Source organism: Trichosurus vulpecula, chromosome 1 (genome assembly GCF_011100635.1).
Source record: "Trichosurus vulpecula isolate mTriVul1 chromosome 1, mTriVul1.pri, whole genome shotgun sequence".
Lineage (NCBI taxonomy): Eukaryota > Metazoa > Chordata > Mammalia > Diprotodontia > Phalangeridae > Trichosurus > Trichosurus vulpecula.
In genome coordinates this window covers 557,532,734-557,604,822 of record NC_050573.1, presented here as the reverse complement: position 1 = coordinate 557,604,822, position 72,089 = coordinate 557,532,734, and the positions used below count along the sequence as shown (strand labels likewise).

General features: G+C 38.7%; 1 protein-coding gene across 1 annotated transcript; it reads right to left on the bottom strand.

The window, feature by feature from the left end:
* Positions 1–12,405: 12,405 nt before the first annotated feature.
* Positions 12,406–53,227, bottom strand: KIAA1958 (KIAA1958 ortholog). The gene is made up of 2 exons (XM_036741938.1): positions 52,037–53,227; positions 12,406–13,733 (listed from the first exon to the last, which is right to left on the bottom strand). Exons 1-2 carry the CDS (start codon positions 53,205–53,207, stop codon positions 12,688–12,690), a joined length of 2,217 nt encoding a protein of 738 aa, XP_036597833.1. The 5' UTR covers positions 53,208–53,227; the 3' UTR covers positions 12,406–12,687.
* Between the last annotated feature and the right edge of the window lie 18,862 nt (positions 53,228–72,089).

The following is a 72,089-nucleotide window of genomic DNA, read 5'->3' as shown; positions in this document are numbered from 1 at the left end:
GTGTGTGTATGTGTTCCACCTTGACTCCATTAAATCACTAAAAAGCAGCTTGACCTTTACTCAGATAGTGGAATAAATTTCCCAGAGGGAGACAAGTAAATGCCAACTCAAAGAAAAAAATAACAAAATATTTTAAAAATCAGTACTTTTTCATTAAGATTCAACTGAAAATTATGATTAGTGAACTGCTCTAAGAGGGTGTGGCCTAGTGGATAGAGAGCCAGTATCCAAACCAGGCTGACCTAGGTTCAAGTGACTTGGCCTGCCACTTCCTTCTTGGTATTCCAGACCAGAGGTGTCAAACTCAAATAGAAACAGATCCCCGAAGGCCCCAAATTGAATTAGGAAACCAAAAATTAACATTACTTATGTTGCATAGTATTTTTTATTTATTTTGTTAAACATTTCCAAATTTCATTTTTAACTGGTTCAGACCAGACTCTGGAGTTTTGGGGGCCAGGAGTTTGACACCGCTGTTCTATGCACATCTTTGAGACTCTAAGTCAGACAGTGTTGACCTATGTTGACAGTAGGAACTTCCTCACCTAGTCCCTAACCCTAACCTGCTGAACATTTAATGGATGCCTCTTTTAAAATTATTTGATATAATTAATTAGTATCATCTTAGACATTTCTTGGCTAAATTCTGAAGGTTGAAAGACCATAAAGAAATACAACGGGGCCTTGAAGTCATACTGACAACTGATCCCCCATCCTCACCCCCAAAACAAATCCCTTGCGTTAAGTTAAATATAATATTCATTCTACTGAAGTGTTAGTGCTGGACACTAAAATCAATAAAAATAGTAAATGTGCGGATCCGGCAACATTTGAAATATTGCAATATGTTTCCTGCCACTAGGATTCAGAAGCTGATGAGTTAACAAACACATTTTCAGGTTATAATTTGTGGGATATAAATTACATGAGCTCATTATGGAGCTAATTTGGCAAATCTATGCCTAGCTTCAGCAGTGAAAAACAGAGGTCTAGATCTCTGAATCTGAATTCAAGACTTGGAATCAAAAGGTGTACAGTGGTATTTGTGCATGTGTATGACACATATATATAATATATAAAATTAGAAATATATGTGTATATATACACATGTACATATAGTAGTATACATATGGCATAGAGTGGTGTTTATGTGTATCTATATGTATATATATGTATATACACACATATAAAATTAGAAATACATGTGTATACGTACATGTACACATGGTCATACTCCCATATGTGTTTATATGTATTTGTATATTTACATGTGTATATATGTATACAGATACATGCATACATATGAAATTTGTTTAAAATTTTCTTCCAGTCTAAAAGGGCTGTGGGCACATATATTAAATCTACAGGAAACTAAAGTGGGAGGGAGGCACAAAACATTTTAATAACAGGCTTCTTGGTAAATCTAATCTACTGTTAAGAATAATGTTTTATTGGGCTAGCCTGGACAAAAACCCGCTACGTAGGAGACTGTAAAACAAAGGAACTGAAGGGACAAAGAATCTCCGAAGAAACATTTTGCTTGAAGCACCCAATTGCAAAAAGAAATGAACTGTTTTTATCTGACACCAGGGCCAGCCAAATGGCCATAAGAAATATTACTGAAATAATTTTTATTGTTTTATTTGATGCTTTATCTGTCTCATTGACTATTGAATGTTGGCAGCATCCTTGGGAGAAAAAATTTATAATTAGATTTTGGCTCCCTCTCCATCTTCCATCTTGATAAAACTAGTTTTAGTATACTAGAAATCAAAGCAACAACATCAGTAGTGAAATCTCTATACATAGTGCAGCTGCTGACAAGTAGCTAGCAGGGGGCACAACCAAGGGCTCTAACAACCAAAACCATTATCGATTTCTTGATATCAGACTTTTCTTAAAAGAAACTTGCTGCTACAACCCCTTTGAGGCCCAAAAGAGTATGGTGGATATTGTGCTGTTTGGGAGGTCAGGAAGACCTGAATTTAAATACTACTTCAGATAGCAGTGGTGTGACCATTGAAAAAGTCACTTAAAAGTCACTTAACCTGGAATTTTGATCCATTTTTAACTGGTGTCAAATGGAATAGAATGAAAACTGCCCCATCTCCAGTTCAGCATCTCGCTGAAAATGCCCAGCAAAGAATTGTTGCAGAAGTCATAATGGAACCCGGGATGGAATCAAGAACCAGACTGAATGAGAATCTCTCACTTTTGAGAGCTCCAATACTCCAAGAATACTTTCTAACTAAAATCATAAATATTTCGCAACTAAAACAAAATTCACTAGATCTTCTTACATTACAACAATAAAGAAATAATATCTAGTTATGACATCTGTACCTTAAAATATTCAGCTAGATCATTCAATCTCAATAATCCACGTCCAAGAAACACTTATGAAAGTAACATACTTTCATAAGCTGGATCAATTTCCTTGTTCAAACAAGACTGAGAAGGAAAACCTTTTTTAAAGTTTGGAAGAATTTTTGGTAATTTTTTGCAGTCTTTTCCCTTTGAAAATATTGAGAACAACATGGAAAAGATGAGAGGGAAAATTGCTCAAAACCCTTTGACCTAACGTGGGCTCATTCCTGTGGAACAGGATATTTGAAGTTTGGCACCGCCTGTTTACCACAGTGTTTCCTTTTGCAGAAGGCACTAAGTACTGGCTCAAAATACACTGTTTAGGAAGTCTTAAGTACTATTGTTAATTGGTACAGCCTCTTAGCACAGTTTTTCAGTTCAACTACAATAAGTGATTATAGCAGCAGTAATGAACACTTCCACACAAATACCACCAGCATAAACATGGTGCCTACAGACACAGAGAAATCTCAACAGTGACTTCACTCAACTTTACACAATGCATAGAAATTGCAACGCTTTATGGCAATAATTCAAAAAACATAGGACTTATTAAAGTGAATATCTAATAAGTACTATTTTAAAAGTTGGACTCTAATTTTACGGGTGGTACAATTATAAAAAGTCCGGTTAGATAAAGTTAATCTTGGTGTGACACTGAGAAGTCGAATATCAGCAATGTTTCTGTCATTTCATGCAGTACAAACCATTAACTGGAAAGTCTGATGTGAACAAGCTGTCCCCCCGAACGTAAGTTTTCTAGAGGAACCATGCTAAGGAAACTAATTTGCAAAATGTAAGACTTAATGAAAATAAAAAAGAAAAACAACCAAAAATAAAATGTGCAAACAATTAAGATTTAACTTGGCCGGTGATTCCCTTGCTCTACTTAGAAATGACCTAACATAAACTAGGCTAATTGCTTTTTAAAGCTCAAAGTTAAATGAAAGAGTAATGTAAAATATAATTTCTGATTCCAAGGCAAAACAAAGAACATGAAAAGCCTGGTGCAGAACAACTGGGCCAGTTAAAGGTTTTTCGACAAAAAAATTTTTCTCATTATTCCTGAACGATGAACTGGCAAACCATTGTCTGTAAGATGGAAATCTAAGTAAATTCCTATATTTAAGCTTGATTATAGGTCATGAATATTAGGTTTATGAGAGAGAAACAAACATTATTTTCCATCTCTACATTCTTTTACTATAAATCTCTCTGAACATCAGTTCATATTCTTTATTTTTTCCCCCTCTCCCTATCAATTCAGCTTAACAGTTTTCCAATTATGGAAACAGGGCTTAAAAAGACTTGAGAAAATAATCTCAGACTCCAAGTATGATGAAAAGAAAATGCATACAAAATCATCACCAGTATAATAAAGAACTGTTATGACCTAAAATATAGCTCATAGCTGGATACTGGGAATACCCAATTAATTTCTGAACTTGATGTTTTCAGGAGTAGGCTCTCAGGCTAATGAAAAAGCTCCTTTTAATTTCATCATCCATTACCAGGATTTATACAGTTACCTGTGATTTCATGTTTGTATCATGCCACTTGCCCTCTCAGGGCTTTAGGCAGTTCTCTGAGACTATAAATTACAGAGAAGGTGCTGACCTGCATATTAGAGGAAGTGTCTCACCACAGGACCTGTCCCATCTCTATCCAAATCTGAGAGCTTGAGAAAAAGTATATTTTCCATAGTCATCAAAGGTAAGATAGTGATTATAAATGTGACACAGAAGGATGGCATTCAGATTGTGTGCAGTTATGTGCCCATCCAATTTCAAAAGGATCCAAGATCAGTATCAGATGAGCATTACACAATGTTAAAGTCTCCCTGCAGAAACTGGTCCATTTGTAATTCGGCTGATGCAACATGCCTCAGTAGATTTAGGGTTTAAAAAGCAATGAACTAGACTTGTAAAAATAGATTTTATTGAACAATAATGAGAAAACAAACACATTTGTAGAATTTTAAAGTTGAGAACATGTCAAAAGACTCTTAGTTTACATTTCTAAATTTTCTCATTTTTAAAAATTCATTAAAACATTTAAAAATTAAATTAGAAAAATATGTTGAATGGAGTTTTTCTCTACACTTGGACAGGTCTCACAAGAGCAGCTGGGCTAAGTCTAAAGAAAGCATTTTTCCTTCTTTTCTAATAGGTGAAATGTACATGGAAAGCAATTATTAAAAGTATCTTCGCTTTAAAATTCTGTCTTTTTTTTACTTTTTTCTTGCTGTTTTGCAACATAGCTAATGTGGAAATGATTTGCATAACTTCATATGTATAATGGGTATCATATTTCTTGCCTTCTCAATGGGTGAGGGAGGGGCGAAGGGAGGGAGAGAATTTGGAACTAAAAATACACCAAATTTTTAAAAAATAACATTTTGTGTCAATGGTAGCATACCATGGTGGTGATAGAAAGGTTTTTTCCTTAATAACTATGATTCTGTCTTTGCAAAGGTGAGATTGTAAGAACTTCTGGCAAATTATTTCAGAATTTTTGTCAGGAGGCATTATAGAATTTAAGTTAAGCAGCCCATAAAATTTAATATTGATATCCATATTCATATTCACCTGGGTGGGGTACAATATCAACCAAATAATACTAACAAGAGTGGGGTATAAGTAGCCCCTCTCTCTACAATGGAAATCGATTTGCTTTTCATCTAACAAAGGCTAAGGGGAACTTTTTTTTTCTTACCAGAGAGATAAGATCTCATCCTTCCTAGACCTACACAGGATCAACCCAAGAGAGAGAACCTTTAACAAGAGGCCTTGGGGGCCAAGATAGTAGCTGACTGGACATCGCCCCCTCCCCCACCCCCACACATGGAATCAGTCATGACTGCAATACTCAGAAATTTCCTCTTTTCTCAGGAAAGCAATCTTTTCAAATCAAAGACTAAATGAAATATGCTTAACATTTGAGGTGAGTTTGGGAGAAAAAAAATAAGCATATGGTTTTGTTTGTTTGTTTTCAAAAGGAATCTAGGTCTCCTTTGGGACCTTCTGAAGACAGAGAAAAAAAAGCATAAGTAGAAAAATCCTCTTCCAACACAAAGATCTAACTCATTTGAGAGTTAATTCACTGAAATTGAATTTTAGGCTCATTTGGGGGTAAAGAAAAAAATGAACAAATGAAAATTAAAAAGTAAATATACAGTCTGTCCCAAAAGTCTTAGAGCAGTTCTAATATCTTGAAACTGCCCTAAGACTTTTGGGATGCTTTATGTAGCTACATAATACTAAAACAGAGGGGTGTGTGTGCACCTACATCCTCTTTAAAAAGTGCCTGGGAACCAGAGAAGTAGTATGATGCAGCAGAAACAGTGCTTGGATTTAGAGTCAGAGGGTCTGGGTTTGAGTCCAGATATGGCTCACTTGGTCAACTATGTGACCTTGGGTTGGTCATCCAACTTCTCTTCTTCCATAAAATGAAGGACATCGACTGCTTTGCCTCTAACATCCCTTGTAGCTCCAGGTCTACATTCCTCCTTGACCTTTCTGAATACATTGCTTCAGACAGAAGCAATGGAGGCATTGGCTCAAAAAGTGAGTTAAGTTCAGAATAAAATAAATACATTTTTTTTAAAAGTGAGAGGGCAGTTTGGTCTACTAATTAGTAAACTAGCGTATCTGCCCCCAAAATTTTAGAAAGCAGGCTATTTACCAGCAATTCAGGCAATCAGGGTTAGGTGACTTGCCTAGAGTCCCATAGCTAGTAAGTATCTGAGGCTGAATTTAAACTTAGGTCCTCCTGACTCCAGGACCAGTGCTTTATCCACTCTGCCACCTAGCTGCCCCTCCAACGTATATTTCTGATAAAGGTACCTCCCTCTCCCTAGCCCCAGCTTGTGCTCATCCTTTGCTAAGTTCTTGTGTTCATTTCTTTAAAAAGCCTCCATATTACTGGAGCATGAAATGGTAGCGGCTTTGGTTTGCTAACAAACTGGACGAGTCATTCGGAGCTGTCGGATCTAGAATCGGGATCAATGATCTGGATTGTATATCGAGTTAAGGAATGCTCTTGCCTGGTCCTTTGACTCCCTAGTAGTCTACTCTCAGAAAAGGACGGGCATAACGAGTATATGCACATAAAAGACAAGGTGGTGGTACAATTTCTAGATATTTAAGAAATAATAAGACACCTTCCCTCCCCCCGAGTGGTCTAGTTATGTATTTCTCAGCTTGCTTATCATGTGTATGATTTATTCATTGGAATAAGAGGAAAACGAAGCCAAATTCCTGGCTGAGGCAGTAGCGTCACAGTGTCTTCCACAAATGAACAAATTATACAATGAATTTTTAATGAGTTAATGTGCATAAACAATGTCAAATTAGATAAAAACACTTTATTTTGGCATACGCTGTTCTACATTATTCTCTCAAATACAAATTAACTATTGTAACTATTTGAGGGCAGGGACATTGTCTTAGTCTTTCTTCTTTGAATACCCCACTGAGTCTAGTGATGTTCAATAAATATTTTGCTGATTTAATTTAATTTGATTTCATAACTTTGTCTTGGAGAAGAAGCATGGTATGAAGGACAGAGGCAGCTAAGTGGGACAATGGAAACAAGCTTGAGTCTGGAGTCAGGAAGACCTGAGTTAGAATGAGGTCTTAGACACCAGCTGTGTGACCCTGGGCAGATCACTTGACCCGTCTGCCTCAGTTTCTTCATCTGTAAAATGGGAACAGTATCCTATCTTCTGGAGTTATTGTGAGGCTGAAAGGAGACACGTGAAGGGCTTTGCAAGAACTTTAAAGCACTTTATAAATGCTCGCTGTTATTCCTATGTTCACTTTGGAGTAGGGGATATTTAGGTTTGAGACCCGACTCCGCTACTTAACAGCCGTGTGACCAGAGGCAAATCACGTAACGTCTCAGTGACCCTGGGGATTGTCTAAGAAGACACTGCAGACACTGCTCATCAGCATGGAGGGGCCAATGCAAACGTCAGTCTGAGTCCTTCTCACCACCCCTCCCCCCCAAAAAAAATGAAAGGGAAAAGCTTCATCGTGTTAAGTAGTTTAATTGCATTACACCTATAGGCTAGGTAGCATTACTTAGGACAGTCCGTGGGAATTTTGGCTAACACATAATTTCCTGAAAATATAACTGACCTGATCTTCACCAGGATTTCATCAGACTTCTCTTAAGTAAACTGCACAGTAATATTAAGAAAACGAGATAAAAATGGTAATCTTCTCTAAACAGGCCTCATATAATTCATCAGTATTTGAATTAGAATACTTGTGGCTCATACAGCTGAAGAGCTGCAAAACCACATGCTATCTATTGCCTTTCCTCATTAGCCCCCCTTTGCTACCAAAGTGGTAGGGATGGATGGGTAAAGTACAGTCAATTTAGCGTTCCCCTTTTCCATGGGAAAATGGATAATGCAGCATTAAATGAGATTTATTTCACAGTGCTAGAGGATGCCAAAAACTGAGCTTCTTACCTAAAGTTAGATGTAACACTGTTTTTCTGCCAACTTAAACCCCCCAGGAATGATACCATGAAGATATGACTACTTTTCTTTAGGTATTCGGCATCTGAGATGCTAGTATTTGGGATAATGGGATTAAGTGCTTCTCCATAAGATCTCAATCATCCTCTGCTATTGGTCATTTGAACAACTTTGACCTAGGAGAAGTAACAGCTGAACATGAATCGAACTTGACACTGACATAATTTGGTAATGAGTACAGTAAGCACACCCTCAGCACACACAGTAATGGAATAATACTTTACTTCATGAATTATTTGGATACCTGAATGTGGAAAAAACCCATCACCTTTCTTTATGTTAAATGAAGGTAAATGTGGATGCCTGAAGTAGGGCCTTGTTGAGATGCCAAATGTCATTATTCACAGAATCACAGAAAATCTTAAGAGTTGGAAGGGACCTTAAAAGTCCACCTAGAATAAGACCCTCTTTGTAGTAGATTAGTAAGGAATCCCTTCTACAATTTCCCTGATCATCTAGCCTCTACTTAAATTCAGGAGGTGATCCACTCCATTTTAAAACAGTTTTAAATGTTAGGAAGTTCCTTCGATGCTGAAAGAACAAGTGAATTTCAATAATTCTTAAGATTTTGGTTATTCACCTGAAGAAACATTTAAGCAGGTCCGCAAAATGTGATTCACCATAATTGAGTCTGGTTTGTTGAGTTAAACTCTTTTCAAAGTCATATCCTGAGTTAGAAAGCATGAGAAATGCAATCTGAAACAAAAATATGGAGTCAAAGGACCAAATTAGACACTTGGAGGTTTCTCAGGACATACACAGAACATAAAAATTTCCTTCTCTCATTCCCAAATGTTTTCTTGAAATCTACACATTGGAATCTATGTGCTCAGGTTTTTCAGTACAAAGTTCTTCAAATGAACACAAGATGAAAGTATAGGAATTAAACATATGGATATTCTATTCAAATACTGGCAGACGTGTATACAGAATGTTATATAGTTAAATAAAAGCAGGTCCCTCTATTTGTGCCAATGTGAAAATGACATTTATGTGAGTGGACCCACTTTTTGAACTGAGAATGTAAACTTTACAAGCATGTAGCTTTGGGGGCACTGTACCATGGGATTGTCTGCTATAACTTAGTAGTGATCACCACATCTCATGATACCACTAAAAAAGCCCATTTGATGGGTGGAATAATCTTTCAAATAAAAAAACTATGGAAGACATTAGTGTAGAAAAATATTTAGTGTTTAAATGGTCACCTTTTGTGGGAATATATACCAGTCTTTTCTGTGCTAATTTTTCAGAACACAGAGGACAAACTAGTATTTGGTTTGATGTGAATCGTCTTTAACCTGGCTTTAAGAAAGTTGGATGGTAGAGCTGAGTAGAAAATATACATTTAAAAAAACCATTGTGTGATGAATTTGATTTAGCTAAGGCATACATGGTTGTTGATGGTTACTGCTCTGTCATGGAGAAAACACAGTTCTTTAAAAATGACTTAAATTACAAATCTTTTGAATTGTATATTTCAGCAGTATTTTACAAAGTAAGGGTTCTCTTCTACAGTATTAGTTAGGATAGAAACCTCAAGGTAATAGGAAGTAAGAAGCCTTTTCCAGAACTGAACTTATAATTAAACTGTGTTCCTCCCAACTCCTTTGCTAGAAAGGAGACGTTTTACTCAAGGTAGCATGTTCCCACTTGGTGTGACTTCACTAATACCATTTAAAGGGTTCTTTATATTCATCTTAAGTAAAAGATACTTTAAATTGAAGTTTTGATGCAATTGGACAAATTTAAATGATGACAAGATTAACCAGGATGGTTTTTTTTGGCTTGGTTCATTTAGCACCTCAACAAACATCATAAATAGGATTTTTTTGCAATGTATCTGGTTTGCTTGTCATTTGCAAGATTTATTTATTCATCAGGATAAACATAACATGCCACAAAAACCACAACATGAACCCACATAGGACGTTAATGCTAAATCAATGTTGGAACATGCAAATATAAATCCACAATTACATGAGTTTTTAAGTGCTTTCGTAGAAGTATTTCCTTTTATTTTAGAGGTAACCCATTTAAAATGGGTCAGCCTTGAACAAACTGTGATTTATGAATGCAGAGAAATATTGTGCAGTAAGAAATGACAAATATTAGGAAATAAGAGAACCATGGGAAGGTTTATATGAACTGATACAGAATGAAATAAGCAGGATGAGAAGAACAATATACACAATGATTGCAACAATGTAAATAAAAAGATCACCAAAAGAAAGTTGGACTCTGAATAAAGAAAAAGAAAACAATGTTCCTGGAGAATACACAAAGCAACAGACCTCCTTGCTGTGGGCAAAGATGTGGGGCACTACGAGTATAGAATGTTGCATCTTTTTTCACATATGGTCTCTTAATCAGGTTTTTTCTTTTTGTCTAACTTTTTTTTCATTATGAGAGATAGCCTTGGTGGGAGATATCCATAAATGATTGTGATATAAAAACAAAAGCCACCCATAAAACTGCTAGAGGAAAGGGCAATTCTTAAGTATAACATAGAAGAAAAAATAGAAGAGCTTTTGAGAAGAGTTTGGTGAAAGTAATGAGGAGAGGGAGACTGTGGTTCAGAATGAACAGAAATACTGATGGCTACAAGGAGGCTGGGAATAGCATTAAAATATTGCCCACCATTACTGCTAATCCTCAGCCCTTCCTTACAGATTTAATGTAACTACACTGCCACTTCTGGTGAGTCTGTTACTATTCTCTGCCCCAAAACACCAGAAGGTGTATCTACACAGAGTAATACAGTGCAATATGTCAGTGCTCAGTAATTAAAGTAAAAGCTGATCTCTGCAAAGTCTTCTATTCCTTCTTCTCAATCCCCCTTAAAGAAATGGCCAAAAATACCATTATAGGGGCAGCTAGGTGGCGCAGTGAGTAGAGTACTGGCCCTGGAGTCAGGAGGACCTGAGTTCATATCCTGCCTCAGACACTTGACATACTAGTTGTGTGACCTTGGGCAAGTCACTTAACCCCAATTGCCCTGCCTTCCCCTCTCAAAAAAAAATTTTTAAACACCATTACAAAAAAAAATCGAAAGCCCAACAATGTCAATGACAGAATTGCCATTCTAGCTGCCTGCCAGGAAGGATATAACCCATATAAGGCAAGTCCATGAGTTAGAGCTATAGAGAAAGGGGGTGGGGGGGGGAGGGGGGGATTCTGTCACAGGAGTTCTTAATTATTGGGATCAAGTCTGGCTTAGGAACATAAAGGAAAACAAAGCCAATGAGAAGGAGACTTGTCCCTGGAATTACACTAAATAAACACAGAAAATACCAATAAGCTCTATCTAACTGATATCAGTTATAAAGCTGTCTTGAAGAATAGACAGTTCTCCACTAGTGAAATGCCCAAGACAGCAAGCTAGCTTTGGATCGAACGTGTTGCTACATCTGCTAAGCTACAGTGTCGTACTGAGAAAATGGCTTTGTGTTTTTGGCTTTTCAGGTTTAAATGCTACTCTGGGTTGGGATTTCCCTCTGTTCGTTTGGCTTTAAAGTACCTTACGTATTCTGACTTGTTCGAATCACAAGCTTCAAAAGTGGAAATGTGTAATCCTTGGAAAGCTAAGAAAGAGCAATATTCACAAACTACTCTTTATAAAGAATGCTCTTGCATTTAATGTAGAAGAAATTTATTTAAGCAGCTGCTTTAAATTCATATATATCTGGTAAGAAAAATGATACAACCTGAAAAGTTTTAGCTGTCAATTATTCTGCTATTTCAACTAGATGGTCAGGTAAAGCGGATGAAATCAAAGTATTACCAAACCTTAATGATGGAGTAATGGTTGTGGGGAGGTGTTGAGGATTTTGATTTGCAAAAGGACGATTTCTTATTGTCTGTGTTAGTCCTTCTGTAATTTAAATAATTACCCTTCCCCTTCAACCACCCTCCATTGTGATCTTCCATACAGTCTGATTATGCAGAGATCTGTGAGTTTCAGTAGTTTTGTTACCTGGGAAAAAGACGCTAATTACAGGGTGATTGACACTGTGTTCTCACAGGTCAGAAAGACCTGCCACTGGTAATCAGCATTCACTTTACAACAGTAGAAATCAGTTGTACTAACAGTCTTTTTGTCATGACCTCTTTGCATATTGTTGAAAGCAATATAAGTATTCCAAAATATATCTCTTTATCACAGAAGAAAGAAGAAGTGCCGGTTAAAAATACTGGGCTTTTCCTATAGACCACAGGAGTCAAGATTCTGAGAAGATTAAAAAGAAAGAAAAGGATGAAAATACTTGGTCTGTTTCAAGTTCTCTGGATGGGACTGAGTACAAACAAGTGTAAGGGAAACGCTCAGAGACAGGGTTGGCTCCTCCTGGTTAGGATGCAATTTTAAAAGATAAGAAAATCATTGATTAAGTAAATGGAGAAGTCAGCCCTTGTGGGGGAGACACACTACTTCCATTAGGAAAATTAAAAAAAAGATCCTTTTCTATCTTGTGTTGCCTGAATGTACTTTGCATGTGTAAAATCTACGGTTTTAATAACTCACCCATAAATAGTTTTTATTTTGTCCTAACCTATAAATACTAAGTTAGTAATACTAAACTATCTCTATTGAATTATTTGTAAAAAGAAAAAATATATTATATATTTATATTTTTATAAAGTTAGTTAAGACGGGACAAGGGGACGGGATGGGGAAGTCATGGACAATCACAGTTGATGTGTATTATTGGGCACAAAAAGAAATCGAGTCTGAACTCTTAAAGTTGTCCTGCTTAAGCAAGCCCGTGAAGTGGTCAGGTGGTGTCTGAGGAAGAATCATATGAGGCAGAGACTATGAAATTGCCACTACCGGAATGGCTGGCCATCGACTGGGCAGCTTGCTGGCTTAAATTGTTACAGATCAGCACCAGCTGGTTGCTCTGTGCTTCAGAGAGAGTGCTGCAGCTCTGATACACACTGAAGTTGGTTTTCCTGCCAGGGATGTTGCCTTTCTCACACATTGTTTTCACCATCTTGGCCAATTTATTCTTGCCCAGTGCCTGGCAGTTGTACCAATGGAGCGCAGCCAGGTTTACTACAGGCTTGATGGATAAATAAAATGGGGCATCCTCGTACCGCATGGCCGGGGGCCTCCGTTGGGCATACTCTTTGTAGTCCTGCACCGGGCAGGTCTGGGGAGCATGCTGGGTAGCATACACTCTGGAGTCAGTTCCTCCTCTCTTGGTCTTGGTGTTCAGGTCACCAGTGTCCTGGCCCATCCACTCCAAATATTCTAAGCCCGTCTCAGTTACCCGGAGCCGGATATCACCCCATTTCAAGGTGGATCCGTGAAAGCCTGTACAGTGGCCAAAAGCTTTAGTGTTGTTGAGCCAGACAAGATTGAGCAGCCCTTCGGGGTTATAGCGGCTCAACAATCCCCTTTTGCGTAGAATGAGCTCGTCAGCAAAGGTGAGTTTCATGGATTTATGTGGTTTGTTTCCTTTCCCTTTGCACCGGAGCTCGATTTGCTTTTGTTTCAGGGCCTCTTGGGATCTCTTGAATTCCTTATCCCTTGTGATACTGTAGCCATACCTGTGCTCCTTGAGGTACCTCTCCAAACCACACTGGTAATTAGCCAAGCTGTTTGGCTCATACTCAGACCCATCTTTCTGTCTGGCATCAACAAAGAAAGAAGCAAGATAGTCATCCAGTTCCTTGCAAGGAATGACATAAATTTCCCTCGTTTCAGAAGGATATTTGGAGATGAGGAACTCCCGGAAATTGCGAAGAGCAGTCTGGGTGCTTCGGATAGTCTTCTCATTCTGTTCCCTGCTGAGATCAGCTGCTTTTTCATCCTGGTCTGCAACAAATATGAGGGAGGGAATGGGAAGGGGAAGGGAAAGTGGAGAGAAGGGGGAATAGAAAAAGTGATGGTGAGTTCAAACAATGTATTTGCGATACGCCCAAATAAAATTTCCTTTTAGGAACAAAAAAAGAAAAAGAAAAAGAAAAAAAAAGAATCAATTTCACAAAGAGCATTGGAAAACGCCATTTACATACCTTTCTCATGTTTGAAAAGCCAACTTCAGTTTCACAAATGATGTACGAGAGTATGGCCAAAAATTATCAAACTGAGCTTCTTATGTCACTGGCGCCCAGTTTAGTACATGGAGGTTTGTGGAAAGTCTGAGATTAGAGGAAGTCTTCACTTTGTGACAAATGGGAATAGAAGAATTTATTTTTATTCCACTGCAGTGTGCAGGGGCCCCAATTAAAGGAGATAAACCCATTAGGTATCGCTTCATTTGTGAAACCAGAGGTGGTACTGGTTCCATTTTTTTTTTGTTAATTAAAGCAAACCTATTTTATTTCTTACTTTAAAAATAGACACTAGAGATTCACAATTTAAAACTCAGTAAACAGAGAAATTCTGAGTAGTTAATCCATTGCTTGAGCTTTCAAACCAATATGAAGATGTGTAGCTTATCAAGAGACCATATTTCAGTGTCAGGCAGGATTTATAACCCGTGACAAAAATATTTGGTATTTCACCTTTAGAGGGTAATAAAGGTAAACATCATAGATGACATAAAATTTCAATTATTGCTATCATCAAATTTCTATGTAAGAGGCAGCAAGGTGTCATGACTTCATTAGGATTCTATCATGTTTCTAAGTTCCTATACAATTTCTATATAACATTGATGGGAGTCAATGAGATTCTATATAACACAGAAATCATCCACTCTTATTCAGTCATTTTTGTGCCATGATACTTAAATTATTTAAATGTTTAAATTTTACTCCATGCCTTTTTAGGGATTCAGGGAACCCAAACCTGTGATTTCACTAGAATGTAGTCCAAGCCTTTGATTTCTGTGTCCTGTAAGGACACAATACTGATCTGTACCTGCTCTGCAACCTAAAGTCACTTTCCCAGGACATTGAAAAGTGACTTACCAGTGTCACATGGACAGTATGTCAAAGGCAGGGCTTGAACCCAGGTCTTCACGATTGCAGGATCAGCTCTCTACCACTATACCTCCATCCTGACTGGTTCTTTTTGTAACAGGTTATTTAATTTAATTTAAAATATGCAATGGCATAGAACAAAAATATTCTAATTAAAGAAGGCAGAATTCCCTCAAGATCAAGAAAATAAAAACCACTTATTATTACATTTAGACACTCTCAAGAATAAACAAAATAAAAATTGGAAATTGAAATATTCAAGAGAAAAGCAGTGCACCCTATTGGCTGGTGAGAGTTGTACATATTAAAATTATTTAAAACACATTTAAAATGAAATTATTCAGGCAACAATTAGGGTAAATGTGTGCTGGAAAAATGTTCTACTGGGCTAAAAGGTCATTATGAGAGCAGGAAGGCAAAATGCTGCAGGAATAGCTGTGATCTGAAAGTAAATTTTCTTGGAAGCATATTATTTCGAAGTTAGAAAAGTCTTCAGAGGTCATCCAAAGTGACCCATATCTGAACAGGAAACACTTTGACAAGTGATGGAAAATTGACTATCTCCCAGAGCTCCTGAATCCCTAAGTAGACAGGTAAGCAGCTTTTCCTTATTTTGGACCAAAATTGGCCTTTCTGCAACTTGTATTATTAATTTTGGTTTTGCTCTCTGGGGCCAAGCAAATCAAACTAGCTCCTCTTAGGAATGGCAGCCCTTTAAAATGTGAAGATTCTGATCCTCTTATGGAACATTTCCGGGCCCCATCTTGATCTTTCTCCTATGGACAAACTCCTATTTATCAACATGCCTTTGAAAATGTAGTTCCCAAAGGTGAAAAAAAAACTTCAGATCGAGGTTGGGGAGAAAAAGAGAGGAAAAGGGGGAAAAGGAGGAGTGAAAGGTAGAAAGGGGGGAGAGGGAGGGAGGGAGAGATAGAGATAGAGAATCCTTTTCCTAATTCTGGATATCATTAAGTCTAAAATTGCATTAGCTTTCTGTTGGCTTCTATGTTCCATTGTTGACTCATATTTAGTTTACAGGTTTATAGTGTCTTGGTAAACGTCAGCTTCATGCTATTCCTACTGCCTGCCTCCTCCACTCCTACTGACTCTGCACATGGCTGTCAGAAATCATGAACTAAAGCTGACAGGGGCCACTACAGATTTATATTATCTCATTTCATCTGAGCCCTCCATTTAGTATGACAATTCTTTTACTTCGCCTTTGCTGATTCTCTTTTCTACTCCCTACTGAGGCTGTTCCAAATCTTTTCTTCTTTACTTGAGCCTCCCACAGCAACCCTTCCAGAATTAGGAAGATGATATTCATTCTCATTCTCATTCATTCTCTCTCTCTCTCTCTCTCTCTCTCTCTCTCTCTCTCCCTCCCCCCCCCCTCCCTCCTCCCTCCCTTTCCTTCCTTTTCCTCTCCTTCTACTCCTGCTTTTTGGAAGGCTTTATGGTTGCATGATATATTTTAGACTACTCATAATTTTAATCTGCTCCTATTTTTTGCATTAAATGTTTTATGTAAGCAACGATTTTTATTTTTCTGATCCATTCTATAGCTTTCTTTTAGTAAAGAAATTGAAATTATTCATAATTGATTCTATAAATTTTAATTTTTACAGAAGTAGTGTGAAGTAGTACAAAGATGGCAAGTTCTTGTCCTATACAAGTCAGCTGTCAGCTGAATAAGATCACAAAGTAATTGGGACATGTTTAATAAAATAAATAAAAATACAATAAAACACAGATAATGTTAGTTTGTGGTTTTCTAAGCCAATATAAGGCCTGGAGGGATGTGTATCTATTTGAGTTTTAGGGGACTAAAATAGTGGCTAGTGGGTTGGTCTTGCCTTCCAGAAGCCCTGGGTTCAAGCTCTGACTCATACATATTAGCTGTGTGAACAAGGGCAACTCACTCAATTGCTCACGGCTGTAGGCAACTAAATACTACTCTAAATTGCTCTAAATTCCATTTCCTGTTTTTTGGTGGAGAGTGTTGACATCAGGAGCTCCTTACGCTGGTGCAATCAGGGCTTTGGAACAACAAAAAAGGTTGAAGTGGGCATACATTGAACTAGGAGGTCTCCAAAGTCCCTTCCAACTTGAAATATACAATGCTGTGATGGGGTATGCAACTCTGGGTGAGAGGTACAGCCTTTTATAGAGTGGGAGCTGGGTATGTCGCCATGGATTGTTGCAGCAGGAATGCAAGAGCTTTGGTGGTCAGGAAAGGTGACAATCCTTACAACCAAGCTGGAGGTCAGAGGAGCTCATGGAGGAGGTTTGATGGGAGGTGGGGCAAGAAGCTGGGCAGGAGCCGTATTATCAAGTGGCCAGCCTGACTGGCCATACCATGCTCTCCTGCTCTCTTTGCAAGACTTTCTGTCAGGGATTCTTAAGGTTTTTTCTTTTTTTAATACTGGGGCCTCCTTTGGCTATTGGGTGATGCCTATTCTCAGAATGATGTTTTTAAATTAATAAGATAAAATACTTAGGACAGCTAGGTGGTGCAGTGGAGTCAGGAAGACCTGAGTTCAAATTCAGTCTCAGACACTTACTAGTTGTGTGACCCTGGGCAAGGCACTTGACCTCTGTTTGCCTCAGTTTCCCCATCTGTAAAATGGGAATAATCAAATAAGATAATAATTGTAAAGTACTTAGCACAGTGCCTGGCACAGAATAAGCACTATATAAATGTTAGCTTGCATTTTTATTATTGTTATCATTACAAAGGAAACCAATTATATTGAAATCAAATTATCAAAAAGAAATATAGTTATGAAAATATTTCTTTAAAAATAAGTTCACAGACCCCCTGCCAATTAACTTTGGGGAAGGGAAGGCTTTTTTCCCCGTTATGTTGAGAGCATCTAAGTAGAACTGGTTCCCTTGTTGCTTTACAATCCATCATCTTACCATAAATCTTCAATTAATATTTGGTGATTAACCTGCTGCTACAACAATATTATCAGCATTGTCCTCATTTCTTCCAAGTATTTTTCTCTGTTTCTTTTGTTTTCAACTCTGAACCTCCTAGACATCAAATCTCTACCTTTTACCTAGCCCCAAACTTAGCTAAGTCTAAATACATTATTTTTTTTCTTTTGGAGGGAAGAAGGGAGGGCGATTGGGGTTAAGTGACTTGCCCAAGGTCACACAGCTAGTAAGTATGTCAAGTATCTGAGGCCAGATTTGAACTCATGTCCTTCTGACTCCAGGGTTGGTGCTCTACTCACTGTGCCACCTAGCTGTCCCCAAATGTGTTATTTTTTAAAGAAATGAAACAAACCAAAGATAATATTCTCTTTCCTCTTGCCAAAAATGCAGGATGTCAGCCACTCTATTTTGGGGAGATTTATTTCCAAGAATAGAAGGAAGAAGGTGATGTGAGACCTCTGAGTGACAGTAACCCCATGAACTGGAGAGAATAAAAATAGTTAAAGGAAACACTGCCGTTAAACTAAAGCATTCCCCCCCCCCACAATTGAATAATGTGACCATGTTTTTAAATAGGTGATTAAATATATGTTTAGATAGAAAAATGATTTTAAATAGAATTCTTTTAATATTATCTTGGCATTATAACTTGTAAATCAGTTAGAAGTTTCTCAAATCCATTTGTTTACATGCTTAAACCAAATCAACATAACTCCCAACAATGCCAGGAATCTTGTATTTGAAGGAACAAGTTGCAATGTATCTTGGGGACATTTATCAGTAATGAATCAAAACTGTAGTGGCAAACTGAATGAAGTGCAACCTATTTTTTTCAGCAGCTATATTGGCTCTTCAATGTTGGCATCATCAAAATGTTTTTTGGCATGAAAAAAAAACCCATATATAAAGTGGAAAAGAATTTTTTTGTCTGAATGAACTAGGCATATGGTTTAGCAAGCAAACCCAGGGAAGTAAGCTGCCAGTGCATAAACAAACTTGTGACACTGACATTTGAAACTTGGAAATCGGTATTAAGAACACTGACATTCCAGATTAGCATCTACAAGGGAATAAATGGTATAAAGAAAGCTGAATTTGGGTAAGATCCCAAAGGTCTAGAAGACAGAATGAAGCAGTTAGGGAAAGCAGCCAAGTAGTCATGAATATGACAAGGCTGTTCCAAGAAGACCCTGTTGCATCGAAGGCAGATGTTTTTATGATTACAACTGAAGTTTTTTTTTAAATAGTGCAAGTAGTTATCAAAATAACTTTTCCCCTCAATTAGCTGCTTACAAAATGTTAAAACCATAGAGCCTCAGCGTATATTGGGATGGACAAACTCTCCAGCGTGTTTACACTAGGAGCGTCTCTACTTCTGTCTCCTACCCAAAACATTCTGATTCACGATGGGCTCCACGGTACCCCAACTACTACGTTACTATTGTAGAGGCTACTGATGTTCACGGCCATTAGATACATCACTTCTATGAATTTGGATGAAAGTAGGAAGGTTGGAGATTTCTATACATAGCGGTAGCAAATGCGGACTTATCTATAAAATTAAGACCTCTTTAGATGACCCTCCATCTTTTGCTGAAACTGTTTTTTACATTCCATAACCATGAATGTCATCAACTTATCCTAGAAAACTATAAAGGTAAAGAGGTTTTTATTTCAACCCTTTACCACTATAGTTCGCTAACATCAACTTTCTGAAGCTCTTTTTAAGCATCTCACTGCCCCGCAAAAACCCCACAGTGTCTTTTCTATTGGTTCTCGAATCAAATGTAAACTTCAGACTGACATTCAAGTCTCTTTCCCCAATTCCTCATGCTCCAACCTCATTAACCATATTTCTCTTTACTCTCCTATGGTTCCGATTGTCAATTTCCAAGCAGTTAGCTTGCCCTCAGCTCTCCATCTCTGAATGTTCCCTTTTTTTTTCCTCCTGGAATGTCTGCCTCTTCTCGATCACCAAACTATGTCACTTGCCTCACTTAAGATCTCTCTTTGAAACCTACCTTTTGGAGAAAGCCTTCCAAGATTCTTACACCTCCCCTAACCCCTAGTTATCTTTTACTGAGCACCCTTTCACATTTATGTATTCATTTAGGACTGTCGTCCTGTGTAGTTGTTGAGAGGTTAACTTGTAAATGTTCTTCTGTAGTTTATGTAGAGGAGTCTGGTTTCTACAAAACTGCCACTGATCATAAATGAGGAAGAAGGAAGAGCCAAGAAGGACTATGAGATTAAGAACCTGGGAGATTGGGAAAACTGCAGTGCCCTCAACAGAATGAGGGAAATTTGAAGGAAGGGCAGGTGCAAGTGAGAAGATAAGGAATTCCATGTTGGACATGTTGAGTTTGAGATACCACCACTATCCGGTACAGATACTTAATTAGGCACAAGCATGTCGACAAGTAAAAACTGTTTTGAGGACAGAATTTTTACATTTATTTTCACGGTTTCAATAATACATTTATTAAATGGTTTCTATACCTATTAGGGAGACTTTTGAAACCAATTTTTTCAACATCACCATCTTTCCGAGGCTCAAATCTTTTTTTCCTTAGTTTTTTAAAAAAGATTTATTAATTTATTCTTAATTTTCAGCATTCAGTTCCATAAGCTTTTCTGAGGCTTAAATCTTGAGTGCCATCTTTAACTCATCTCTCATTTGACCCCATATCCAATTAATTAAGTCCATTCTTCTGCTTCTTTTCATTTACCATTGGTATTACCTCATTTAGGATTATAAGACCTCAGATCTGGAGGTTTAAGGAATCTTCAAGGTCACCTACTCCAAGTCCATCATCTTAGAGATAAGGAATTTTAAACTTTGAGAGGCTAATTGACTTGCCCAAGGTCACACAGGGAGTTAATAGCAAAGCTGGGGTTTTAGCTCAGGTCCTATGACTTCAGACTCAATATCTGTTAATACTTCAATGCAACACCACGAGGACTACTATAATATTCTTCTGCTTGGTTGCTGTACCTCAAACCTGTCTCCACCAGGTGGCATGGAGGATAGGGCACTGGACTTGGCATCAGGAAGACCACAGTTCAAACTTCGTCTCAGACACTTATTCTCTCAGTGACCCTTGGTCAATCACTTAACCGCCGTCAGCCTCAGACTACTCGTCTGTAAAATCGGGATAAAAGCATCTACCTCCCAGGATTGTTGTGAAGATACAGTAAGACAACAAGCGTAAAATGGAACACAAACCTTAGAGCACTAAGTGGCAGTTAACATTATTTTCACGATTATCCTGCTAAAGCTAAAGCACCTCCACACTGCTTCCAGACACCTCCTCCAAAAGCATGACTCAGATCACGTCATCTTCCCTGCTCACAAGCTTGTGATGGTTTCTCCCTGCCTGCTGAACAGAACCTAGCTTCCTTACTCTAATGTTACTCAAAGCCTTCCACATAAGCCATACATGCTTGCCATGTCCTCACCACAGCCCTCACTTTTCCATATCTATGTCTTTGCACAAGCTGTTTCCTAAGCCTGGAATTCCTCCTCCCCCCGCCCCAATATTTCTGCTTATTCAAATTCTGAAATTTTATGAAACCTCTGTTCTCCCCAACAAAGAGGAACATCTAGCACCTCCAAATTCCCTTAGGGCTTTCAAGGTGCGTGGCACATCCTACTGGGTGTTACAAAGTCTTATTTCCTTTATTAGACTATAGGCAAAGCCCATAATTCATTTGCTTTTGTATTTCCTGCAGCACCCAACTCAGGGACTACACAGTAGAAACACAATAACCTTGTTGAATGGATCAATGAATTAATGATGATGGTGATGATAGCTAACATTTATGTAGAGTTTCCTATGTTCCAAGGCACTGTGCTAACTAAGCACTTTACAACTACTATTTCACTGGATCCTCACAACAACCCTGGAAGGAAATTGCTAGTATCACCCCAATTTTACAGATGAGGAAACTGAGGCAGAGAGGCTGTGACTTGGCCAGGGTCACAAAGCTAGTAAGTGTTTGAGGCTGTATTTGAACTCAAATTGTCCTGACTCTAGGCCTACGACTCTATCCGCTACACTACCTTGCTTCTCAGAATCAGTGATTATCTTGCCTGAAATTTATGAGGCCTTAACAATTTTTGAGAGGCAGTATGGAATAATGGATAAAGAGCCTTGAAGCCAGGAAAAGCTGGCTCCCACATACATTCATACCCGTGACAGCTTGCTTAATACCTCCGTGTTCTAGGCCAGGCTACAACTACACATTGCAGAAAAACTGCTGCTGATCTGCATTGGTAGAGGGAGCTTCTTCATGTGGAATGCTCTATGCTAATGAAATCATAATGATCTTTACTTTTGTGAACTTTGCATAGTATTTGGAACTATCCTGCACGAAACAGACTATAAGCTTCCTGAGGGCAGGAACTTTTTCATTTTTGTCTTTGCATCCATCCCCAGCACTTGGCACATAATAAACACTTAAATATACACTGGAGCTGTGGAGTCGAGTAGTATATTTGGGTTGCATTCTTCTACTAGATTATAAACTTGGCTATAATTATTACACAGCTATATCATACATATAGTAAGAATTTAATAAATAGCTACTGAATGGATGTTTATAATATATCTAAACTCATACCCATTTGTGTCTATTTCTGCAGTATCCAAAAAAAAATTCTAAACCATCACATACCTTTTAAGTTTCACTAAAGTATCTGCCTCTGGCAATAATACAACCACCTACAACATCTCCAAATGCTTTAGTGCTCAATTATCTTTCCCAATTAGAAGAATATTTATGTCTTATTGAACAAACTATTTACGTTATGCCTTCTTGCTCAGTCGTTCAGTCATGCCTGACTCTTCATGACCCTGTGGACCGTACTGTCCATGGAGTTTTCTCAGCAAAGATAGTGGAGTGGTTTGCCATTTCCTTCTCCAGGGGAGATTAAGTGACTTGCCCAGGGTCACACAGCTAGTGAGTATCTGAGATCACATTCAAACTCGGGTCTTTCTGACTCCAGGCCCAGTACTCTATCCAATGAGTCACCTAGCTGCCTCCTATGTTATACCTTCCCCTTCCCCAAAACTATTCTTAACTCTCACTGTGACCTCTACTCCTTCATCTCAGGTTGCACTTTCCCACCTTCCTAAGCTTTACCCTATTGTTAACCCATTCAACTCCACATTATTCTCTCAAATCCCTCATCTCTTAGCCACACCTCCTTCACCAAAACCCAACCCTAGATTACTCCCAACTTGGAGTAATTATCCTGTTATCTCTGCTCCTTTCCTCAAATTCCTAGAACAAGCTGGCTATATTCATTGCTTCTGTTCCTAACTCACTCACTCTTCAACCTTTTATAATTTATTACTCAACTGAAACTGCTCACTGCAAAGTTACCAATGAACACTGAAGTGTCAGACCTGATAGTCTTTTCTGAGTCTTCATCCTTCCAGACTTCTTCTTTGTATTTAAAACAAATGACCTTCTTTTCCTGCATACTCTCTTTCCACTGTTTTTGTAAAACTGCTCTTTCCAGTTCTCAGCTTATCTATCTTTTCAGAAACTGGAATAAGTCTAGTTTTCAAGCACACCCTGGGAAGGAATTGCCAGGGATGGGTCTGGGAGAGGGAGAGAAGCCAGGGTAGAGAAGACTGGGCTTCAGCTTTGGCAAAATCTCCTCCCTCCCCCTACCTTTGGCCAAGAGGACCTTTTGAATTTTGAAAGGGTCCAAAAGAGGCTAGACCTCCTGTCCACCCATCTACCCAATGGTGTCCTAGGTTCATTCACTGGATCAGCAAAGTACAGTGTCTGAATCAGGAGCCAAGGGCAGATGCAAAGTCGCCATGCTTATTTAAAGGGAACTTCTTGAACCTTTCACAGATTCTTCTAAAATAGCTCCAGCTACTAGGAGCTCTTCAGCACAATTCTAATACCCACTTAAGAACACATCAGGAACAGAGAATGGCAGGATTTGTACAGGCAGAAGTATGGGCGGAGGCTTCGGTACCATCATCAACAAGGGCTTTAAGACAGGAAGAACACTGGGTAAGCAGGTAATGGTGAGGAGAGTGGAACCCAACATTGGCCTGGAGAATAAGGACTGAACAAGAAGAGTATAACCAAATGAGGGAGAGCCTAGAAAACCAGACATGGGGAACAAGTGGCGAACAAGTGAACTAAGCTTAAAAAGACTCTCCAAAAGCCAGAGAACCTTACCGTGTTACAAACATAAAGCTCATTCATTTCTTTGAAATTTGCTTCGTAGAAAGGCTATTTTTTTGCATATCCATGTTGATCTAAAATAAAATTTATCTAGACAGGACGGCGCAGTCTTACACACTCTTAAGTACACGAAATACACTAATCTCACTTAATACGTATTTAAGTAAGTCTGACTGACTTAAGTAAGTAAGACTGACTTAAAGTCTGAGCTTTAGAAGCCAAAGTTTGGCTAAGGGCTGCTTCACCTTTTGTCAATGCCATGATAACTACCTCTAGCAGAGAGTGACCCCTTGCAAAGCAGGGAGATCCAATAGGTTTTTACCCGTGGTTTCCAGTTATTTAGTCAGTCAGTCCCTACTATATATGAGGCAATGTACTAAGTACTGCTGATACAAAGAATGGGAAAAGATGGTCCCAGCTCCGAGTCTAAGGGGGGAGTTAACATGAAAATGACTGTATATAATCAAGCCGTATACAGGATAAGTTAGAGATAATCAACGGAGGGAAGGTACTGTCATTAAGAGGGGATTGGGAAAGGCTGTTTGTAGAAAGTGGAAATTTGGCTGGCACTTGAAGGAAGCCAGGGAAAGCAGGAGGTGGAGACTAGGAAGGAGAGCAATCCAGGAATAGGGCGTAGCCAGTGAAAATGCCCAAAGTTGGGAGGTGCATATAGTACCTTGGTGCTCCAGGAGATGCCACCAGAGATTCCAGGAGAAATTTTCAGTGCTAATTAAATTCCTCCAGGGACAACAGAAGGGAAAGTGTTCTTTTGTTATTGTTGATCTGTTTTCAGTCATGCCTGACTCTTTGTGGCCCCATTTGGAGTTTCCTTGGCAAAGATATTGGAGAGGTTTGCCATTTCCTTCTCTAGCTCATTTTACAGATGAGGAAACAGAGGCAAACAGGGTGAAGTGACTTGTCCAAGGTCACACAGCTACTAAGTGTCTGAGGCTAGATTTGAACTCAGGAAGAGTCTTCCTACTCCAGGCCCAGCACTCTATCCACTGCCCCACTTAACTGTCCCAAGTACTGTCCAACTTAGGCGATACATTTTAGATACATTTGATAAACTGGCATGTGTCAGCATGGGAAGGGGACTTGAACACACATCATAAGGGGACGAGTGGAATAAAATTGGAATGTTTAGTTTAGAAAAGAAACTGGACGTTTCTTCAGTTTGAGGTAGAAGGCTATGAGAATGATATTAAAGCACTTGAATTATCCCATAAAAGAGGGGTAAGACAGTCTGTTTGGCTCCATAGGCAAATAAGACTAATAGAAGTTATAGAAAGTCAGATTTTGTCTCAATGTAAAGGCAGCTGGTGGCTCAGTGGATGGAGTGCTGGGCCTGAGTTCAAATGCAGCTTCAGACACTTCCTAACTGTGTGAGCTTGGGTGCATTTAACTCTGCCTCATTTCCCTGTCTGTAAAATGAGTTGGAGAAGGAAACAGCAAATCACTCCAACATCCTTGTGAAGAAAACCCCAAAAGGTCTAATATGACCGAACAACAAATGAAACTTTCCTCATGCTTTTTCTGCTATCTCTCCGAGCTTGGATTTTGTCATCTATCAGATAAGGATAATATTTATGCGCCCTACTCTCACAGAGCTGTGAGAGAGAAAAAATGCTTTATAAACCTTAAAGCAACTAGACAATACAGCGGATAGAGCCCTGGGCCTGGAGTCAGGAACTGTTGAGCCATCATTGTGAGTTCAAATCTGGCCTCAGATACTTCCTAGCTGTGTGACCCTGGGCAAGTCACTTAATGCTGTTTGCCTCAGTTTCCTCATCTGTAAAATGAGCTGGAGAAGGAAATGGCAAACCAGAAAACCCCATATGGGATTACAGAGAGTTGGTTATGACTGAAAAACAACCGAGTAAACCTTGAAGTACAATATACATTTAAGCTATTCTTCCTCTTAATTAGAACGATCCGAAACTGGAATCCAAGCTTCTGTTACTGGAAGATTTCAATAACTAGAGGGGGGTATCCCTTCCTAAGCTATGGTACCAAGCACTCTTCTGGTTCACAATGGGCCACAATAGGCTACGTTTCCCCATTTTGCACCAAAATTTTTCTGGCTCGACTTTTTCCTGGAATCGCCCACCCCTCCCATTTTGGCATTCATCAATTCCATCATCATATTTCTCTATTTTTGTTTCAGAATTCAGTTCAATTTATTTACTTTTCTTAAGTTTAACCGAGATCTTTTTTCTTTACATCACCTTCATTTCTACATAGCCCTTCTTCCTCTTCTTCCTAGTAAGCCATCTTTTATAAAAAAGAATAAAGAAGAAAAACTCAAGCAATCTGAAAAGCCACCCAACACATCTGCTGTGCCTGTCTCTCATTAAAATAGAGTTTCATGCCCAGACTAATGCGGGAAACCCAAGTGTACAACAATAGCATGTGATGACTTATGCCAAGGCTACTGGACATTTTTCTCATTTTAAATTTCTTATAGAATTTAAAAGACAAGAAACTGACAAGAACCAGTCAAGAAATACTCTCCGAACAGTGTCTTATGAAAATAAGGAACAGAAGTTACTGACAACTGATTCATAACAGGACATCATATAAGTCTGTATATATTCAACTAATCAAAAGAATGCATGTGTCCCAATAGCTATAAACTTTAAAGAAAGATACTACAGGCATTTTTATTGCCAACATGTGTTTATATCAGGAAACATGTTGAAGAAATAAACATAACAACACTTAGGCTCTATTTTAGAAGAGTCTTCTTTAGGGACTCTCTCTAGGGATTGTGCTAGTCTTACATATGTACCAACATATTTAGGCTTTTTTTTAAAGCTCTTTGTGGTCGTTAGAAAATATCAGGTTAAATATACATTTATTAATTTGGGGGACCCTGGCTCAAAAGAAATTGACAAACAATGACAAATAAGTTTTTTCCCTGGGAAAAGACCTGTCCTCCTAACTTTTGCCATATGAGCCATTTATTGAGACAAAAATAATGAGTTGTTCAATTTTAAATACTAAATTTTAACATATTTTAAAATAATTTTTTCCTGAGTTGTCTTAAAATTACCCTTCAACTGTACCTAATTTTATGTATTTTTATGTTGTCTTAAAATAATTTAAATAGCAAGTCAAACCACTGGATTGTTAATGCAACTAATTAAAACCACTGTCATAGCTGACCAATGAATTATTTTAGATTACAGTTAACCTTTTCCCAGTAGAACTAAAACAGTTTTTAGTTATACATTGATAAGGATTCATATTCTGAAACAGAAGGCTAAGTCAAGGGACTTTTTTGACAGTATCTTCAATGAAGACAAACATGCTTAAATAAAGATCTTCTGGACGTTTTCCCTGGAACTATGTCACTTGAAACAAAATATGAAGCATCAGTTCTTGATTACTTGGAGCATGTTTCCACCAATGACAGCAAGTAAAAACACAGAAATAAGAAGGACACATGACAACAGCACCCTTCAAAGAAATTCAGTAGCCTTGATAATGTGGAAAAAAATCCTTTTTTCTCCTTGCTATTTCTCTAGTTGTTCCCATGTCTATATCACTTCAGGACAAGGAAGGTGTCTTGGTCACTTAAATTCTAAAAGGAATTTCAGAATATTAGAGTCACCTGGGTTGAGCCTAATCACCCTGGAATCATTTGAAGATAACCATAAAAGCAACCCTAGAATGGAATCAACTAAAGAATTTCTAAGGAGGGTGGAGGGAAAAGGGAAAATGGTACTCTCCTAACCCTGAATCCATGATGGCTCTTAAGTCCAAAGTCTTAGGGATGAATTTGTGAAATGTTGCCCTCCTCGAGGAGGCTATTTTGGATTCATTTCATAATGTGAATTGTTGTTTACTTTAAGCAAGTATTCCGTAAACATGAGACCAAAGCAAGTCTTCTGTAAACATTAGACCAAAATAAAAGATATAATGGGCACCCCTTTGCATTTACCATCTATTACCATCTATGGTTCTGTGAATAACCTATACCAAGCCATTTTCTTTTTCCCCAGACTGAGGGGGTCAATTTGCAGTGGTTGTGTGTGATAGCTAAATGTTTCTAAAACAGGTCAATTCCTCATATTTTATATTTTGGTGGGCTAGTTTTGGGGGTTGGTAAATTGCGGAGTGGCCAAGGAACACCAGAAGGCCTCTTGCCTCAAAGATATCAACTTTACACATTCGAGGTCATTTTGGGTTAATAAGTTTCTCTCATTGAAAGATCTAAATCTTCACCTCCCCTTATCAGCTGAGCCTGCTAGCACTTACCTGGCGGACAGGGCCATAGCCACAACCCAATAAAGAGGATGTTTGAATTTCTTCTTCTCACCCTCCTAATCCTCCTTGTTTCTGATTTCCTAGAATGTGTCTCTATTTCTCCTACATTATTTATATCAAGAACACAGTTACTAAAGACAAAATCTTGTCAAAATGCTCTTCTTCAATAATAAAGGTACAATTAGGTATACATACATCTATAACTATTATTGATGCTTGTAATGTCTATTTTAATTTTCCATGTCAATAATAAGCAAAAAAATTACTCAATGAACTCAAATGTGCATTTGAATCATTTTTGCATGTGCCAATTTTCAATAAACAACACTTAATCCTTGTATATCAGCCAATTGATGCTACATATTAGCTGGCCACTGGACATTAATTATAATATGCTAACATATTAATAATTTAAAATTAATGGTATTTAAGGAATTTTAAATACCAATATCTAGGACTATTATAAGTAATCCATAGCTCTAATGATTATCTGAATAACTGCTTATTAAAAATAATAATAAAAAACCTCACTGAATGAGGAGTGAGTCTATTGTAAATATGTAGTCACCATACTATATGAAGGTACAAACATAATACTACATCTTCTAGTTATTCCTTTCGGATTAAATTGGGAAATGACACTCCTTATTTGCTCCATTTCCTGACTTCATTTAGTTATGCCATCCATTATGAAGCCAGCTTTGTTTTTTGATAGCATATAAAAGAACTCCCTAAACTGTCAGGGGGAGTCCAGTGGTTAGTCACATTTTACTTAGTAGGGAAGCAACTTAAAAACTTCCAAGTCCTCGAAGAGACACTGAGTTAGAGAAAACAAAAAGGAAAAGAATGAAGACAAAAGAATGTAAAATGAGAACAAATAGCAGGAGTGAATGAAAACCAGATGAGGCTTCTCAAACCTAATTATAAGTCATAGAAATGGAATGATGCATTCGCCACTGGAGCACCAGAGAGAGAAACAAAGCACAGAATAGGAGGGTGCAATAAATATTTTATTACATTAATCATAATAAGCTGCACTTTAGTCTTGGCCAAAGCATATTCTTAAATCAACTTTACAATGTGACTACAATTTCAAGCTTAGCAGCATGAAACCCACACGACTGTAATTAATGCAATAAATCATGTTGTGGAGCTTTCTACCAAACCTGACAGTAGTTAGTTGATATATTGCTTATTAGAGACTGCAGGGATTTTTCACCACCTTTTTTTATTATACTGCCAATGGCAGTGAATCAAGGGTACCATTTTCTGATATGTCTGAAATATCTACTGAAAGTGTAATATATAACATGAGTAGTGAGCTAGTGCCATCAAGCCATTGATAACACACTATGTTGTCTGCACTTTCCAAGAAGAATCTTGTTTTAACACTGTCTTGCCTTGATTTAATACAGTAACTGAGGAGACACAGATTGGTTACAGAAGTCACATTTAAATTTTATAAAATTCCAGGGAGGGAAGTCCCTGATTTACATAATGCGTCTCTCCTTTTGAAAATTTGTTACCTAACAAATCAAATATCCAGCAATAAAGTAGGTCTTTCTGTAGGAACAATACAGAACAAAGGATATTTCGTAAGGCACATAATTTTTGTCACTACATATGCTACGAACACTTTAAAAATTATTTCTAGGATCTTTTTATTCTCCTTTGGCCCAAATTTTTATTGAACATGCAAATTAATTCTCAATAGTTTTCTCTACGTCCTTGGACCGCACATAGCACTTTGCGCCATGTTTATGCATTTATTTTGTTCTGTTATGTATCATGGCTATTTGTGCATAAGTCGCATCTTCTGTACTAGACCTTAAGCTTCATAAAGACAGAGGTCATTTCTGATTGAGCTTGGTTTCAGCGGTGGGATTCAGCCGTTTCTCGCTGGTTTGGTGACTGGTTGTTAGTGGGGCCAGGGCCTGTGCCTGCCGCGTCAGCAGTGGGGCTTGGTTCCATAGAGAGCTGGTTGTTAGTTTATTTGGATCCCACCACTGGCTTGTTTAGAATGACGCACAGCGCCTGTCACAGTATTCTCCATGGAGTAAGTCTGTTGAATTGAAAATCCACACTTTCTGACTTTTAAAACAGGGATTTCTGCTATCTCTGATTTGTCCAATTTACGACCTGCTAGTAGTAGAAAGTCAGTGTGGCGGAGTGGATAGAGAGCCACCCTAGGGACTAGGAGCAGCTAGGTGGTATAGTGAATAGAGCCCTAGGCCTGGAATCAGGAGGCCTCCTCTTCATGAGTTCAAATATGGCCTCAGACACTGACTAGCTGTGTGATCCTGGGCAAGTCGCTTAACCCTATTTGCCTCAGTTTCCTCATCTGCAAGATGAGCTAGAGAAGGAAATGGCAAACTATTCCAGTGTCTTTGCCAAGGAAACACCAAACGGGGTCTCAAAGAGTCAGACACAACTGAAAAATCACACAACAACAGGAATTAGGATGACCTCAGTTACTCTTGTAGCACAAACTGTGTGATCCTGAGCAAGTCACAATCTCTCAGTGTTCCAAGCACCTTCCTAAACCTCTATGTTGCACCTGAGTTGCATTGGTAGAGGGAATTTGCCTACTCAAGAGTTCTTACACTGATGAAAACACAGATTCAGATTTTTAGCGGGGAGGGAAGTGTTACATGTGTCTGTCATGTTCTAAAAATCTTAATATACAAAAGTGTGAACTTATTGAAAAATCAGACACTGGCTGATCCTATTAAAAGAGACTTTTTAGCTTTGCTGATTGGAGATTATAGACACGCACATCTTAAACACACAGAGAGCAGACAGATCTAAATATACTGAAATTGTGTTTTTCGTCTTGTTGCATAAGTCACCCAAAAGTGATATCAGTGACATAGATGCAATGTGCCTTAGGAGAGGTGAGTGAAAAATACTTTGGAAAATATGATTTTGGGCCCAATGGCCTGGAGATTGCTCATATTTCATCCTTCTATCTATTATGAATATTTTACTTGGGAAGACAGTAAAAATACACTGGACAAAGCAGTAGCAAACAAGAGCTCTAAAAATGAAATTGACTTTATCTTAATGTATAGGACAGGTAATACATGATTACATGTGTGCATGTGAACATGTATGTGTGTATACACATAGCCATACATTTCAGAATTCTGTTTGTGTATAGTACAATCATTGGCTTTCTAGAACTAAGATAAAAATCAACAACAAACTAGAAAAAAGCAAAGGGATGAGAGTGAGTAAACTCATTTTACTAAGTAAACACTGAATAAAATCACACATCCAACACTCTCCTGCACTCAAAAGGATAGCACTAAGGGGTGCAAGACTCAAACAAGCCACCCTATGGTGAAACATCATCTTCCTAGGGACCTGTAAATTTCTACCCAAAAGGAGAAGGATTTGGGGATTACTAAGAGCATCAGCCCTCTTTGCCTACAACTGCATAATCCACATGATTTACAGTTAAATGTGAAGGGCACATTTCAAGTTGCCTTTGCAATCAGAGCTTCATTGCTTCTTGGTTTGGGCTAGGTCCTTTTCTGCCATCGCAGAAACATCGCCAATTGCTCTGGGAGGCTTAATCAGGAACTCCTTTGCTTTCTCTAGTCTCTTCCTACGTACTACCTCTGCTTTTAGCCCAGGGTGGGTCTGCATGGTCGTTTGGAGGCTGCATGCTTCCATGGAAGAAACTTGCAAACACACAGGTCTCCCTCCAGGTAACCTATTCTGTGTTTCTGAATAGCCCCCATCTCCTCTATTTACCTCTCCCTCCAGATCTCCACCATCTGGAAATAAGTGAAACCCCATTCAAAGGCTAAGCTCAAGGGGGTAGCTCAAGGGTCCAAACTAGACATGAACTTCATCCTTCACATGGCACTAAGGGGTCAGCAAGTACCCAGGAAAATGTGAACTTAGAATCTGTCTAAACGTTTACCTTATCCCGGGAATTTTAGGAGGAAGCACTGATTACTCTTCTGGATCATACCTGGGCCCACTCATTACATTAAAAAAAGTAATGTCACATTCTTTTCATCTTTTGCAAGTTAGTGATACCTGGCTTCCTCCAGAAACCACTACATTCTCAACCATCCTCTCCAAAACCAAGGGCTACTCTTTGCATGCCCACTGGTGCCAGGACAAGTTGGCATACTCCTTTTTACCTAATTTTCAAATTATCCCTCTGCTACGATGTCTCAGCAATCTCCTCTCTTTCCGTGTTCACTCTAGCTATATCATCCAATCTAGAATCTAGATTCTTGACCCTTGTCTCCTTCCTTTTTCGAGTAATTTAGTACTTGGGTCACATTCTAGCTTTCAAACCCAACCCCTGCCCTCATACACAGGGTCTTTTATACACACACACACACACACACACATGTTGATATGTTCAATGATATATGTTCACTACATATGCTGATATATATGTGTAGTGAACCCTAGCCTTCTCTATCATCTAGATCATCAGTCTCCTCAACTCCTATAACTTTATTTCATTTTAGCCATGTACAGGAATCTTAGACCTCACAATAACTCAAAACTGTCCTCCCTCCATGACCTTGAACTTCACTCCTCTCCAGGCTGCACTCCTGACTATTCATAGAGTTTTTAGTTACCATGCCCCCATATCAGGCACCTTTATTTCTTACTTTCCCTCCTCTTTCTCAGCTCCCTTTTATGTATTTTTCCCTCCCATTAGAATGTAAGCTTTTTGGGAGCAGGGACCGTCTTTCTTTCTACTTGCATTTGTATTCCTAGCACTTTTTGTTCAGTCATTTTTCAGTCATGTCTGACTCTTCCTGACCCCATTTGGGGGCTTTCTTGGCAAAGATACTGGAGTGGTTTGCCAGTTCCTTCTTCAGCTCATTTTACAGATGAGGAAACTGAGGTAAACAGGGTTAATTCTAATGTAGTATGTGTGTTTCAATCACTTATCTAGCTATGGAGCTCCCTGGAACATAGTAGGCACTGAAAACCTGATCTCTGTCTGTCTGTCTGTCTGTCTGTCTCTCTGTCTCTGTCTCTCTCTCTGTCTCTCTCTCTCTCTCTCTCTCTCTCTCTCTCTCTCTCTCTCTCTCCCCCACCCCTTTATCTAGGTAAATAATTAAATAATAGCCACGAGAACAGTTTGGCTTCAAGGGTTGTTGTCATCATGTACTTCCAAGAACTCACAGTCTATTAAGATGCTTATAGAGAGTGAGGTAACTACGGAGGAGGAAGGAGAAGGGAAACAAACATTCACATGACTTATTAAAAGCACATTTAAGCAGAGCACACACATCTCTTGAACCTGTAAGTTATTTTATTTCTGACAACCTTTACAGCTACTAAAATTCAATTTCATGGGAATTTTTTTTCCCAGAGAAAGTTTTAAAGTTAGCTGTTTTATATTAGTCCATCTAGCTAACATATCGAATTTTAAAAAATCAAAACAACCCATAAACTTGTTTGGTGGCAATAGCAGCCTCATATATGAATTCCACCTAATTAGGAAGACTTGAACTAACTAAATCAGATTGGGCTAAGATCCCCTACTATTTCCTATGGGCACATAATATGTGATCCCTGTCCTTCCCTGCACTCCAAAAATATGTATGGTCTGGGTTATGCTTTGTGACAGTTCCACCAATTTACTCCCTATGACCTTAGATACGTCTTAGATACAAGTCACTTCACTTTGGAGGCATCGGTTTCATCCTCTGGTAAAAGAGGAGGCAGGGCTAGATGGCCCCCGAGGTCCCTTAAATCTATACCTATGATGTTTGACCCCATGGCTTGGTAAGAGATCAAAGAAATCATAAGAAATACAATCTACCAACATGCCAACGTAAGAAATAAGTATTTCAATAGTGGGCTTTGTTTTGTTTTGGCTTTGCTGAAGATCTGTGACTGAGAATCATAGGGTAAAGGAAGTACTGAGTCAGATGGGACCTCACGAAATCGTGTTTCCAGTCCCTTCCTTTTACAGATGAGGAAACTGAGGTACCAAAACCAGGGGTGGGGGAGAGGTAGAGAAGAGAGAATGACTTGTCTAACATTTCTGCGGTATGGTGAGGACCAAAATCTAGCCTTCTAATTACGAGCCCAGATCTCTTTCAACGTAGCCATTATGATGCCTAAGAATAGCCCATGGGATTGCAGATGGAATTTATGCCTGAAAAATTCCAAGGGTAAAATTCATTGTTACTACAAAATTTTGTTTAGGAGCCATAGCTTCAACTAAACTCATAGATTATATGATAATCAACAGGGGTCAATAAATGTAGGTCGCCTCTTATTTTCAAATGAACACTGGGAAGGTGAGGCCATAAAACAAAGCAATTATTAATCAGGGCTGGTCTGGAAAGGCTGTGTGACAGAGGAGGCATAAAAACGAACACATGATAACACACAAAGAAATAGAGATGCAGCAAACACTAATAAATTACCCTCTCCAAGCTAGGCTTGTTAATATTCATTATTATTTATCTAGGAAGTAATAACCAGTGTGCAAATGCTAATTTCTCTAAGTAGGTCACAAGATAAGATCAAACCCTATCTAGGAGAAGTAGTTATAAGAACAAGTCAGACTACTTTTCTATAGAGACTGACACCCTGTTATCCAGCAATAAATATGGGCAAAGTAGGAAAACAGTACTTTTAAATACAGGAAGGGCGTTTCTCTATTGCAATAACAGAGAAAAAAATGGCTGCATTTCAGAATTATCCTTTAGAAAAGATACTGTAGAATATACATGTATATGTATGTATGTATGTGTATACATGTATATGTGTATCTATATATCTACATCTACACACAAATATATCCACACTTAATTGTAGCCTTCTGAGAGGTGGAAGGAGTGGGGGAAAGGGAGAAAGGGAGAAAAAAGAACAAAGTAAAAAGTGCATAGCAGAGAACAAAAGAAAACTAACAAGGAAGCAAAGATGGACAGCTCTCAGTACAACACATAGTATTTATTATATAGATTTTCTTGAAATGGAAATTTATTGCTATATATTTTGAATCTTCCCTTATGTTCTGCTGTGCACATGACATGCTTTTTTTCTTTACTTTATTTTGTATTTAAGTTTCAATATTTATGTTTATAACACATTTCTTTTTCTTTTCTTATTGTATATTTAAGTTTCAGTAATTAAGAAAAGATTTAAAAAAAGATGCTGTATGGAGGAAAGTGTTAAAAGCTAATGAGCTTTGACATAAATCCTAAGGAAAACTCTGGAGACTAAAAAAATTCCACAAAATCAAATTCTGGGTCTGAATATTTATAGAAGACATACTTACACCCACTAAAGCAATTACTTAGACCCATGCTGCAAAGTCGGTATATCCTAGGATTTTAAGGGTACCTCAATTATTGGCTTTGTTAATATTTATGGTGATAATTTATGTGAAGTACAAGCATATGTCATGCCTTTCCTTAGCTACAGAACAATGCTCCAAACTATGGTTTGGGTGTGCCCTATATTCATCGTTTAATTTAATTCATTCTTCAGTTAATTAATTCTTTTAGCTTCACACATCCTGATTAGCCATAGCATTTAATGTTTGTATGGTACATTCAAACACTTAATCATATAATGGAACAAAGAATCACACTCTTCAGAAGCCATCTACTCTAGGGGTTCTTAATCTGTGGTCCATGAACTTGTTTTTTAAAAAAAATATTTTGATACCTGTATTTCAGTATGATTGGTTTCCTTTGTAATTTTATGCACTTTATTTTATGAACTTAAAAACTTTCTTCTGAGAAGGGGTCCATAGGTTTCACCAGACTACTCAAGGTGTCCAGGACACAAAAAAGTTTAAAAGCCCTGATCTAGTCCAATTCATAAATATGTGAACAAGAATCCTATCTACATAATACCTGACAATTGATCATCTTGCCTTTCCTTAAGGATGTCCAAGGAGAGGAAGCCCACTCTGCCTCCAGAGACAGCTCTTGAGAATTTTGGACAGCTCCAAACATGAAGAAGTTTTTTTTCCCATATTGAACCTAAATTTATGTCTTTGCAATTTCTACCTGTTGGTCCTAGTCCTGTTCTTTGAGGCCAACCCAAGCAGAATAAGTCTAAACCCTCTTCTATGACAGCCCTGGAAAAATCTGAACACAGAATTCATATGTATGTATTTCTCTTTTTCAAGTTAAATATCCCCTCAATTCCTCCAATGGATATTTATATTGCAAGAACACTATTTCTATTTGTAACCAGAATTGTCTTTGTTTTCTTTGAGTGACTCAATCTATCTCAGTGAGCTTTACTAGGTGCTAAGCCCCAGGCCCAAACCCCATTAGGTGTTAATGTAATCCATGTGGATGTGAACATCCCAGGGTCCTAAGGGGAGGGGCCAACTCAAGAACCAATCACCAGAGCCTGAGCTCTGGTGATTCAGATGATGTCTGATGATGTCTAAAGCCCTATAAGAATGGAGGACAGAGCTATTGGTGCGGGGCTCTGGAGATGGTGTTGATGAGGAGACTCTGGGCAGCTGTAGCTAAGGAGCCCTCCAGCTTGTAAACCCGGATGTTGAAACTTTGTTGAACTGTGGTAACTATCTGTTGGGACTTGAATCAGACAAAGTCTATTGATGTCTGTAATTTGCATTTTGTTTTGAAGTTCAGGGTGCTGGTTTTTTTTTCCCCTGAACTAACTGAATGATATTTGAATTAAAAGTAAGCTTGTCAACCCCTTCACCTTGCTTTCCTTAATTAAGCAGATCAAAAGAACCTGTGCTGTTGGCAGCTTTCTGGGTGTTGGCTGTGGGTGAATCTTATACCCCCACAGAAGCTGCCAGCCAGGTTGTTGACACACTATTACTATTTGGATTGTCCTCCTCTGGACATTGCTTATCTTATCAATGTCCTTTCTGAAACGTGGGGGACCAAGCTGAACACAATATGCTAGGTGTGGAATATCAAAGGTGAATATCTTGTTCTGCTCACAGATTGTTTCATGGATACATAAGTTAATAAAACTCCAAAGCTCCCTGAGGGAATTTACAGGGCCATAAGTTTTCCTTTCAATAGCACGCAGCACAATGGTAGGCATCTAGCAGTCTCTAAATAAACGCAGTCAATTAAATTGAAATCCCAAATACACATGACTTTACCAACATCAGTGCTGAGATTTGTGGTTCCATGTCAATTCTTTACTGCTCCATCAAAAAATTTTTTTCCGATAAAATTTTAGTGAACACAGAAATTAAAAAAAAAAACAATTAGTACTGAATACAAATCTGGAAATAATGTTTTCTTGACACCATTTGATAAAAAGTATGTACACATAGCTAACTCTTTAATAGAATTCTTCAAAAATTATTATAATAGCATCTCAAGAAAGAAATAGGTGCTTCTAATTAATTCAATTTCCTACTCCCGACTCATTTATTTGTGTAGTTGTCAAAATATGTTATGGTGAAAATGGTTCTAATGGCAATCTCCTACAAATATAAATGAAATCTACACCACACACAAACAACATAGGGACACATTTTCAGAGTAGGAAACTGTTTTCTTTGTTGAAAATGAGGGGCAAAATAATTTTTCCTGAAACTTGTATTAAAAAAATTGAGATTTTTAGCACTTAAGAGCAAATTTTGAAAATGTTTATCTATTTTCATTTTTTTAATCTGGAAAATTCTAAAAATTCTTCCTTTTCTACTGTGCTCCCATTCCATTTCTCATCAAAAAGGAATTAATGTCTATTTGATGCCAAATTATTCAGTTGATCAATTCCACTAAAGAACAGGTTATATGCTTAAAAAAAACAGCCAGACTGACTGATTGACTATTGACAAGGCAAAATGGTTAATCCAGTATCCTTTGGATAGAAACACATAGCCTTAGCCTCCTGCAGCTGCCCATTACTTTACAAAAATAAGAAACACTCGCCTCGTTCCTCCCAAGTGGTTCACTCACTTCAAACAATCATACTGATTTGCCCATGCTGACAATGGTGGTGAGACACGCCCATCAGGGTTAGGCTAACAAGTTTTTCAAGTCTTCCCAAATACTGATAGCTAGATACAGCTTACAGGTAGGATAGTCCATGAATAAAGAACTATGTTGAGCTATCAAGGTTAAAAGTGAACAGGAAGAGATTCCACAGTTATTAGGAAGACCTAAAACCCAGTCCAAATGTGATGACTTGAACATTAAAGTATCTTATCATCTGGGGCACCCCATAAAAAGACTTAAGATTTCACAAGATTTTAGAGCTGGAAAGGAACTTTTAAATCCTGCAGTCTAACTGTCTCATTTTGCAGATGAGAATATTTAGGACCAGAGAGGTAACCCCACTTGTTCATGAACATTCAACTTATCGGGGACTTATTATCCAATGCTCTTTTCTCCACTTGGTGTGACCTTGAGTTATCTAAAGAGAAACAAAACATATGGGACTATGTTCTCCTGAAAAATCCTGTGGACTATCATATATTATTAGGAAAAATCGAGAAATGCTGTTGTTGTTCAGACATTTCCACCACATTTCCACCAACCTCAGTTGGGCTTTCCTTGGCAAAGATAGCAAAGTAGTTTGCTGTTTCTTTCTCCAGCTCATTTTACAGATATGGAAACTGAGGTAAGCAGAATTAAATGACTTACCCAGAGTTACACAGCTCATAAGTGTCTGAGGCCAAATTTGAACTCACAAAGATGAGTATTCCTGACTCCAGGCCCAGCATTCTATCTCCTGCACCACCTAGCTGCCCCCTAAAACAGAGCAATAACTCCCTTCATAATAAACCTTCTATGAAGTTATCACAGTGACAAACTACCCTGAAAATTTAAGTGTTTCTTCTCTATGAAGCAAAGCTCTAGTGTAAAGGATCTTAAATCTTGGGATCCAAGTACTTTCAGTTTTAATAGTTTTAAACTTGCACTGAAATTTTTGGGAAACACACACACACACACACTTCCTGTATGTATGACTTTTAGGATGTCATATATAAGCATATGCACATACATATACACATAAATATGTGCATACATACTTTGGGAAACCCTGTGTGTATGTATTATATATATTATATCAATGTATATTTGTAACCATATGATATATGTATACTTTTATATAATATACACATCCATACATACATATACTCAATATATGCTTCTATCTCTATATATGTTAAGTCTATATATAAAGACTTATCTATCTAGAGTTGAGAGAAAGAGAGATGGATAAATAGATAAGTGTATTTCAATATAATTGGTTTCCTTTGTAATTCTATGTATTAAAAACATTATTTCAGGAAAGGGTCCATAGGATTCACCAGATTGCCAAAGGGATCTATGGCACAAAAGTGTTTCCTGCAATACTGAAGTCCATTTCAGTATTTATAAAACATTCAGTATGTATGAGAGACAAGTCCATCAGCCAGATGTTCAGCAAAGATCAGCACATTATGAGGTTGTATCTTTGTTCTCGACCGAATGAGTGTTCACAATTTAAAGGATGATTAAAAAAATCAATGATAACTTTTCCATATGATGAAGGCATAAATTGTTCCTCTTCCAGGCTTAATAAGCACTCACAGACCTTAACCATACAGGCACAGTCGATTACTTTGCTGGTAAATGAGAGGTTTAAATGCAAACTGAAAGTAAGCTTTGGGAACAAACCAGCTGAGTCCCCCATAGTCTGATCATAGTATAGAATTAGAGCTGGAGAGGAGCTCAGAGGCTGTCTAATCTAGTACCCTCACTTTACACACATGAGGAAACTGACCCCAGGAAGGGAAAGTAATTGGCCCAAGGTCACAAAGATATTAAATGTCAGAGGTAGAGATTTGAACCAAGGTCCTCAGGCTTCAGAACCAATACTCATTCCCCAATATTACATTGATCATTTAAGTCCTGAAAAATGTGGATAAAAAGAACAGAATTCTAATTTCCTTGATCAGCCTAGCATAATGACTGGCACATAGTAGATGTTTAGTATATGCTTGTTGGCGGACTAATTAGGACCACAGCTGTCCCAGGAGAGGGAAGTCAGAATACCTGGAAAGTGTACTGGCTGGTAGCAGCAGTTCTGAGATTGTAGATAAATGATAGCCTCCTCATATGTGATGAACCATGCCAGTTTTTCCATGAGTAATTCATTATTTCAGGCCACAAGGAAACAGTCTCAAATATAGAGACTAGCTATTTACTCCTAAGATCTGAATTAGTGACAGTATGTTTTCCAAAGGTTCTCATCACTTATTTTTTATTTGTTGGGGTGGGAGGGGAGCGGATTGCTTGTGTGTGTGTGTGTGTGTGTGTGTGAAAGCCTCCAATAAAATCTTGCTCTGCTGCTTCATAAAGGTATAGAAACAATCATTTGCTTTCAGAGGGCACACCAATCCAGCATAAGTTTTGGCAGCTCTCTTTTTTTTTAAAGTTTTAATTTTTAAAATAACATCATTTCTCAATATCAGATGTCCCAACAGAACCCCTCTTTTAAAACAGAGGTAATGTTAACCAACAAAACCCCTGACACATTGTCGCCGTCTGATACTCACATTCCACACCTGTATTCTACTCCCTCTCTTCCAAGAAGAAGGTGCTATGTTCCATCATTAGTCTTTTGGAGTCAGTATTGGTCACTGTGTTAAGTTTTGCTATTTTTAGTGTTACTCTTGGCACTATTGTGGTCATTGTGAATGTTGTTCTCTCTATTGTGTCTGTAAGGACTTGCCAACCTGGAAAGGCTTTTAGAATGGGTCTGAAAAGGACCATATGGCTGCAATTCCAGGATCTGCCTTGCTTAGTGCAGGAAAGCTCCTCAACAGAAAGTTGGCCAATGAATGGTAATGAATTATTTTTGGCAACAGCAGCTCTTGAAGACCATATATTAAAGCATGGAAGTGTTGCAGTCTGCAATGGTGAAGTATCTATACCAATTTAATTATGGATTCCCCTCCCCCCCACAAATGCCCACGTTCATGAAAATGTCTAGCTCACACATGTTATAAATATTAGCTTTTGAGGTTGACTAATCCGGTTAGTAGGGTCAAGCTGGTGTACTTGCTGGATCAGTGCATATCTGCATGGCATTTCCCAGCAGGATGCACTCTACTGTGTCCCAAGAAAAGTCCTCCTCTAGGACAATCACTTTGGCTTGGGAATTCACAGCCCTTGGAAGTACCTTCTGCTCTAGAGGCACCTCACTCTGATTGGATGACACCAGTCAGAACCTTCATTGAAAGAGGGCTCCAGGCCATCCCTCTCTCCGTTTCTCACCGGGCTGTCCAGGCTGTCCACCTCCCATCTTCTCCATCAAACCCCAGAGCTGGGCACCTCTTTCTTTTTCCCTTCCCTCCTTTCATCTTCCTTTTGAAATGCTGTCTTCCAATTACAACGAAAACCCAAGGCCAGGGACTGACTTTTTTTCTTTATATTTGTATTTTCAGTGCTCAGCACAGTGCCTGGCACCACACTAAGTGCCGAACAAATGCTTTTGACTGACTGCATTTCATAAACCTGAACTTCAAAGACTTTGCATCAAGGTAAAGTAAGTAGAAGCGGGAGATCACCGTATGCAGTAACAACAACGTTGTCATTGTCATTCTTTCTTAAAGAGGACCGATCGCATCACAAGGGTGATGTCTTTACCTGCACATGACACGGCTATAAGTGAGGCGGAGCTGCGCAGCTGGCAGTCACACTCTCTCCTCTAGAGTCATCGAAGTTCAGCGGCAAGACAATGGTCAACATGCTGGCAACGGCCCAAGATGCAGTGATGACTGTGGCCTTTCTCAGGTCTCAGTTGGTCTGAGGTCATGCCCACTCAACGGCCAAGGGATGGCTACTCCGACTAATACCAATCCAAGACAATTCTAAAAGACTCAAGATAAAGCGCTGCCCACCTCCAGAGAGATCGGATAAACCCTGAATACAGACCGAAGTATAAGGTCTTCACTTTCTGTTTTGCAACATGACTAATATAGGAATATGTTTTGCGTGATTTCACATGTATAATTGATATCATATTACTTTGGGAAGGGCTGGAGAGATGGAAAGAATTTGGAACTCAAAATTTTAAAAAATATTTAAATAATTAAAATGCTGACCTACGGGAGGAAGCTGAACAAAGACTTCAGTCCAGTGGGTAATCTTTTTACCATAGAGGGGGAAGCATGATTTTGCTTTATGCAATCATGCTTCTCTGTAGCCTCCTGGTTACTCTTGTAAGGCGTACTTATTGGGCCTGGAAACTTTTCATTAATATGTCAAAATGGGGATGCTGGTTCATGGGTTGGTTACTGTGGAGCCTAAATATATGTTTTGATTCTTCTGCCTTCTACTTTGAGAGTTTCTTATATCCGGCGGTTCCGAACCTTTCAGACATGTTTATGATCCTCTTTGAGATTATAAACTCTGCCCTCCTAATACAAATGGTTAATTTTAAAATTAAAATTTAAATATTTAAAATTAAAATGATAAATAAATAATAAAGATATAAGAGAACACAAAAAAGGACCAAGTGCTTGTAACAAATCAAAATGAGATAATTTGTGGATATTTGTGGATAGGACTCTAAAGAAAGGATGCTCAACCAGCAGCAAAGATTCCCAATTGAGCTCTAGAGGCCAGGAATTGCTGAAGTGAATTGTGCTAATGCTATAGGAGAAGTTGGGAAATTCAATTTGTACTTGCTTCTCCGCCCAAGTACTTAGGTAGTGATTAGTTTGATTTACTAACATGATTTCCAAAAATCCAGTCAACAATAATGAGTCTGAAAAAAGGCTTGCACAAATTTATTAATATTATAATTTTTAAAAATTTGATTCAATGTATAACTAGGCTCATGTTAGTTTTAGCTGAGCTATGGAGCAAACTGCAAATACATTGTGATATCAAATAAATTACCAGGGGCTTCTAAACTCATTTACTTCAAAATATGAGAGACTCGAGTCACCTGACAGAGTGATTTGCTTACCTGTTCATTTGTCCTTCACAGCCATATACAACCCTAGAGGTAGGCAATGGTGTCAAACTCAAATAGAAATGAGCTGCCAAAACGTACAGAAGGATCCCCATAGGCTGCACAGGGGCAGCTAGGTGGCACGGGGGTGGGGGGGTAAAGCACCAGTGCCTAGAGTCAGGAAGACCTCGTTCAAATCTGGTCTCAGATACTTACTAGCTGTGTGACCCTCGGCATGTCACTTAATCCTGTTTGCCTCAGTTTTCTCATCTATAAAATGAGCTGGAGAAGGAAATGGCAAACCACTCTAGTATCTTTGCCAAGAAAACCTCAAATGTAGTCACAGAGAGAGACAGACACAATTAAAACAACTCAAAACCAACAACAAATAGGCCCCATATTGACTTAGAAAATCACATATTTATAGTTCTTTTTCATTAATTCATTTATTTTGTTATATATTTATTTCCCAATTACATTTTAATTTGGTTTGGGCCAGTCATGTGTGTAGCACCTCTGTTCTAAGTAACACTCTAAGATTGTAGCTTTCAAAGGTGTCAATCTGAATTGCATTGGCAGAGGGGATTTCCTCCTGTTGGAATCTCCCACACCAATGAGATAAGATGTCCCATCCTTACGCTCACCCCTCAAAGAAGATTACAGTATTCCTAAAAATTCCAACTACTGATTCTTCCTATATGTAAGAATCATACAAATTCACAAAGTTGTAGTCTTAGATCTGAAAAGAACCTTAAAGATACCATTTAGTTTGGCTTCATTTCTTTATCTCCACATTGGACAGAAGAGGTTGAGATAAAAATAAAAACATTATGTGAGTTGCCCAAACTCACACAAGTAACTAAGCTGTAGTGGAGTCACTAACATGTCGGTGTCCTTTCTGCTATGGTGGTCTTTTTGCTACTCCCCTTTCAAATACTCTGAATTACAGTCTCTAGCCTCCAATTAAAAACTATATTGAGGCAAGATGTGGACCTTGGATTGTGGACAGGTGATTCTCACAGAAAAGGGGGGGGGGAAGCATGTGCCAATAATTAAGACCCATTCTTTTAACAAAGCAGGTAAGTCATTTTCCGGTGGGAAATGACCTTTGTGAGTTCTGGAAGCAAATATTTTATTTAGTCCAACCTACTCCTTTGTTCACAGCTCCTTCTTGACCCATGAAATGGCAAACAGAGAAAGGGTGAAGAAATGAAAGTTCATCCACAGTGGGCAATGATTTCCAAACCTCCCATCAATCACACCATTGAATCATTTGGACATTCTTTTCTGGACTTTTTTTTCATAGACATTTCTTTTTATGACATTTATCTTGTTCTGTTCTATGGAAGAGCCCGGGGCCAATGACAGACTGCATACACCTGTCACATCCGGATCAGCCTGACTAACGTCAGGGAGGTCAGAACCACATTAGCTGCAAAGAGATTTCGTTTTTACATTATAGCATCAATTTGCCAGGGGGGAGGAGGCAACAGGCACCAGTGTTTGCATATCTATGAAGTCAATCCGCTAGCATATATTAAATACCTCCTCTATCACTGAGTCTGTGAAAAGTCAGAGGACCTGGGCTCACATCCCACCTCTGCTGCTTACTACTTGCACGACACTGGGTAAATCACTTCTCCTCCCTGGGTCTCTGAAGGGGTTGAGCTAGACGGCCTCTGAGGCCTCTTCCAGCTCTACATCTATGGCAAATGCATCTCTGCATCACAGAGATGACGTGTGCTTTTGGGTATAATTTACATATTTTAATGGAACAAATATAAATTCAAATAGAAATTGTTAATAAAAGCCATCCATCAATATCTAATTTGATTACTCTGCTTATGGGTTTGGGCATTCCAAGCTAAACTTTTCTCATTATCCTAAATAATCTTGGTTTAGCTGTAGATTCAATTTTGGAGCTAAATAAAAAAGCAAAGAGACTAATTTCCTGCTCTTTGCTCTTCCCCTCTACTCTCACTGGGGCATCTGTTGACAAGCTATAGTAATATACAGTAATATTTATTAATACTCATAAAAGTGCCCTGAGCGTTAGGAAATAAGCAACATGATAAGGGAAAGTTCTATTCCACTTAATTCTCAGAAGGGTGCGTTGAACTCAAAAAAGGATTATCATCCTAATAATATCATAATCTCTTTGTGGCTAATGTGGCTCTGTACCTCCCTGAAGTCAGTCAGGCTGGTCCTTAAATGACAGATGTATGTAGTCTGTCATTGGCTTCAGGCTCTTCATTAGAACTGAACAAGATAACTGTCATAAAAAGAAATTTCTATGAAAAAAAAGAAGTCCAGAAAAATTATCCAAATGATTGAGGAGTGAAAAAAGGAGACAACTAAGAGGCTTGCCTCCAGAATTTAGATAGCAATTTACCAAGGTTTACAAAGCACTTTTGATTCTCCCAACAATCCTGTGAGGCCAACGACCATATGCAGTATTAGTATTCCATTTTAGAGATGAAGGAAAGGATTCTAACATGTGACTTGCCTGTGGCCATGTAACTATTGAGTGTCAGAAGTGAGATTTGAACTTTGGTCTTCTGACTCGAAGATAAGTATACTTTGCTTTCCATGCTGCTTTTTTCCAATATAAACGGGTAGCGTCATAACCATTTTTTGTCCCCATAGAAGCGAGACCTATGACTCCCTGTTGAAAGTGTTAAGGGGGATCAGATGAAGAGGACATATACTGAATTTAGTTCAAATTTTACTTGCTATATGTATTCCTATATGAGAGTCTTTCCATTATGCTTTGTTTTCTTTTATGTTTTTAATAAGACTTGTAATTTCGTTGATAGAGGGAATTTTTAATGAAGAACTCTATTCATATAGATCAGCACCAGTCCTGAAACTTAGAAGAATTTCCATAGTAACTTGCTCAAGTTTGAAGTCAGTATGTTTCAGAGATCCAACTTGAACCTAGGTTTTCCTGAGTCCAAAGTTATTCCTCTGGCTATGATGCCACTCTGCCTCTCACTCCATTGTAGTACCGTTTTTAGATTTTGTTTCTTCTCTTCTTGAGATTTATACATAGGTCTTTATTGGACCTCACTGGAGAAAGATAGAGGGTAATAGCTACTTACAGAGAAAGAATGAAATTCTGATTTTAGGTTTTTTTTACTCTTGGGTAGAATGAAAAAATATGTCAGTCGGTCCATCAATAAACAGCTATTATGTGCCAGGCACTGTATTAAACGATGGGGATATAAAGAACATAAAAGATAATTCCTGCTTTCAAGGAACTCAGTCTAATGAAGGAGATGATATACAAATAACTATATGGAATAAAGCCATTTGTCGTTTAGTTGTGTCTGACTCTCTCACCCCATTTGGGGTTTTCTTGGCAAACTTACTGAAGCGGTTTGCCATTTCCTTCTCCAGTTCATTTTTATAGATGAGGAGCTGAGGCAAGCAGGAATAAACGACTTGCCCAGTGTCACACAGCTAGTGTCTGAGGCTGGATTTGAACTCAGAAAGGTGAATTTTTCTGATTCTAAATTCATTGTTCCAGCCACTGCACCACTTAGCTGTGGAGAGATAGCTTAGGGATCAAACTATACGTGGGATAAATGTGAAATAATCAACTGAGAGAAGACACCAAAATACGAAGGATCAGGAAAGGCTTTCTGTAAAAGGTAAGATTTTAGCTGGGCTGGAAGAAGTGAGGAGGTGGAGATGAGGAGGGAGGGCATTCCAAGCATGGGACATAGCCAGTGAAAATGCTCGGAGTCAGTAGGGCTTAGAATGCCAGATGGAGGAATTCATTTAGATCCTGGAGGCCATAGGGAGCCAGTGGTGTTTACTGAGCTCACAGGAGTGATGCATGCTTCAGCCAGATCACTTTGACAACCACGTGGAGGACTTGGGGAGAGGCTTGTGGCAGGGAGACCAATCGGTGGGCTACTGACATCACAGAATCTCAGACCTAAAACTAGATCTGATTTCTAGCCCATTTCATTTTCTACTAAACTGGGTGAAGACAGTGGGGGGTGGGGGGAAGGCCCTTTCCTGAAAACAAAAAGATTAATTAACATAATCTGATCAGCAAGTAACTGGGATCATCTCAAAATGTTGTCACAATGTGAACTCTCCGAATGATACAAACAACTGTTTCTATCTGCTCCTGCAGCAAACCATAAATATTCCATTTAAATATTAAAAAGAGTCCCAGGAAATATACAAGGCACATGAGGGACAAGCAAATGTTAACTTACTAATTATTCCAAAAATATCTTCTTGAGCTCAGGGTTGATGTACAATTGATTTTTATAACATTTTCCTAATAATGAAACATTTTATGCAAAGATTTGTCATCCCTGATACAAAGTATGTCTTCTGTGTAAGGGGGTAGCTGGTGGCTACAGCCTCCAGGTGCATGTGTGCAAAAGCAATTTATAAGTCACAAATATCTGAAGCAATTATAAAAATTGACTGCTTGCCAATATGTAACTCTTGGGAAAGGAACTGATTAATGAAAGTGAGCCTTGTATAAGTCAGAATTGTGTATATGAATGTGTTAAAGGGGCATGCATATAGATTACCTCCCCTCCAATGTAACAAATGCCTCAAATTAAAATTAAAATTTTGATATATTTGTAGAATATGACAGAATTATCAAATATGTTAAAATTAAAATATAAACAAAATTAGAATTAAAAATGCAAATTAAAATTAAAACTGATTCATTTGTAGAACTTTGATGGAATTGGTAGAATCTTAGGCACTGTTAACTTCATTCTAACTCTTTATTTTTATTATTTAATATTTTTAGGTTTCAACATCGATTTCCACAAGATTTTGAGTTACAAATTTTCTCCCCATTTCTACCCCCCCACCCCAAGATGGTATATATTCTGATTGCCCCTTTCCCCAGTCAGCCTTCCCTTCTGTCACCCCACTCCCTGCCCCCTTATTCCAGTTCCCCCTTACTTTCTTGTACGGCAAGATAGATTTCTATACCCCATTGCCTCATACTAACTCTTTGAATAAACATCATTTGTTGCTGTTTGTTTAAGTTTTGGCTGATGGAGATTACCTAGAGAAAAAAAAGCCTACTTTTCCCCAAAACTGGGATGATAGTTCTTAACCTTGTATGTACATTTTTGTAGGAAAATTAAGCTGATTTCTACTTGGAATACATAATTTAAGCGGTATTACAAATAACAAAAACCAGTTATTTATCTTTCTTTATGAATGCAATCACCACAGAATCATAGAATGTCAGAGTTGGAAGGGACCCTGCAAAGGATCATCTGGTTCAACGTAATTATTTATTTTCATAAATACGTAGACACCACTTACCATAATGACATACAGTCATTTCTGCAATGATCTGGCAAATGTTCAAGCTTATACAGAAAACCATGATAAGCACGTTTAATTTAGCGATCGGCTGGTTCTTTTGGAGCACCCTAGAATTCCTTTTTGCTTATGGCCTAGGCAATGTTATCTACTTATGTTGATTGCTCAAGGTAAATCTATACACAGATTTCAGATGCATTTGGACCTACTCTAATTTCTAATGCTTTGGATTCATGTTGAGAATAAAGAACAGACACTATAAATAAATATTATTATAAATATCAGAAACTGTTTCACCATCTAAAGTTCAAAGTTTAATTGGAAATTGGCAATTCTGCCCCAAAATGCCACTGAGAACGTTGATGTCCTAAGGGTACGTAGGAAATCAAAAGCACTTCTAAAGGAAAGATGAAATTTCAGCAGTACAGGATCCTTTTTAAAAAAAATAATGGTTCATAACATCAAATGTAGCTCAAAAGAGAATCCTACTCCAAATCTTCCTCCTTTTCTTCTTTTCCTTGAATGTTCATATCCAGAGCTAATCTACACTGCTTATGAGACTGAACCAAAACCACTGAAATCTCTCAAATGAAAGTCATTGACAGAACACTTTGGCATAATTAGTCTTTATTTCTTTGTTACAAAGAAGAGCTAAACTGGGGGTGGAGGGTGTGTCACACAGATGTGGTGATGGGGGGAGTTTCCAGACTTGTGATTTAATCAACCAGCATCTGTCTTGCAACCTAGTCAGAGGGTTGCCTTAGGACCTCGAGAAGTTCAATGACTAGGCTCGGGGTCACAAAGACAGTAAGTGTCACAGATACTTTGCTTAAGTCAAGGCTGCCTCTCTCTACATACAGTATTGAACACTCAGTGGAGGTAGGCTAGGGGTAGGGGGATAGGACAGAAGTGGACGAAAACACAGGAAATCAAAATGTAGTCTATACCAAGACAAGATATTTAAGTCTTTCTTTTATAATTTTGGGGCACGGGTATGTTTTATGTCTTTTGCTAAAATGCTATTTGTGTTATTTAGTACTGAGTAAAACTCCACATTGTTTTATTTATCAGCACTGAGTATCAATATTTTGTAAACTCTTAAATGTAAGTTAGGTCTAGTAGCCCAGCATTTAAATAACTCTCTGGGGAACAGAACAAACCATTTTACAAAACAAATTCCTTAATTCAACTTGTGAAATGTCAATTAAGTGGGAGTCTAGGGAATTTTACATAGCTTAAATCTCTGAAATGACACTGTTTCCTAAACCTTCATCCTGCCTTAATCGTCAAAAAAGAAAGGAAGAAAACCATTTTAAGGAAAGCAGTTATTTCCTGAACAGCCAATTCATAGGTGCCAAAAAGTCAGATTTTCCCAAGGGTAAAGTCTTTTGCTACACCTTAAAAAGCTGGCAAGAATGAGTTACTATTAATCTATAATGGAATTAAAATATGAACATTTTAAAAGTTGGTAAAGGGAAATCCTGGGTGAAGAAACTCCATTTTCTAATGCAAGGCAGCAACTTAGTCCTGGGGAGTTGCCTAAAGCACTGAGAAATAAGTGACTTACTGAGATCACACAGACAATGTGTTTCAAGGACAGGAATTGAACCCAGTTCTTCCTGGCTCTAAGACTGACTTGCTATCCAGAAGGTCATGCTCCTTCTCTTTTAAAGGGACACATAATGAACATTATGACTGTGGTAGAGAAATCCTCGGGTCAAAGTTTTCTTAGAGGAATGAGGTCACAGTTTGGTCTATAACTAGAAAAAATATCTCAGCAGGTGAACAGCAATGAACTAATCACCCCTAGTGGAGGGCATGGGTACCTCTGGCTATGGAATTCAGGGCACCTGGATTCACTCATTTATTCCAGGAAGCCTATCCTACTCGTTGCCGTTAAGTGGGACAAAAATAAACTTGAGAAAAATGTCACGCGTTTCTGACCTTGGCACCCTGGGACTGTTTTTCCATCTTTCTCTATAGCTATTTCTTTTATATAATATTTGAGTTTCTAGCAGTATACTGAATTTAGACAGCAAATTAAAAAAAAAGCAGGAATGAAATGGGAAATAGAAAAAAACTGGCATCTAATAAACAGTGAACATTAAAATCAAACATTGAAAAGGATCCCAAGTTACCAAGTCACTAATCCCACTGCCACTTCCAAGGAGTGACACCCTAAAATAAGATCAGAAAAAAACTGAGATAAATCTGTAAAATCTCCAGAAATTATGTTATAACCTCCATGGGGAACATTTTTTAGGTTCAAAATACAGGTAAGGATTATAAACTTTGATAAAAATATGGAAATTGTAAGTTATTTTGCACAAGGAAAGAATATTATCTAGGAACACATATTTTAGGCCTATCCTCAATACATTCAAGCATTAACTGGCTTTCAAATACAGTAATTAAGAACCCTTTCTTAAAGAACTTTGTCATTAAAAACTAAAACATATTAAAAAAGCAACTTTTCTATATGAAATCCTAATTTAATGTCAGATCCACCTATGTATACAGCATAGGCCTTGCTAAGCACTGCACACAGTAAGTAGTACATCTCAGTGATCCCTCTAAGTCAGGAATTTTTAACCTGTTTTGTCATGGACTCCCTTGGGCAGTTGTATAAAGGCTAAAGACCCCTTATCAGAATGTTTTAAAATAATGTTTCATTTTGATGCATAAAATAAAATGTGCAGGATTGCAAAGGAAACCAATTATGCTGAAATAAAGATGTAATTTTTTTTCCCAACCAAGTTCACAGGTCCCTGGAAGTGTCTCTGTGGGGCCCCTTGGAAGTTGATGGATTTGAGGTTTAAAACTCTGCTCAAAGTGCTAATGTACTGTGACTGCTTTATGTCCTACATTTGGATTAGAATCCTTAATACTTTTCACCTAATTGTCATGTATTTATTTATAATGCCTTTCTGAAAAAAATTATGACCTAAATTCTAGTTCTGAGCAGACAACAGTATTTCAGAAACACTAACTGTCGGGATACGTGGCATTTAGAGTTGCAAGGATCCTTAGAGACACTCTAGTTCAAGGGTCCTTAACCTGGGATCCATGGTACCAAAGGGATTCACAAATAGATTTCAGGGGATCCATCAACTTGGATGATATATATATATGTGTGTATGTACATACATATATGTATCTTTACTTTTACTAAACTCAAACTGAAACTTAGCATTTCCTTCAATTATGAGTTAAAAAACAACAGTGCAACATCATTTTGAGAATGGGTTCATAGGTTTCACCAGACTGCCTAAGGGGAGCATGGCATAAAGAAAATTAAGAGCCCTTGCTTTAATCTAACCCTTAAAAACGAGGAAACTGAGACCCAAAGAGACTCAAAGAAGTTAACTAATTTGCCCAAGGTCACACAGGTAATTTAGGCACAGAGAATTTGAATCAAGATGCTCTGTCTCCTAATTCAGTGCTCTCTCTACGACCCTATGCTGCTTTATCTGTAAAATGCCATTAGAAAACGGTACAGAATGTTCTGTGCACATGGGATATTTGGAGATTTCATACCTGGTACTGTTTGTGCTGTGGCCTCAGTTGTGATGGTGGGAAGGGCCATGGGCTGCTGCTGACTAGAGCTCACTTCTGGCTCTGTGCTAAGCGGGGGTGACAGAGCTACCTCACAGGATGGGACCTGATTGGGTAAAGGTGGTAGCAGCTCCTCAGAAGCCACTTGGTCCTCTTGTCCTGGGATCTGCAGAGCAGATAGAGGAATGCTAATCTGCTTGTTGGGATTGGATGTGCTCACGGGCATCTGAATCGCCACCTGTTGGCTGGCCCCATGGGTACCAGAAAGTCCTCGATTAGGCGAAGCCAGGGATACCTTGATGGGCTTCTGGACTGTCTGTCTTGAAATAATGGGAGGAGAGGCAGAGATGCTTTGTAGGTCCAGTTCTGTGCTGAGTGTTGGGGCCAAATGGGGAGCGGGCTTGGCTGCCCCAACATAAGAGGGGCCAGCGTGAGCCTGGGTTTTAGGCTTCGCCATCTGTGTTAGTGAGAGTGTGGGGCCATCCACTCCTCCAGTTAGTTCAGCATTTGCCACGATATAATAATCTTCAGGAATCTCTTGCTTGATTTTCTTGACAATGACATCACTGCTGCTTTCATCGATGACCTGTGACTGGGTGCTTGAAAGAACTGAAGATGGGCAAATTCCGGGTCTTTTCCGAGCAATGTTCTGAGATCTTTGGGTCTGGTGCTCAAAGTCACTGTCCTCATCTGTCACAGAGGACTCACAAACCATGTCAAAAAGAGTTGCTTCATCTTCATATTCTTCCACAACTTCATCCAATTCTGAAGGCTCACTACAGTAAGAAAAATCACAAGAGTCTCTAGTTCTGTTACAATCCAGCTTAGTTTTCACTGGCCTCCCAGGGTACCTTTCTACAGGACTGGTCTGTGTCTCAGAGGGCACACCAATGATACTGGGACTATCAGAATTGAAACTCCTGTTGTCCTGGAAACAGACCCTCTCCTGGGATCCGGCTCTACAAGTGGCGGTCAGGGGCCAATGATAAGCGTGGCCAGCACTGCAGCCCCACATTGCTGTCAGGTTGCCATGGGAACCCTCGGAAAGCAAATGTTTCAGATTTGGAATGAGGCTACAAATGGTCCCATGACTATGGGCCCAGCTGACCAGTTTTGAAAGATTTTCTGATGAGGTATGAAGGCAATCCTCCATGTTACAGGATCAGCAGCTTCTCTCCTAGAGGGGGAAAAATCAAAATAAAAATCCATTACTGCCTGAAACTCTGCCCATACTTCTCCTGGCATTCATTGTGCCATCAAAAAGGAATGCGCCGTCTAGCACATATTAGACTGTTAAAAAAAGTGTGGGGAGAGTTTTTCTACAGGATATTCTGAAGAAAGTCAAAAGAGGGACAACCATAAAAAATTAAAAAGTGTATACAACAATATATTATCAAAGAGGATGTGCTCCAAAGATAAGCATGGGTTTGTTGTTAAAAACTTCATGCCTGAGGTGAAATAATACAGAAGAGACAGAAAGCATTCTAGAACCTCAGAAAAGTGGGGTGGGGAGGTATGATGGTGCAAAGATATCACAAAATTCTAAGAGAAATGCTGAAAAATTTTAAATATGAAGTGATGGTATTGACAATAACCAAGGGTAATTGTATGGATTTGGGGGGAAAGGGTTGGGAAGAACCCAGAGACATGCTCAGAAACAGATGGAAGGCAAGCCAGGTTGGGGAGGGTGCTTTCCCTAGTATATTACAAGGTTTGGGACCTGGAAGCAGCTGTGACATGGACAATGAGACCGCTCTGCCCCCAACAGTTTTCAGGCTGATAGATCTGGTGAAACAAACCTCATCTTGTTCTCACTAGGAAAGCAGAAAGTTGCTAAGGGTAATATGACAGGGGAAAGGATATCCTTCTGTTCTTAAACTACATTGTGTGTCATGGACCTCTCTCATGGTCTAGTGAAGCCCACGGATACTTTCTCAAAATGTTTTTAAATGCATAAAATGAGAAAATACATAGAATTAAAAAGGTGGGGTTTGGATTTTTTTGAGATTGTTTTTCCTTATCCTGTCCAGGCTGTATATTCAGTAGCCACTAATGAGTCCAAACCCACTGCTTCATCCCACCTTAAGCAACTTCGTGGCCCACTGTGTTCCAGGACTCACAATACCAATCCTGGGCTTTGTGTGGAAACCTGATCAAATTTAGAGCTAGTATAGCTAAATCCCCATGCTCATGTAATCCATCAGCCTCTGGGACCCCTAGTAGCAGACATTACAGGCATCTGCCTCCATGCCCAGCCAGTTCTCAAAATATTTTTAAATTAAAAACTTTTTTCTAACACTCATTTTTAAAAATTTTCACTTGCAAATTTCTTCCCTCCCTCCCACCCATTCCTCACCCATTGAGAGGGCAAGCAATAATAGCCATTATACAAGTAAATTCATGCAAAACATATTTCTACATCAGCCACATTACCAAAAAAAAAAGCAAGAAAAATGAAGTGAAAAAAAGCTTCAGTCTGCACTCAAGAATTCATCAGTTCTTTCTCTGGAGGTGGATAGCATTGAGTTCTTCAGAATTGTCTTGGATTTCTATATTGATTAGAGTACTTTCACAGTTGATCACTGTTACAATATTGCTATTACTGTATACATTGTTCTCCTGATTCTGTTCATTTCACTTTGCATCAATTCATATGTCTTCCTAGGTTTTTCAGAATCCACCCCTGCATCATTTCTTATAACACAATAATCTTCTATTACAATCAAATAGCACAACTTGTTCAGCCATTCACCAACAGATGAGCATCGCCTCAATGTCTAATTCGTTGCCACCACAAAAGAGCTGCTATAAATATTTTTGTACATATAGGTCCTTTCTCTTTTTCTTTGATATCTTTGGGATACAGACACAGTAGTGATATTTCTGGGTCAAAGGGTTAAGTATAGTTTTATAGCTCTTTGAGCATAGTTCCAAATTGTTCTCCAGAATGACTGAACCAATTCACAACTCCACCAACAGTGCATTAGTGTACCTTTTTTCCTTATCATGTCTAGCATTTATCACATTAGGAAAAAAAAAACAGTTCATGGACTCTGATTTAAGAAGCCTAAAAGTGTTAAATCAGATTTGCCTTCAATGTCAGCCAGTATGTCAGGTAGTATGATTTAAGGCAGACTCCCCCCCTTCCATTTTCTCCCATCTATTTGCCAATACTACCTGAAATTCCTTTATCAGGGAATTTTTATTCCACAGTTGGACATAAAATGCAAATGTCTGTCCCACAACACTTAAGAATTGAAATTCATCTGATATCATCACCTTGATTAATTTGACCAATCAGTATAAATGAATTAATAGCAAGTCCTTTCCTGGGTGCTCTGGTTATCTAGAGGGGGAGAGGAAAGACAAGGTAGAAGAAATGTGGCAAATGGACCAAGAAGCCACAGGACAACTGAAAAAGGGGAGAAGTAACAGAACAGCAAGCCATTGAACTTCATACAACTTGGTCTAATGCTGAGCCTTGCTTGTCATTAAGGGTGATGACAACAAACAGAAGCTGTGCTCAGAGGTACCTGTGGCTTGCACAATATTTATAACACAAACCAACAATGTTTTTGCATAGTTGAAAAACTTTTCATTTTTGTTTTTTCAAATATGGCCAACTTTGTTATAAAAGAACTTAATTCCAATGGGATTTATTCATTGGGGTATCACTATGGTTGAAAAATACATTTATTTCAGAAAACAAATCTCAGTTTGCCTTTTACCATAAAACATCAACATTAAGGGGAGAGGCTAAACATAAAGTGAGAAAAAAGACAGTATTGGCTTTAATGATCACAATCCCCAAATCTAGGATTTAAAAATAAAAAGGTACCATGGAAAATAAGGAGAAATTTGAAGTACTCGCACGACTGAAAACTGATTTACACACCTGTTTTGGCTACTAAGGAAAAGGTAATCAAAAAATCAATAAATATAAAAAATAAGAATTTATCCCTGGCTAATCGGGGTAGCCTAAGGTCAGATGCTATAGTCCATTTCTCTTGGGAAGTGTTTGACGCTTCCTCAGTTTCTTTTGACAATTTGCCTAGGACAAAGAGGAGGCTATCTGGTAGACTAGGAAAAAAAAACAATGAACTGGGACACAGGAAATCTAGGGTCTAGCTCTGGCTTTGCTGCCAATTAATTGTGGTAACTGGCTAGCCCCCCAAATGTGTCAGAGCAGTCCAAGTGTAATGTAGGTTTGAAGACAGAAGGTGTATGTTACAATAAAAAGCCTTGTAGTGAGAGACCAGAGTCCTGAGTTCCAGTGCCAGTTCTCCTAATAAAGATTTTTTGATGAAATATCAAGGGAATCCTGTGTGACCCGGGATGTCATTTCAACTCTACAGTCTTCAATTTCCTTACCAAATGAAAGGTTTAAATTATGTGATTTCTAAGTTTCTTTCCACCTGTTATTTATTTATGAAACAATCTTGGTTTTTGTTGCTGTTGTTGTTGGTGGCGCTTTGGGGATGAAGGGGGAATGGAGAACTGAGTGTTCCATTTCCCAGGTGTGGAGTGGAGGCCACTTAAGGGCAGACCCCATCGCTGATCAGTTTTGAACTGTACTATTTCTGACCTAGCTCAATGATGCCCAGGGCTCAACATATTGATGCTAGAGTTAATGCGGACACCTGGTGGGCCATGGGTCTTCTGTAACTCAGAAGCTGAGAGCTCAGGAGATCCACCAGCCTCAACCTCTTCAGAGCAGGCTTGGTTCCCCATGCCCTGTTTATGTCTTTTATTTTAACTTCTAGGTGGTACAGTGGATACAGTCCTGAGCCTGGAGTCAAGGATACCTGAGTTCAAACCTCATATATCTTGTGACCCTGGACAAGTCACTTAGCCTCTGCCTTCATTTTCCTTATCTATAAAATGTGGATAATAGCTCAAAAGAGAGTAAACAGGGACCATATGAATATGTGTTGAAAACCATCTGGAATCTTTTCCATTTAGCAGAGGTGCTTAGAAAAGTAGAAAAAATGTAAAAGTCACTCTATTAATCTTTAAGCTTTTATCCACCCCCTTTTGCACAAAGAGAACAAAGGCCCCCAGTGAACAGAACAATAAATAAATAATCTTGGGATAATAAGCACTGAGTTGAGTTGATACAATGCAAATAATATGGGATCATGCAACTTTTCTGCTTAAGTTTGTTATGTTACTTATCTTTGGCCATTAAACAATGGAAATGATGATTTTTTTTCCATCTTTAGAAACCAAATTTCTTGAAAACAAATTTTAAAACAATAAGTAAAATTGGGTTGAAGGCTATTATACATTCTTCTGTTTCAAAACATGTCTTGGAATTTGCTTCATTTAACTATACTTATTTATTACAAGAGAAAGCTTTCATTTTGTGGAAGGAGAGTTGGGGGGAAAAGAGTAGGAAAGAGAGATGTTTAAAAAAAGAGTCAATGAAACATTTAAGAAATCCAGGAGCAGGGGCAGAGCCAAAATGGCAGATGGAAAAGAGGGACTCACTTAAGCTCTCCCCCAAATCCCTTCAAACACCAGTAAAAAATAGCTCTGACCAAATTCTAGAGCTACAGAACCTACAAAATAACAGAGTGGAAGCAGGTCTCCAGCCCAGGACAGCCTGCATGGTCACTGGAAAGGGTCTATTGCACCATGCTGGGAGCACAGAGCAGCTGAGCATGGGCCATGCCAGAACAGAACAGATCTGGAGTCAGACAAAGCAGGAGTCAGGGCCACAAATCATTGAGCTGTAGCAGTTACCACACTTCTCACCCCACAAACATCAAAGACCACAGAGCAGGTCAGTGGGAAAACTGTTGGATCTGGGTGAAAGAAGTGCACAGTCTGGCCCCAGCCCTGGGGGCAGCAGAGGTGGTGCGGCAGCAGCAGCAGTAGGAAGCTCTGATGGTTGCTTCCAGAGCTCCAGCTCCAGCTGCTTTCAGAGTCCCTGGCCCACCTGGTGGGAGGAATCAAGCAGCAGATCAGAGCAGGAGTGCAGGGAGCACTTTGTTGGTGCAGAGGCAGGGTTCTCTTGCTTTGCCCTACTTGGATCTGGGTCCCAGTCCTGGTTGGCAGTTCTTGGGAGAGGAGGAGCACTGGTGTGGCAGAGCTTGTGGTGGCTTAGAAGTAGTTCTGAAAACAGCAGTGCAAGGCCGTTGAAGCTTGGGACAAAGCACTCTCCACTCTGAAGGCAGTCATAACCTGACCGAAAGCTCAAGTAGTTGATCAAGTAGTTGGCTGGGAATATGAGCAGCAGGTAATGTAAAAGGACTCAGATTCAAACTCAAACTATAGAATCTTTTTTAGGTGACAAAGAAGATCAAAACATACAGCCAGAAGAAGTCAACAAAGTCAAAGAGCCCACATCAAAAGCCTCTAAGAAAAATATGAATTGGTCTCAGGCCATGGAAGACCTCAAAAAGGAATTGGAAAGGCAAGCAAGAAAAGTAAAGGAAAAATTGGGAAGAGAAATGAGAGCGATGCAAGAAAATCATGAAAAACAAGTCAATGACTTGCTAAAGGAGACCCAAAAAGTACTGAAGAAAATATTACCTTAAAAATAGACTAACCCAAATGGCAAAAGAGCTCCTGTAAGCCAATGAGGATAAGAATGTCTTGAAAGGCAGAATTAGCCAAATGGAAAAAGAGGTCCAAAAGACAACTAAAGAAAATACTACCTTAAAAATTAGAGTGGAGCAAGTGGAAGCTAGCAACTTTATGAGAAATCAAGAAATTATACAACAGAAACAAAAGAATGAAAAAATGGAAGACAATATGAAATATCTCAATAGAAAAACCACTGACTTGAAGAATAGATCCAAGAGAGATAATTTAAAAATTATTGGACTACCTGAAAGGCATGATCAAAAAAAAAAAAGAGCCTGGACATCATCTTTCAAGAAATTATCAAGGAAAACTGCTCTGATATTCTAGAACCAGAGGGTAAAATAGAAATTGGAAGAATCCACCTATTGCCTCTTTTAACAGATCCCCAAAAGAAGACTCCTAGGAATATTGCAGCCAAATTTCAGAGTTTCCATGTCAGGAGAAAATATTGCAAGCAGCCAAAAAGAAACAATTTGAGGATTGTGGAAACACCATCAGGATAACATGAGATCTAGCAACTTCTACATTAAGGGATTGAAGGGCTTGGAATATGATATTCCAGAGGTCAAAGGAGCTAGGATTAAAAGCAAGAATCACCTACCCAGCAAAACTATAATACTACAGGGTAAAATATGGATTTTCAATAAAATAGAGGACTTTCAAGCTTTCTCAATGAAAAGACCAGAGCTGAATAGGAAATTTGACTTTCAAATATTAGAATCAAGGGAAGCATGAAAAGGTAAACAGGAAAGAGAAATCATAAGGGACTTACTAAAGTTGAACCATTTTGTTCACATTCCTACATGGAATGATGATATTTGTAACTCACAAAACCTTTCTCAGTATTATGGTACTTGAAGGGAACACATATGTATATAGATAAATAGATATATGGATAGACAAATAGATAGACAGACAGAGGGCACAGAGTGAGTTGAAAATGAATATATGAACATAAAAAATAAAATTAAGGGGTGAGAGAGGAATATATTGGGAGAAGGAGAAATGGAGAGACAGAATGGGGTAAATTATCTTGCATAAAAGTGGCTAGAAAAAGCAGTTATGTTGGAAGGGAAGAGGGGGCAGGTGAAAGGAAATGAGTGAATCTTGCTCTTATCAGATTTGACTTAAGGAGGGAATAACATACACACTCAATTGGGTATCTTATCCTACAGGAAAGTAGTGGGGAAGGGGATAAGAGAGGGGGGATGATAGAAGGGAGGGCAGAGCAGGGGAGGAGGTGATCAAAAGCAAACACTTCTGAAAGGGACAGGGTCAAGGGAGAAAATTGGATAAAGAGGGACAGGAATAGGATGGAGGGAAATATAGTCTTTCACAACATGACTATTATGGAAGTGTTTTGCATAATGATACATGTGTGGCTTATGTTGAATTGCTTGCCTTCTCAAGGAGGGTGGGTGGGGAGGGAAGAAGGGAGAAAATTTGGAACTCAAATTTCTAAAAACAAACACTCAAAAAAAAGTTGTTTTATGTGCAACTGGGAAATAAGATATACAGGCAATGGGGTATAGAAATTTATCTTGTCCTACAAGAAAGGGGAAAGGGGATGGAGGGGTGGGGTGACAAAAGGGAGGCCAGACTCAGGGAAGGAGCAACAGAATATATGCTATCTTGGGGTGGGAGGAGGGTAGAAATGGAGGGAAAATTTGTAACTCAAAATCTTGTGGAAATCAATGTTGAAAACTAAAAATATTAAATAATAAAAAAGTTAAACTAAAAAAAATAAAGTTAAAAAAAAGAAATCCAGGGACAGCTAGGTGGCACAGTGAATAGAGCACCAGCCCTGGAGTCAGGAGGACCTCAGTTCAGATCTGGCCTCAGACACTTGATACATTTCCTAGCTATGTGACCTTGGGCAAAGTCCTTAACCTCAATTGCCCTGCCTTCCCCCCTCAAAAAAAATGCTTTAAAAAAAAAAGAAATCCAGAAATGAGAACAGAAGGAATTTAGGATGGGACATGGACAATCAGAGCAATATCGGTATTCCCATGTTAAATTTAACATCTATTTTTAAAAAAACAGCACATAATGGGGACTTCTTTTGCAGCTTTGTATATGGCAACATTTATGGTTGTTGATGTTTGTCAAGTTCATAATAAAAGGAAAATTTGGAAGGGAAAAAATGTTGCCTTAGCAAATAAAGAAATTAATTTATCACTTGGTGTGTTGGTAAGCAAAATGGGCTCTTAGCACTTAGTTGGCCTTTTGTTTCCTTTGAGTAATTCAGTGTATTTCATTGAGCCTTATTAGGTGCTAAGCCCCAGGCCCAAACCCCTATTAGGTGTAAAACCTTAGTGGGTGTGGATTGGCAACTAAGGTGGGGCCCAAGGTGGGGCTAACTCCGGGGAGGGCCTAGTTTACATGTCTGGGAGAGCAGAGGCTCTTAGACCACGTGGGTTTAAGTCACCTCTTTGTGATGATTCTAGGTCACGTGGGTGAGTCGCATGTGTGACTCACCCCTGATGCTGAAAAAGATATAAAAACCAGGGGTTGGCTGTCTCTTCTTTGGAGCTCTTCCCCGCAACAGTGGTGGCGAGAGTGACTCTGGGCCAGCCCTTGTTCTGAGCTCCCGGCTGAGCCTAGATGTTGGTAACTATGAATCTGTATTGGGTCTGTCTGTTGATATTTGTAATTTGCTCTGAAGTTCAGTGTGCTGGTCTCTTCCCCTGAACTAAGTGAATGATATTTGTATGCTGAATTAAAGTAAGCTTGTCAACCCCTTCACCTTGCTTTCCTTAGTTAAGCAGATCAAAAGGACCTGTGCTGTTGGCAGCTTTCTGGGTGCTGGCTGTGGGTGGATCTTACACCCCCACAGAAGCTGCTAGCCGGATTGTTGAAACACTTGGTAGTCATTCTTCTGGTGGTAAGCCCTTCTGCTAGAGGACTTTTGGGATGATAGGTACATTTCTGTCATTTGGTCAATACTCACTTTTCTAGCTTGGCATCATTTGCCAGAGATTATACTGTACTGGCAGCAGGTCCAGCACTGTATCCGCTGTACCATCCAGCTGCCTCTAGCAAAACAGAGATCTTGAAAGGCAGCTAGTAAGGGTAATTAAGTGATTGATCAACAAGCATTTAATTAAGTAGGCACTAACTGGGGTCCTAGAGGATTGTGGTGAAACAGTACCTGCCTTCGAAGAACTTACAGTCTGGGTCAGAGACGTCAGTAGGTAGACATAGATAGGCATAAAGGATGGTCTTCAGGTCTTAGTGTCGTTTCAAACTTTAATAGCTTAATAAACTTTGCTGGCTACATGCTGCAGTGGATAGAGCACTGAGCTTGGAATTAGGGACACTCATCTTCATGAGTTCACATCTAGCCTCACACATTTACTTGCTTTGTGACCCTGTGAAAGTCATTGAATCCATTTGCCTCAGTTTCCTCATTTGTAAAAGGAGCTGGAAAAGGAAATGGCAAACTATTCCAGTATCTTTGCCAAGAAAACCCCAAATGGGGTCACAAAGAGTCAGATGCAACTGAAATAAATGAGCAACAAAACTTTAATAACTAAGACTTTTGGGATACCTTCTGTACCAAACAGGTAATGGCATAGCTACAGAAAATTTTGGAGGAGAAAACACTTGAAGCCTGAGGGAATCAGGAAAGGCTTCATGTAGAAGGTGGTACTTAGGAAACTGGGGATGTCAGGAGACAAAGCATTACATTCCAGGATTGAATACAGATACTGCAAAGGCAGGGAATGAGTAGGCAGCTAAAGTTATTAGACAGAAAAAAAGAAGTGGAACTTTCAGAATACTAGAAACTCCATTTCCAGTCGTGGCAACCAAAGGCACCTTCCAGTGGTTTTGTAAAGGATAATAGTCTTTCCTTAATTGGGAAAATTATATTAGACTGTGGTAGAAGGAAAAAAAAATACAAAAACAAAAACCAGACCTTTGAGACCAGGACTCCAGGACTGTTGGTTTCACTAGTCAACATTTTATTCTCTCTGTCTCACTTTAGGGTCCTACTTTCTCTCAAGCTAAGTGTTATAGTAACAGAAGCTGTATTATCCCAAGGCTAAGTCCACACTTCAAAGGTAAGCCATGATATACAAATCTGATTTGCATTACCCCTCGCCCTCACCCCATACACACACCCTCCCATCTACTGACAAGCACCTCTAGTTCCTGAAAGTGTATTTAAAATGCTTTCCTTTTCCCTCTACCTTCTCCCATTATCTGGAAAGCAATGAGACATAGGCAGTGTCTCTACCTTGACATAAGGCACACCGGCCTACAGCCAAATGACCTGAAAATCACCATTCTGAAAGGAAATAGGCCTAAAAATAGACAATAGAAATTAGAAACCGGTAGAGATAACATTAAAGATGGCATGTTTGTTAACACACGGCCAAGGAACTGGCCGGTAGAACTCCTAATAAAAAGTCCCATGTAACCTCGATCAATTCTGCTGAAAATTGACTTTTTTCCTTCTTGATTTCTAAACTACGGAGTGAGGAAGGGCTGGCCAATCAACAGAGGGAAAGAAGAGAGAGAGAAATTGCATCCTTTGATTTTCCTCGGTTCTTTCCATCCCATCAGTCAGAATCTTCACTATGGAGTTGGTAAAAGGAGGCTACACGCATCACTCCAATCATCCTACTGAGAAAGAATGTGCGTCTGGGGAGAAGACGAAGGCGTTTGGTTAAACGTGAGGAGCAGCTAACGTCTGCAGCCTGCCCGGAGGCTCTCAAGATGCCTTGTGTGTAACAGTAATAACCGTAACCAGCACTTATGGAACCTTTACTATTTGGAGAGCGCTGCACGTGCATCCTCTCGTTGGAGAGACAACGAAACCTCACACAGACTCTGGGACATAAATGCTTCTATTATTATCATATTCTAGATACTAAGGCACAGAGAGCTAAGCGGCTTGCCCAGGGTCACGCAGCTAGCAAGTGTCTGAGGCAGGATTTGAACCCAGGTCTTCTCCATTCCCATGTCAGCATGCCTCTAATAATGCCTTTGTGATGGTCTTATTTTCCACTGAGGCGCTCAACCCTAATAGAAGCAATGAGATGGTGCTGTGGGTAGAGCCCTGAGCTTGGAGTCTGGAAGACCTGAGTTCGAATCCCTTCTCAGGCACTTACCAGCTGTGTGACCCTGGGCAAGTCATTTAACCTCAGTTTCCTCATCGATAGCAGCTATCTCCCAGGGTCGTTGTAAGGATCAAATGAGATAATACAGCTTTCCTTTCCACATCTCGACTTTCCTCATCATGGTTTCAATAGACTGTGGGTTCGCAAAAGAAATTAAACGGGAATTTGGGGGGAATTTTGCAGAAGCTGTAGACGACGTGCAAAGGCCAGCAGACAACACAGAAAAGTCTAGAAACTCAGATATACATAAAATATATGTATGGTATTATATAATATCAACGTATTTTATCTTTTAATGCCAAAGTAATTCAGATGCCTCTGGTTCGAAGGAAGGGCCCCAAATTTTTATGTGGATTTTCCAGATCACAGGGTCAGCACACCTCTAGCCCTCACGATGTAGAAGGGATAACTGTAATCGTAAAGCATTTAGCACAGTGCCTGGTACATAGTAGGTGCTGTGTAAATGTTAGTTCTTCTTCTTCCTCTTCTTATTAAGACCCACAATGTACTCACGAACTAGGTAGGGAGAAAACAGTCAGACTGATGCGTTTCACCACTCCATTCTTCAGCGAAGGAGAGTATATCCCCACAAAGATTTACTATATATGATTGGTTTGTCCATAGAAGCTATGGGAAGAAAATCCCACGACTGCAGATCCTTTGCCTTACCTCTAGCAAGTAAGCTAGAGGGGTCATGGCTAGTAGCAGGGGCTGGTTGTGTCTTTGAAAAATGCAACATTCCTCCGTAATTTCTATTTGGGCTCCACCAATGAACAAAGCCTTCCCTATGAAGACGAAAGGTGCCAGCCTCCATAATGTATCCAGGAGCAAGGCCTGCAGACTAAATGGCATAAACATTAATATAAAAAATTCACATAGAACATGAAGGGTGAAAGAAGTAGTCACCTCCCTTAATTTATCAGACACCTCCATGACACAAAGGAGAAAGTCTTGCCAAATACAGGGTTATCTCTAAGGTCTTTGTGCAGTTTTAAGTCTTAATATAAGATTTAAAAGTAGATGAAGTGTGAACTGACCCAACCATTCTGGAGAACAATTTGAAACTATGCCCAAAGCGCTATAAAATTGTGCATACCCTTTGACCCAGCAATACCACTTTTAGATCTGTATCCTAAAGAGATCATTAAAAAAGGGAAAAGGACCCACATGTACAAAAATATTTATAGCAGCTCTTTTTGTGGTAGGAAAGAATTAGAAATTGAGGTGATGCCCACCACTTGGGGAATGGCTCAACAAGTTGTGGTATACGAATGTAATGGAATATGCTATAAGAAATGATGAGCAGGCAAGATTTCAGAAAAACCTGGAAAGAATTACATGAACTGATGCTGAGTGAAGTAAGCAGAACCAGGTGAATGTTGTACACAGTAAGAGCAACTTTGATAGACTTAGCTCTTCTCAGCAATAAAGTGATTTAAGAGAATTCCAAAAGACTACTGATGGAAAATGCTATCCACATCCAAAGCAACAACGGAGTCTGAATGCAGATTGAAGCATTCTATTTTCTCTTTTTTTCCTTTCTTTCTCCTGGTTTTTCCCTTTTGTTCTGATTCTTCTTTCACATGACTAATGTGGAAATATGCTTAATACAATTGTACATATATAGCGTCTATCAGATTGCTGGCCTCCTTGGGGAGGCAGGGAAGAGAGAGGGGAGGGAGAAAAATATTAGAACTTAAAATCTTATAAAAGTGAATGTTGAAAACTCTTTACATGTCATTGGAAAAAAGAAAATACTATTTAAGTGGGAAAAAGTATACCAAGACTTTTGGGACACCTTGTCCAAAATTATAGGCTAACTCTGTGTGGGTGTGTGCATATGGAGGGTTGAAACCTAGTACAGATAGGCACTATTTTAAAATTTTATTTATTTATTTGTTTAAAAAAAATGTAGAGTACTAAACTACATCCCAAGGCAGTCATGATCCCAGGAAAGTGCCAACGAACAATGTCCTCAGTTTTGGACACTGCAGTCACCATTGTCTTCTGATGCCGCGGCCATTTTTTGTACTACCTTTGAAAGACATCAAGAAACCTCCTCAGAGGTAGCTGTGGTGGCCACTAGCATCCAGAAAAATTTGAGTCAATAGGGAAAAAAGTGGAGGCGAGGAGCCTTTACAAGCTGCCTATCGTCCAGAACCTTTAGAGACACAAATGGGATAAATAATACAAGGGGTCTCATTTTGTAAATAAGATCCCTTATTTGGGGGAAGCAAGATGGTATCATCTTGAATAGGAATCAGAGGATCTGAGTCTAAATCTTAGCTCTGTCACTGCCTGATTTTGGAGAAAAATCACCAGGGGCCTGCTTGAGTTTTCTCATTTGTAAAAATGAGACAAGGTGGGACTGGACCAGTGAAGTCAAACTCAGACAGAAGTGGATCCCTGTGGGCTGCATAATGACTTGAAAAACCTCAAATTAATATTATCTATGTTGTATTTTTATTTACTTATTTATCTACTTCAGGCCTACGCAACATACAGCCCGAGGGCCACCTCCGGCCCACCAAAGGATTTTGGGTGGCTCGCAAAAAATGTAGAGGAGGTAAAAGAAAGTTAAGATGTAATGAGTGTGTGCCCCATTTAATCTTCCTTCCACCACCCTCACGTAACTTGGCGGGTGAGTTGCCACTGGGCATGCTCCTCTTTGTCACGTGACCTGCAGCAACCAACCATCATCAGTTTGTCTCTAGTCTGAGAGGAGTAAGAGTCATATCTTTTCACTGTGTTTTCGGTGGTTACTGAATGTAAACATTAAGAAAACCTGAAAAATGTATTAAAACTTGTACCACTTAGCAAAGTATTTTTTAACATTAATATGATTTCATGATAAATAAAAATCTTAAGTAATAAGTGTAATTAATCGATATCATTGAAATTTCCCTTTTTTAATATGGTTTATTTGCAAAATACTTTAATCATTAGTTATACCTTTACTTGGAAAGTGGGCCACTAAAAACCCATCTGCAGCCAGAAGTAGCTCAGCCTATTTTAATTTTGGCCCCTACCTACTACCAAGTTGAGCGGGTTGGATCTACTTAATTATCTATTTATTTGTTTTGTTTTACATTTCCAATTACATCTTCATCATACTTGGGAATTTTGCTGGCCTGTAGGCCCATGCACTAGGAGTTTGATCCCTCTGGACTAGATGGTCTCTAAGGGCCCTTTCAGCTCTGCATCTACAATTACACGAAACAGCTGGAGAGGCAGCCTGCTTTAGCGGATAGAAAGCTGGCCTCTGAGGCAGGAAGACCTGAATTGAAGCCCTGCTGCTGATGCACACTGGCTGTGTGACTCTAGGACAATAACCTAAACCTGTCAGTGCATCAGGTAACTCTCCCAGACTACTTACTGGTCTGCACTGGAAGAGGGAGTTTCCTTACTGGAAGATACCTACGCTGAAAAAATCATAGGTCCGGACCAAATCCATGAAAATGAAACAGGTGCAAAGAGATTATGGGGCTATTTGTTCCAGCTTTGAAAGCTGCAGGCTGAACTTACATACCAGAAAAGAAAAGCAAGCTATGAATAACGGAGATCTTTGGTTTCACAGGACAATCCTCTTTTTCTGTTCTACTATGTACATAGAAATGTTCATTTTATTTGGTGATTGTTAAGTTCAGAATTTTAAAAACATCTAAAAATAAATAAATAGAAATTTAAAAAGCAGTAATAAATGGGAGGAATAGATTATACTATTTATTTTCTCTTAGGAAAAGTAATACATTTACCTCAGTTAGTCAATAAACAATCATTAAGCGCACACTATGTGAAGGCACTGCCTTAACCAACTTGTTTTTAGAATGAATCAACTCTTAACTTCAACTGCAACGGTCTTGCTTAGTGACTTGCAGTATTCACCCTCTTGGGGATGAGGGTGGGAGTACAGGTAGGGGTAAACATACTAGTAAGGAATCCAGCAGCTGATGTTCTTCTGACTCTTCAGTTGTGTCTGACTCTTCATGACCCCCTTCGGGGTTTTCTTGACAAAGACACTGGATTGATTTGCCACTTCCTTCTCTACCTCATTTTACAGATGAGGAAACTGAGGCAAATTAAGTTGAGTGACTTGCCCAGCTAATCACTTAGCTAGATAAGTGTCTGAGGTCAAATTTGAACTCAGCTCTTCCTGATTCCACTCTATCCGCTGTGTCAGGTGCTAGGTGCCTGAATCCAGAAGACACAACTTAAATATATTTTCTTTCAAGAACTCCCTAGAGAGGTTTCATGAACTCAAGGTGGGGGTTATAATAAATAGTCTGAAAATTACTGCCACCTTAGTTGATATTGACTAGTAGAGCTGGAAAGAAAAACAAAACTTCAGAAATAATTTTGACCCTTTTATTGATTGGAAGTAAGAGAATAGCTTTTTCCTGGTCCTCACTTTATTTCTTTTACTAATTACAGTACTTGGGCGAACCAAAGGAATGTTATCATATAATCCAAATTTTTCCATATTCTACTGACTTGGGACAATCTATACAGTATTCTGAATATTGAAATGTGTCTAAGTAACTAGGGGTGTTAGAAGGTTTTAGCAATGAAAAATTATTTTAAAAATCATAAAGTATGAAAATATGGGAGGAAGAAAGAATTTGATAAGAATATAATTCTGGAACATCAGTACAAAGGGAAGCTTGTAACAAACTTTCAGAGAGTATGAAAAAAATCCTAAATTTTATAAAGTAGCTTTCAATTCACAAAGTATTTCTGTGTGAAAGGAATAAATGAGTGAAATTTTTCAAATGGGGCTTACAAAGCAGCAACTCAGAACTCAAATTTGATTTCCTTTCAATGTGGATCATTATTAATTTTCAAATGATCCTCTTAATTTTGCAATTATATCCCCTCAAGAATATTGTCATATGTAACAAAACAGATAAGATGTTTAGAATTTTATTATCTTTTTTTATATCACCTACAATTTTTAATCTCCCTCCCCCTTCCATTTCCTAGAAAGCCAACCCTTATTAAACAAATATGAAAAGGCCTCCCTTTTTGTAGGGGAGGGGGGAGCAGTTGAACAAAATATATAACCAACCTATCAACCATGTCAGACATTTTATGCAGTTTTTCACACTCATACTCCCTGACCTCTGCAAAGAAGGAAGGGAAGTGCATCTAATATCTTTCTTGGAGTAAACAGATGAGTCTTTAAAACATTTTAAAACTAGAAATGATTTTAACTGCAGTTTTAAAAGTCATTACTTTAATACCTGTGAAAATAAAATTATTTTTAAAGAAATTCTTTGGACTGTTTTATATACTCTAAAGTTCATTGAAATGACACTGAAACTTAAAAAGCTACCTTGAAAAAAAAAGTAATGGATTCTGTAAATGCCTGATAATGCCTCAGTATGAACACCATGTAATCTATATGTAAAACCCTGCCTATGTGCAAATAAGTGCCTGCTTCTATGAATGGTCAGATGTATTATGTCCAAATTCAAAGAACTATTTAATACTATTCAAAGCCAGAATTAACTAACTCCAGCCCAAGTGGAAATTACTTCAATTGCTTTTTTCTCCCTTTCCAAGTTATTTGCATTAAATAGAATGTTACAGACAACTTCTGATGCTGGATTCACTTATTGTGTATGTCATCCTCCATAGTTTAACTCACATATAACCTGACATCAGCTTTCCTCCTCAGTACGTTGAGCTTCTGTTGCTCTGAAGCACCTAAATGGTTATTCAAATGGCTGGGCTTCATCTGGTCATTTGTAAATAGGCTAAAAGAGGTTTCCAAACTTGAGCCATACTACATATAATATAACTATCTATATGGACATCACAGTGATTCTATATATAATTTAATATAGTGGAGACAATTAATTGTTTCTAAGGTAAATGAATAGCTTAAAGTTTGTAGATACTTTTAGAATAGCTTTTGATCTCAGGACCCCTTTACACTCTTAAACATTGTTGAAGATCCCAAAAAACTTTTGTTTATGTGGGTTTTATTGGAAATTAAAATGGAGACTTTAAAAAATTATTAATTTTTAAATACCAATAATAAACCCATTGCATGGTAACATAAATAGCATATTTTTATGAAAAACTTAATTTTCCAAAACAAATTTAGCAAGGAAAGGGGCACTGCTTTATACATTTTTGCATATCTATTTAATGTCTGGTTTAATAGAAGACAGCTGGATTCTCCTATCTGCTTCTCTATTCAAACTGTTGCAGTATATTGTTTTGGTTGAAGAATATGGAGAAAATCTGTCCCCACAGAGATATGTAATTGGCAAAGGAAGAAATGTTTTAATAGGCAAATGACTTTTTAGTATTGTTATGAAAATAAATTTGACCTTGTAGACTCCGAAAATGGCCTCAGGGACCCTGGGAATCCATGGACAGCACTTGGAGAAGCATTTCTTTAGAAAATCACCAGCTATCGGTACCTAAATATTTATGTGGAGGTTCCAGCATACTGATTTCATTACCTCAAGTCATCATACCTGTAACAGGAAAATGCTGCTAACTAGGGGCATTCTAGCAGCATACTCACTGAACCATATATTGAGAAGGAGGGGCGGGGAATAGATGAAGTAGGTCTATATAGGAATCCTTGAACTTCAGTGTCCCACATCTGACAGGCATGCCGAAGAGGCACTAGCTGAAAAGTTATTGTCACAGATGCAGCTGTAGTTGACCTTGTGCCACAGGTTCTTTGCTACCACAGAACCTGTGGGTGGAAACTTCTGGGCCCAAGATCTCAGGCAGGCTCAGCAGTACAGCTCAACAAACAGACCTCCCTCTGGATACACAACACTAAGAAACTCGAACACTGAAACACAGAGAAAGCCATTCAGAAATGGGATCTGGTGGTCTCCATAGCTGTTCTACTCTGTCTCTAAGAGTTTATTTAGACCCTTCCCTCTCACCCAACTCTCCTCATTCAAGGACTTTCAATTCTTCAACAGCAATATAAGGGACTTTATGCTGGATGGACATTTAAAGTCTATGAATGTTAACAAAGAAACCCTGCTTCTCATTCTGTGTGTGAACTCCAAGTAGCCCAAGTATGAGAGAGAGAACGATGCCTTCCTCAGGGCTATGGTAGCAGCTACTACCTTCATGACTCTACATACCTCAACTACTCTGACTCCTTGATCTTTGGTAACAGAGGAGCAACTTGGGGGTCTCCTCAAGACTACAGAAATATAGCAAGGACTTTCCTTCAGATTAGCCAACTGTCCCATTCATAGGTGCAATGCTGCAGTGGGGTTCTCAGTAACAAATACGTAATGCAGCAGGCAGAAGTGTAGTTATAGAACCTGCCAGTAGGTCAAATAGTCAAAAAACATTTATTAAGCACATATCTTATGTCATCACTGTGCTGAGTGTTGGGGATACAGAAAAAGATGAAAGACAGTCAAGGAGCTCACAGTCTAATTGTGGAGGTAACATGCAAATAATTATGAACAACCAATTATTGTTCAGTCAGTTTTTAGTTGTGTCCATCTCTTCATAACCCCATTTGGGGTTTGCTTGGCAAAGATACTGGAGTGGTTTGCCATTTTCTCCTCCAGCTCCTTTTGCAGATGAGGAAACTGAGGCAAACAGGGTTAAGCGACTTGCCCAGGGTCACACAGCTAGTGTTTGAGGCTGCATTTGAACTCAGGTCTTCCTGACTCCAGGTCCTGCTTTCTACCCACTGTACCACCTAACTAGCCCATATACAGGATATATTGGAAATAATCAACTGAGGGAAGGTACTAGCATTAAAAGGGATCAGGAAAGGCTTCTTGTAGAAAGCAGGATTTTAGCTGGGACTTGAAGGAAGCCAGGAAGCCAGGAGACAGGGATGGGGAACAGCCATGGAAAATGCCTGTTGAAGGGAGATGGAATGTCTGGTTCAAGAAACAAATCATAGTGTCACTAGATTGGAGAATATGTGAGAGAGCGTAGGTTGTAAGAAGACTGAAAATATATAGAGAGATCAGGTAATAAAGGGCTTTGAACACCAAAAAGAGGCTTTTATATTTGATGTTGGAGGGGATAGGGAGCCAGTGAAGCTTACTGAGAAGGGATGATATGGTTAGACCTGTACTTTAAGAAAATTGCTTTGACAGAGATCAGATTCAAAAGTTCAGCAAAATCGTGTTCTTGCAGGGACAGTATTCAAGAATTCCATGGTCCCATTGAACCTTCTCGATCTAACACAGTGTCTTGTAAACAATCAGTGTTCCACATAATTTTGTTAATTTGATTTTGAAACCAGGTCAAGAGACCAGTGGCAAAATTCCAGAAGCTACAATTGAAACGAGGGCCAAAAGCTATAACCA

Excerpts from the sequence above, each read along its gene's own strand:
- KIAA1958 (XM_036741938.1), bottom strand. The coding sequence starts at position 53,207 with ATGGAGGATTGCCTTCATACCTCATCAGAAAATCTTTCAAAACTGGTC. Across the intron at positions 13,734-52,036 it reads CACAGCACAAACAGTACCAG|ACCAGGATGAAAAAGCAGCT; the intron begins GTATGAAATCTC and ends TATTTGTTGCAG.